Source organism: Lutjanus erythropterus, chromosome 15, assembly GCF_056507025.1.
Source record: "Lutjanus erythropterus isolate fLutEry1 chromosome 15, fLutEry1.hap2, whole genome shotgun sequence".
In the NCBI taxonomy this organism is placed as follows: Eukaryota; Metazoa; Chordata; class Actinopteri; order Lutjaniformes; family Lutjanidae; genus Lutjanus; species Lutjanus erythropterus.
The window spans coordinates 426,443-498,531 of record NC_139331.1 but is presented as its reverse complement, the minus strand read 5'-3'; the positions used below and the strand labels follow the sequence as shown (position 1 = coordinate 498,531).

Sequence of the window (72,089 nt, the reverse complement as noted above, 5' to 3'; positions counted from 1 at the left end):
TTGCTTTCAACAAATTTTAGTTGAAGTTGCAGCTTCACACTGAGCTGCATGAGGTTTCCCTGTCCCCAGAGCACAAAATTACCCATTGAATCTGTTTGGTTGTGTGAGAGGCTTAATTAACATTCCCTGAGTGTTTACAGTCAATTATTCAACACAGTGGCTTTCTGTGGGAGCTACTCATTACTCTGACGCTGTCACAGAGGGAACAAATCCTCTCTTTAAGGGAAAGGAATCCTCAGGGAGAGGACCTTTGCTCAAAAGAGAACAGGTTATTTTAAAAGCCTTTAAGTTAAGTACTCTTTTGTGTGATATCATAATCCTGAAAAATCATCTGAGCAAAAGTAGATGGAGAAAGTGACTCTGTCTAGTGTTGTGGTTCAGTGAATCACAGCCCAGCTGTGAGGTGTGGGATTGAGTGTTGAGCTGTTTAGCATTTAAACTCCACATAAATATACAGAACCCATCCAAGAACTTTCCCACACTGCTGAGGATATACAGCCGCCCCTCGCCAAGGTTTACAGTTTGATAAGTGCATGCATGTTACAGGGTCATTGTGCATATCCGCTGGTTTGATATAAAACAAACCAACTGCTTCCCTGCCCACACACATGCATACACAACATACAGACACGTCACAGGGCACATGCTGTATAGACACACAAGGATACACACTCATTCACCCCATTCCACCACTAAACAAGCATGTAGCTCTGCCACTGCCAAACAAACATGTAATTACACCTCGTTCTCAGATGCTCCTACTTCCTTTTTTACACATTCACTCTTTTTTTTCTCTTCCTGCCGGTCCTTCTGTACGACCGCAGGTTGTGTCACATGTGGCTGAGGAGACGCCATGAGGGAGGATATACATCGTGACATTAACATTCCTGACGCGTTTGCTCTGGTTACTGGAGGAGCTGCTTACAACTTAGTTAAAGTCTGGGGTGAAGAGGAACAAGCAGAAGATAAATAACTCAGACAGGAATAATACAACGTGTTGAAGGCAGATCCAGGATTGCATCCACTGACACACAATGGGCCACATGCAAGAATCACTTATACAAACAGATTTGTTGTTAGGTGGTTTGTATGAGTGATTTAGGGGGACTTGTCGCATTCATCATTTTTCTTGAATTTTTTATTTTCTCTGGAATACAAACAATTAATGAGCGGTTCAGTCCTGTCATAGGAATCATGTGCAGCCAGTCTGCTGTTATCCAAATCAAAGATTTTCACAAATGATTGTGTATGCCATTAGTTTGAAGGCATTTTGAATTGAGAAAAATAAAATACACCTCATAATTATATTGACATTATCCTGTTTGACTGTTAGGCTTGGGTGGTATCGAGGTACATGATTTTTAGTACTGTCATTGTGATTAAAGTTATTTAAAACATACTGTCAAAGTTGTAAATGTTTTGTTATTGATGGAAAATAAAAATATAAAATGAATTATTTGAAGGCAGAAAAGAAATAATTGGCTTGTCATTTCTATAGATATTTTAGCTAATCAATTAATGATTAGTTGTGGAGTCATGAAAATATTACCACATATAACTTTATCATGAGATGACTTCTTCCAATTGCAAAAGCTTTTTCATAGCAACTTGATTTTATTTCAATTGCCAGTCGGTGACCATCATTTGTACATAATCTCAGTTTACCCCACTTGATGCTGTCACTATATGCCACTGCAAAGTGTAATTATTTCCTATTCATTCATTATTCTATGGGCCATAAGTATTTAAACCCAGCAATGCCTCTCTAAGTTGGCTAATTTCTTATTAAGACACACAGAATTGTAGGCTACCAATGACTTCTGTCACCACCAGCTCAGTTTTTACTACGTTGTTGTTTGTTTTTTACTCAAATACTGAGGGTATTTGTGTATGTGTATGTCATGTACTCAGGTCAATGTCCAGAAGGTATGAAGGTATGACAAAACAGATAATGCCAAAGCCTATTGACTGCATCATGGCACAGATTCTGGCACACATGTTGTCCATTTCCAAGATGATGATTCTCTTTGACCCCTTCCTCCTGTTGTAGTCATCAATCACCTTGCTGTGGTCAGCCTTTTTTTTGCTAAGCCATTTTAATATTGAGACATCTCTTCTTCATTTCAGTGACAGTATAACCCTCAGGCAACATGACATTAAAAGCAATTGTTTTTCCCTTTCTCTGGGTTTATCAGGACCCCTAATTCTACTGCTTAGGCCATTAAAATGAAAGACTTTCCATTATGAGTCTTTGAAAGCAGGAGTTCAATCTTTTTTTAAATTTTTGATGCAATTTTCATGAATGAACACTTCCTGACATATGGAGCAGGAAGTGAAACCTAATATGGTATAATTATGCAAGTCATGAGCATGAGCATTCAAATACATACAGGGAGATCATTTACAAGTAAGTTATGAAAGTTTGCTGAATCTGACGTGTCACATTCAAACAAGCCCATGGTACAAATAAAGTAGAGTAAAGTTAAGATAACAACATGAAAATGTTTTTGAATGAGGCTCGAAGTCTACAAAGGCTGTGTAATGAAAGAGGGCTGGGTGGTATATTGAATATATTTCATATATTCAAGTACGAATTAATGTGCGACCTAGCAGGTGGCCATGTCATCATGTTTAAATTTGTTTTCGCTGGTCAAGCTACAATGTTTGTAGAATAGATAAACTTATAGATCCTTTTACAGCTTGTAAACAATGAGCAAGCTGCACACACATTTTGCAACTGAAGTACAGCAGGCCACAACGGCTTGTCAATGGGTGCTGCAAACATGAACAGTTTTGATCGTGTCCTCATTCCAGTCAACATGATTCATAGCTTGCAGCCATAGACACCACCGATTGCTCTGAAACCGTAGTCATCCTGTCAGAATCCTGTACAACTTGAGTCAACCAGTGGAATATTGATTCTGAAACCTGTACATGCAACAGCCAGACATTTTGGTGATTTTGATGTTTGTAAACTGTCTAAATCAATGTCTGTAGCTTGATAACTCATCTGGATGACTGGGGGAGACCGCTACTTCCATTACCGAAATGTGTGCGCAGCTTTTTGATGATGTTGGCTGTAAAAGGGCCAGTGTTGCAGTATAATAGTTACTGAGGGGTTGTGCGTTGTATTGTCTGCCACAGAAAATAAATAACAAGTCCCTGTTTATGTAATATTACTGCAGTGACTGTACTGTTCACGCCAGAGTTGGTCCATGAAATGCTAACTTAGCCAGTTATCAGCTACAAGTCATTGTGATTTATTTTGCCATGGCGGAAAAAAAAAAAATCACAAGAGCAAATGCAATCAGATGTTTGATCACGTTTGTTATTCTACCAGCTCTGAAATGTACATCCAGTTTTAGCTTATTTTAAATGTATTACATCTGACTTCTGGTTGCTAACTAGCTAGCTCACCTTCACAACAAACCGTTCTTGATCTCTGTCATACATACAGGTTTAGTACAAGCCCACCATCCTTAAAAGGGAAGGCAGTGAGGAAAGTAATCTTCTTACTTGAGGAAAAAGTACCCCAATCTGAAAATACTCCACTAAAAGAAAAAGTTCTGCCTTTAAAATCTTAATAAGGTAATAGGATAGAACTATTATAGTAAAGTGTGTGGAGACATGAGCAGGAACGAGTCTGTGAAGATTCTCAGTCATCCAGGTCATGGTATTCATAGCAAGGGCTGTCATAGGCAACTGGACTTGATAGAGTTCTTGAAGATGTTTCGCCTTTCATCCAAGAAGATTCTTCAGTTCTGACCGACTGGTTGGGAGTTCAAGCATGTGACTCATGAGCCCACCCTTCCATTGTGTTAGCATTTGAACTTTTTCAGTTTTGGGTGAACTATCCCTTTAATTTAGTCATTATCTACTCACCCTCATGCCAGTGCTGCAGAATCTCCCAAACAATGGAACTGAATGGTGACCAGTTATCAAACATCAAATAAACAGAATAAAAACATAAAATGCCTCCTAAGTCTCCTAAAGCCCCAACATGCCAAGCTGCCTAAAAAAATGTAATTTACACCATGTTTTTAGCGTGAACCTTGGCTTTCGAACTTTAGCTTGGAGCCACCTTGATGTGCACATGCACACTTTTACATTTTAAAACTGGTCATCATTCATCTAAATTGTTTGGGAGATTCTGCCACACTGTGTTCCTGTGAAAAATAAACACAACCCTCAACTGGTAAGAGGGTGAGCAGATAATCCCTGGATTTTCATTCTTGGGTGAACTATCCATTCAAGGGACCAGAGAGAGGTAGCAGCAGAATGAGGAGCTCTGCCTCACCTTGTAAGTACCTGGTGGATAGGATGCAAGATGTGAGCTTGGTAGTTGCTGAAGTGTACCCCATTACACAGATGTGTGGACGTGTCTCCCTGTCATCTGGAGAGAGCAGAGCCCAATTACACTGTGGCAAGACCAGTGCAGTCCACAGCAGGTAGTAGAAATCTTATTTGAGCTTTGTGAAACACTGTAAATCTCTTTTAAAAAAGCTCACACACTTAGACAGTGTTGCTCACCTCTCCAGTCCAAAAGAACTTTTAGAACAAAATTAGTATCTCCCCTTGAACCCCTTACACATACAACAGTATAAGAGCAACACTGAAAGCTAACATCAAGAGGCAAAGCAGAGACTGGAGAGCAGGGCTGGAAGTAACTAATCACAAATCGTCAAATTACTGTATTTAAGTAGTTTTTTGGGGTACTTTTTTACTTACTTTTAGGAGCATATTTTAAGGTCCCTACTTTTACTTGTACTTAAGTATGTATTACACGATGTAATCTACTTATTTACTTTTAAAATCAGAGTGCTGAGTACAATTTGAATTAATATCCAAACCTTATGTCTTCATTTTTATAGCCAATAAGGCTGTCTGATTGCAAAAACGCCAATGAAAACCAGAACATATGGATGAAAAGCTCTACAAAATATTTCAGCAGGGACGCCCCTCAGTGTCTGATTCTCTTGGTTTAGGATAAGACCATATTTGGTTGTAGTAGCTGCATTACGTCACTGAAGCGACTTGTGAACGTCACATGACAAAAGTCATGTGACTCATATAACATTATATACCTTACAACTTTTAATAACGCTTTGGTTTCACAAGGGACATGAACCTCGGTCTCCTGATGAAAGTATTTGTTTGACCCATCCATCAATGCGGTTAAATGGTCAATGGTTAAAAAGTAACAAATACTCAAGGTAGTTTTTGAAACACCATTACCTTTACTTGTAATTGAGTAATATTTTAGAAATGTAACAGTACTTGTATTTAAGTACAGATTTTCAGTACTCTACCCTTAACACCAACACCACCAAAGACATGTAGCACGCAATCAAGACAGTCACAGGCTACAAAATCAGGAGTCCCATCATGTGTGAGACCATGTTGCTAGATGAGCTAAACACATTTTGTGTTCACTTTTATCACCTCAACAAAAAGTCAGCTGTCAAGTTCCCAGTGCCTCCAGTAACACACAGGACTCCCATGAGAGACCAATACTTAGTGTTGATTGTTTCAAGGAATTTATTTTGACTCAAACCACAAACTTTTCCTGAACCAAGTAGTTTGGTGCCTAAACCTACCCAAGACCTTGATTTTTAACTGGATGTTGCATATTTATTACGCTAAGTTATCCGATGGTGTGGTCTGAGTGTCACAAAAATGGATAGATGATAATTTCACGAGGCCTCTTTTTTCAGGCCCAGTTTTCCTGACAAGATCCTGACTTCAGTTCTTACTATCTTGTTAGATCAGTACTAACAGGTAGAGGGGAGACTGAGGGGATAACATCAGATTATTGACATGGAGCTGAAACAAGCTACTTGCCAGGCCAGATCAGCACTACTATGCAATCACATTATACTATTAGTGCTGAGCCCCAAACTAGATCCCAATGTGGCATTCTCAGTGGTATTTGCTGCTCTAATTGGATTAACGCCTCAACACACATGCTGCCAATTAACAGGGAGCTAAATTGGGGGGAATTCACTTCAATTCACTTAAACATAGAAACATTAATGGTGTGAAACAAAACCACGATTCTTTTAACTAGTCCCCGTGAAGTTCTTGCTTCATTTATTGATGCAGATTTAGCCACATTACACGTGTATTCCAAGTTTGGGATGTGACTGCCAAACCTGTAAATCCCAATTTATTTGCCTCAGTCTACTAATCATTGCTGCAGAGAACGGAACATTTGCGTAACAAAAATAAATGGAATGCTGTACTAAGATGTTTAAGTGTTACCTCACAGTTTTCACCTGAATAAATGTTTATTTCACGTTGTTACTGATTATTATAATCTAATAGTGATTCACACCAGCTTCTGCAAGCTGTTCTAAAAAGCTGTTCTACAAACACGTTCTAAAAACCCAGTGACAGAAAGATCTTCTTTGTGAAACTCTCCAGAAATTATATTTCTAGTTTGAAGATGTGCACACAAAGTTGATATTTTAGTGTGGGTGTGTGTCCAGACTAAATACAATGGCCCTATATTACACAGATCTAAAGCGCAAGTTGAAAGCGTGAGGTGCAGTGAATTTCATTTATTCAAGGTGTGTCCAAATACACCTTTGCCATCTTGTGCCAGGGGCACGCAGCTGGATACACCTATCAGCTGTGCCAAGTACCCTGTTTAATTCATGGATGAGTTTAGGCAGAACCTGCAATAAATCAATCACTAAGTCGGCTCTCATCACCTTTAAGAATCAGGTGTGTGAAGAGTGCAAGCAGTGGCAGCATGACAGCAGAGTTACCTGGAGGGAACAAAGAGAAACAATTTTCAAGCAAGGACACAGATCTCCTGGTTTGAGAAGTTAAAGCGAAAGAGCACACAACATATGGAGACAACAACGTATTAACACAAATTCCTTTTAATGCCACTTTTTTTTTTTTTTGACACACAATTAATGCACGTTCAGTTATATTGGCCTGTCAACTGACAAAGTAAAGACTTGTCTGTTTAGGCAACTGGCTCAGTGCAAAGCAATAGAAGTATATGAGGAGGGAGATGAGCGAGTGTTGATGGAGCTGAAGCCAGAGAGAGAGAGAGGGAGAGGGAGAGGGAGAGGGAGAGGGAGAGGGAGAGAGAGAGAGAGAGCGTGTGAACATGGACAGTCGACTTGATATAAAAACTTTTTATGATCATGAATCCTAATGTTACCACACACTTCTGTGGTGCATGATTTTTTACTCCAAGTCCAATCTGTGTACTTTTAAATACTTAATTACTTCATGCTGATTGATCACCACAGCAAGGGAGGAGAGATTAGCTGCATAGAGGAGGGAGGGAGCAGAGCGTGTGTGTGAAGTAATATAAAACATTTATTGCTGATGAATCCTGATGTTACTGTACAGTTCTGTAGTTTGAACTCTACAGATTAAAATATGTGTCTCTGCAAAGTCCAAATGACAGATGCTTGTCCCCTCCACAAAACATTTGTTACTACGCTGCATTATTGTAAGTCATGATGACCTTTTCCTAAAATACTGCTGGTTCTGTGGTGTTTGAATTTTAAACCTGAAGCCAGCAGTTTCATAGACGTTTCAGTTAACTTTTTCTATGATGCTTTCAGTGTGTTTTGGCCTTAATGTTAAATTGAGCAGGTCAGTGTGCTCATCTGAGCCTGATGGACTTGGGTTTGTCATATTATTATTTGAGCATATTTTTTTTATTCCAAATGTAGTGCCTTTGAGGGTTTCTGGACAATTTTTGTCATTGTTTTTGGTTAATGAATTTTATTTAATAAAGTTACATTTGAATTACATTTTAAACACTTAAAAAATATCCCTTTATGGTACATTTTGAACAAATAAAAAATGTGCGATTAATTTACGATGAATCACGATTAACTACGGACAGTCGTGAGATTAATCACAATTAAATATTTTGATCAATTGACAGCACTAATAAAGAGTTTATGTCATATTAACACCTGCAAAAAATAATACAATACATGAAGCATAAATGTCATGCAGATCTGTAACTGGTTATGTTACAGATAATAATTCTTTATCATCATCAACATTATTTTGCAGTTCCGCTGGCTGAGGAATGGGGGAGCAAGACGATGTGGTTGAGAGGAGAGGTGAACCGACCTAGTCCATATACCCGTGTGCAAAATTACACACAGGTATATCCAACTAGCATCTGGCTCAGTTAGACGCACACATACCATTTTCTCCCCGGGTCGGGATGGTCTCATGCTTAGATATAATGATTTGTTCATTTTGTATGTTATAGATCATAATTGTTTAATCCTTGTTTTTCTGGATCAGTAAACAGTACGGAACAGTAAACATGCAGACACTACAGCTGCTCCAGCTATCATGTGACTGATCTGTTAAAGTTGATCTGACAGCTGTGATCCTGTCCCATGTCTACTTTAAGGTCTGTTGAGATTTATTAGGCTATATAATTATAATAATAATAATTCTTTATTCCTGCGCACGCTGTCATGTGTGTACATGCCTCAGCCAAGCTTGAGGCACATAAGATTTGTTCAAATGACACTTTACTAATCCACATCCCTGTATGGGCAAAAGACTTAACATAAATAAAGTTGTTTTGTGATTGTGGAGATGTGTGTGTGTGTGTGTGTGTGTGTGGGTGTGTGTGGGTGTGTGTGTGTGTGTGTGTGTGTGTGTGTGTGCATGCGTGCGTGCGTGCGTGTGTGCGTGCATGTGTGTGTGTGTGTGTGTGTGTGAAGATAGGAACCCCCTGTGTGGAAGGCTGGACTGGTGTATGACATCATTATGACATCACATGTGACAGTTGTGTGGAACACCATACCGAAACCACTCAGCATCCACTAGGATGAGGTTAAAGGTCATCAAACAGGAGTCAGTCAGTCAGTTATCAGTAGGACATTCAGTCCCAACATCAGACGCCATCTCCTCACATACAATCACCTATCATTATGTGAATAAAGTCACATGACAGCTGAGCCATTTACATGATCTATGAGCAAATTCCATTCACAAGATGTGTTGAAAGACCAGGAAAACTATTGTAGACCTGTATTAGACCATAGAACAGTGGTGTAGCCACTGGTGTGCCAGGGTGTGCCTGCAGCATCCAAAGGTTCTGGCACACCCGAAAATCAGCTGCAACATAAACTTTTAGTTATGACATTACTAATAGTGTTTTTTTGTTGTTTTTTGTTTGAAATTTCAATGTTTCTCATATATGCCTCTCATATATTAACATCTGCTGCCACATTTTTTTGTATTTGGAGCTGCGCACACTGCTTTTGGTCATGTCGAGAAGGGAACACTTGATTTGCAAAACTCTCCACGATCTTTCGCAGGGGTTCTGGACTTCTAGCCACAACCCTCTCTCACACTCACAAACTCATGATTACAGACCTGTCTGTGAACACAGCCGCAAACATGTGCACACCAGCACAGATCCAATTCAACAATTTATATCCTCCAGACTTGATTACTGTGATTCTTTTGTCTTTGGCATTAATCAAAAATCACTCACACACCTCCAACTGGTTCAGAGCGCAGCAGTGAAGTTTCTTACTAGTTTTAACAGACAACATCGCATCACTACAGTCCTGGCTTCTCTCCACTGGCTCCCTGTGTGTTTTAGAATTGATTTTAAGATTTTACTGATCACTTTTAAAGCCTGTCTGGGTCTAGCCCCGAGCTACATAGTTGAGGCTTGAATCTAAAGGTGACTGTGCTTTTACCATCAGGGCCCCTCGATTTAAGAATGACCTGCCTGAGGAGATCAGGCTGCAGAATCAGTAACATCTTTTAAATCACTTCTTAAAACCCATTTTAATAGACTTGCTTTTGTGTTATGTACTGTATACTCTTTATTATTATTTTTTTTTATTATTTTATCCCTTTTATCTGTGTTAATTTATGTTATATATTACATGATGTTGTCTTTTTATCTATTCCATCTTTATTTATATTGACTAGATGACATTATGTGATGTCATCTCTGCATTCTTAGCCCTTTATTTTATTTATTCTTATTGTCATGTTTTTATTTCTGTTTGCTTGTCTTTCTGTGTGTTATGTATGTGTGTTGTGTATGCTATGTATATATTCCTATGTTTTAGTGGCTACTTTAGTTTTAGATTCTGTCTTGCTTCTGTTTGGCCTCATTGTTTTGGCTTTGTGTTTTTACATTGCCTCCTGAGTAACTTGCTCTTTTGCTTTGTCTGTCAAAGTAGTCTGTAAATGCTGTTTTAAAAGGCGCTATATAACTTTGTGTATGGTTATAAGATCATTACCTGCTTTGCAATTAAATAACAGTGTCATTAGTCACAGTTTTATCATCATTTATTGTGTAAATCTGACTCTCCTATCTGGTTTTCTTATACGAGCAGTATGTGCTAACTGGCACTGTTGTATCTGTGTGTAGCTTTTATTAGCCTATATCAGACATGATTATTATTCCTTTCATTAACAAATATTGTATGTTCATCGAAGCGTACAACTTATTTTAAAGGGATAGTTCACCCAGAAATGAAAATTCAGTCATTAACAATTCACCCTCATACTGATTGAAGGCTGAGTTTCACAAAGCACTCCTGAAGTTTCACAGGAGTTGAAACAGAGTTGCCAAAACTTCCAAACAATGGAAGTGAATGGTGACCAGTTTTCAAACAGAAAAAACAACCAAAACTCCTATAAAATGTCTCCGTACTGCTTGTCAGGTGTAATCCAAGTCTCCTAAAGTCTCAACATGCCATTTACACACCGTCATATGACACACACCCAGTTCAATCAGGAGAGACTAAGAGTAAAAGAGAAATGGTTTATTGGCACGTGCATGAAATATGAAACATTAACAGTCTTTGGTGGTTAGACCCCATTGAGGTGAAACAATATGTATATAAATGGGGGTGATGAAGCTGTAGAGAAGAGAACCCCCCGGGGTCTAGACACTGGTGGTGGTGAAGAGGTGCAAAGCAGAGACTAGTGAGGTGAAGTGGCTCTGGACTCCTGCTGCCTGGACCTGAAGATTGGAGGAGAGGGCGTCGGGGAGGATCGAGGTGAACATCTTGTGGTTCTAGACTCCTGCTGCCTGGACCTGAAGACTGGAGGAGAGGACTTCAGGGAGGATCAAGGTGAACATCTTGTGGCTACCTGGGTCCAATGACTGGAGGAGAGAGGGGTGGAGGAGGGTCGCGCGACTGACTGAATGACAACTGATGGAGCAAAGACAGAGGCGATTGAAAGTTTGGCAGCAGCAAATTGACTGGCTATCGTGACCGTGGCAAAATCTGATTTGATAGTAAAGACGAAGGTGAACACCCACAAACAGCTGATTAGAGGGAATAGGAGGAGAGAGCTGGAGTAAAGGAAAGTTATGAATGAAGGCAGTGTAATAGAAGGTCTTCCTGATTGAACTTACGCTGAGCTTCATTTCAGGCAGTGTGCAGGACCACATGAACGTGTTTTTTTTTTTTTGCTGTTTTTCTTTACATTTAATATTTTATTTTTATTTGAAACATGACACTCAGTGGTCTGCATCTGGACCCCAAGACACATTTTGCCCAGGTCTGGTTTAAACACTCAAGATTGTCAAAATAAATGGTTGCAGTATTTGAAAGATGGGGATGCAGAAAAACAACATTGTGCAAGATTCAACAGATCCAACAGACTAGGACACAACTGCAAAAGAAGGAGAAACCACTTGAGGATTGAAATAACTTCATTTGCACAAACAGCGTGATTATTTTAACTTAATTTCTTCGTAATCCTTTATGCACACTAACATTGACAGTACTAATTTCAATTTCATTTAGCAGACACTTTTATCCAAAGCGATGTACATGTGAGAGCTAATACAACACAAAGCAAGGATCAAGTCAGGAGAGAACGACATGAGTAAATGCCAGAATGCAAAGTTCGAGTCTGATAGGGCACACACACACACACACACACACACACACACACACACACACACACACACACACATACACACACACACACACACACACACACACACACACACACACACACAATGTGTGAATGCAGGGAACAGAGCCTCGCTTAACAACTTCTGTTAGTTCAAAGACAATCTGAGTATTTACAGCCTCAATAACTCAATCTGCTTCATTACACAAACATACTCACACACAACTGCTGGAGAGGCCTTTTACTAAGCCACAGAAGAACCGTCCATTGTTGAATTCTTCCTCATTGGAGGCCCTGCAGCAGCTTCCACTCTTCCATCACTTCTGAGTGTTTTTATTCTGGTAGTAAAAGTCGATCACACTGAAACACAGTGATTAACTCACAAAGGTTATCGTCTCCTGGGTTTACGGTGTGTTTGTGTGTGTGTGTCCATTTGGGGAGGTTGTGTGGTTCGGAGGATGTATCCAGAATGTGTAAGTAACTTCACAATAGGGGGCTGCCCTGTGAAAAGGCCAGAGCAGAGCCAAGACTGCACCCACTCGGGTGGTGTGGGGGTGGTAGTGGAAGGAACCTGCTGATTGCAGTGTTTAATAGTACTACTGAATGTAAAACTATTCTATTTATGTGCATGACAGCAAAAATGTATAACTTTCTCTTTCCCGGTGGCCTGGTAACTCAGTTCGAAGAGCCTGCTCTCCATACACCAAGGCTGAGTCCTCTGCAGCAGTCATGGGTTTGATTCCAGCCTGTGGCTCTTTCCTAAAAAAAAGTCCTTTCCCTTTCCTGACTTTGATGTTACTTTGAATCAATAAAAATGATGGGGTGAGTTATTTGCGTCACAGTCACTGCACTGACTATTCTGTGCACTAAAACAACACTCTCTGAGGATCTCTGCTTACAGACACTGGTGCAGATGCTATATCCTCTGGATTATGAGCTCAGAATGTGTAAAAAAAAAACATAAAAATTGTTTGTGAGATCATCTGTGTCTGAAATGTATGGGTTATGGAATCCAAAAGAGACAATCCAATAATCACAGCCATCTTCAGTAATAGATAGGGGTTGGGGGAAATACTCCACTCATGGATGCATTGCAATGTGGACGTGGAAGATTCTGCATTGATTCATAAATGTCAAAAATTGATTTTCTAAATGTTATTTAACGTAACATTGACAGAGTGAAGAAAGCAAAACTCAGCTGCAAGGGCAGCGCAGCACAGCCAGTTTACAGTGTGCACACACGAAAGTTATCAGCACTTAAGAAGGACAGATGTACTTCACCTTTTCAAAAAGCAGTGGTTGCAGGCATGTTTTGATTTAGTGTCTAAATAATTGTGCTCACGAGATGAATGTTAAGTGTATTGTGAATACTTTTAACATCAGCCACAGATGTCAAGTTGTTAACAGAGTGTAGTAGCAATCAGCTGTAATAAACGAGTGACACACACTGTGCCATTAAAGAACTTCAACCATGATGTGGTGCAGAAAATAACTCTCTACTCAGTCTATACACCTCAAAAACTTTGTGCCTGCTCTGCGTGTCAGACAGCACAACCTTTCCTCAGAGCTCACAGTGCAGCAGACACAACATTAATAACACCACACAAAGCGGAGCACTCCCCCCTCACTTGTCATACAGGCAGGAGACTGTATGATGCTTTCAAATTGATTAATTCATTAATTATATAAATATATAATTATACATATTGTATTTCAGGGAAACTGGAGTGACAAACTTAAAATTGTGCCCCCTTTTCACTCAGCCAACAACAGATTCTGAAGCAAATCATCAAATCAGACAAAAAGATTTTCACTCTTAAATGTAACATGTGCATCATGTTTACTTCTAAACTAGGATACATTTTGAGTTTTGGTTAGGATGACTGAAAATGAGCAAAGGGATAGTTCACCCAAAATGAAAATTCAGTTATTATCTACCCACCCTCATGCCGATTGAAGGGTTTAGGGTGGTTTTTGTCCACAAAACACTGTTGGAGTTTCACATGAAAACAGCGTTACAGATTATCCCAAACAAGTGAATGGTGACCAGTTTTCAAACTAAAGAACAAAAACAAAAACCCCATAAAATGCTGCCATTTGCTTAACTGGTGCCATCAAACTCTCCTAAAGCCCTGACATGACATTCACTTTTGCACGTGCGCAATATATTTTTTTTGTTTGTTTGTTTGTTTGGTTGGTTGGTTGGTTTTTTTACATTTGAAACTGGTCGCCATTTACTTCCATTGTTTGGGAGATTCTGCAATGCTATTTTCCTGTGAAACTCAAGCAGTGTTTTGTGGACTAAAAACCTAAACCTGACCTTCAGTTTGCATGATGATGAGTAGATAATGACCTGCCCATTTAAGTTTCATGTCAACATACTGATTCAGTTCAGTGAAACAGTCAGCAGTGATTAGTGATTAAATTGATATGCATCATAGCTCATTTTGATTTTGAGTTTATTAAATAGGGTGGAAATCAGACCTTTAAACGTTTAAACCTTTAAAACTATATCAACATATTATTATTAGGGGTGGGACACGATTAAAAAAATGTATCTAATAAATTAGAGGCTTTGTGATTAATTAATCTCAATTAATCACATTTTAATGGCATAACAGTATTTGCCACAAGAAGCAACATTTTTCAATTTAAATGGATTTTGGTATATGACTGAATCAAATGATAGACACATGCATACATTTAAACAACAAAATATTGTTTATTTTGCATCAGTCTGACAATGGCACTATAAATCATAATGGTGGCTATATTCAAGCTTTCATAGAACTTTATTTAAACTCAGAAGCATTTCAGCAGTGCAGCATTTTGCCCATCTGATTATGTTTACTTGCTCTGAAGTCCTCTTTCCTTGCTCTTTGTGCTTCTACCATAGATAAGCAGGCTACGTATTTAAATTGTTTATTTTTTGTCTGTCTTCATGATCGCGAGTCTGCACATGGTCTTGTATTTTGAAAATCAACCGGATTTTCCTGTATTTTCTGTGCCTGACTTCCTACCCGTTTGACCTGCTCTGTGGCAATTGACGTCCATCCGTCAAAAATAAACTTGCTGTGTATTCTCTGCGAAGCAGAGCGCTGAGCCGCTTCTGGGACGCTGCTAAACCGTGCTGCGGCACTTCTGGTATAAATTAAAGCATTGACTAGAGTGGCAACATATATCATTTCGAGTGCAGCTGTGCCTGGTGGGGTCAGTGTGATTGGCGGACCAGGAACTCATGCACTGACAAACATTCCGTGTTGTCTGGAGTGCAAACTGCAATTAAATGCGTCAATTTTTTTGACACTTTTTTTTTGTAATTAATTAATCGTAATAAACACGTTAAAGTCCCACCCCTAATTATAATTATTCTAATGTGCTTTATGTGTCTGTGTGTGAATAAAGTTTTCAGTATTTGTTTTACATAAGTCAATTGTTATATTAGTCAAGTAATTTAAAAAATAATCACCCAAAATATTGCCATTAGACAGCTGTGGATAATTGCACTGAATATAGACCAACACTCCATGTGCAAGACTGGTGCAACTGTAGTGGTCAATTTTCTGAAGATTATGAAAAATCACGTCTCCATCTGCAATGGTTCTTCTGTGTATGTTTGTTCATGAAGGTGTAGTATTCTGAGCACGTCTGTGTAACCACTGGGTGTTGTGATGACGTAAGCGCGGTGCGCCAGAGCAACCGGTATAGTAAAAGAAACAGTCAATAAAGTTAGAGGCATATGTTCACCCCAAGGAAACTGATGCAAGTTGTTCTGTTTATTTAGACAACTAACTGTCAATAACATAGGAACAATACATGGTGTCAGGTAATTTTAGTACGCATCGACCTGCCGACAGAAGATAGACAGTACAGGTGTCCCCACGCCACGGATGGATTGGGATTTGTCTAACCTTCCCGACACTTGGAGAAAGTTTCGCCAGCATTTTGAGCTGACGTTTTCTGGTCCCCTACATGCTAAAGAAGAGGAGGAGAAATGCAACTATTTGCTACTTTGGATCGCATTTAACACATGGACTCTTACAACAGATGAAAGGAAACTGCTGAGGACGTACTACGACAGGTTTGAAGCCTATGTGACGCCAATAGCAAACCCAATTTTTGCCTGATATAAGTTTCATGAAAAGACACAAGGGGAAAATGAGAGTTTTGATCAGTTTGTGACTGAGCTAAGGCTACTAGTGAAAGACTGCAATTATCCCAATAGTGATGAGATGATTAGGGACCGCATTGTTTTTGCCATAAACTCACCAAGAGTACATGAAAAACTACTACGCTTCTCACTTCTCACGCTTGAGAAAGCTATTGACATTGCTCGTTCACATGAGCTATCACAGCAACAATTAAAGACAATGGTTATCCCTTTTACTAATGTGGCTAGTCAGTCCATACATGCAGTTAGCAGGAGGACAACCAAGACAGAACAAGCACACCAGAGAGTGTGGTACATGTGGGCGAGAGCACAGCTGCACAGAAGACTGCCCAGCAAAAGGACATCAATGTAACAAATGCAAGAAATTTAACCATTTTCCTAAGGTCTGTAGGACACAAACACCACAGAGACAGGCAAAATATAAACCCAAAAAAGTGCATACTTTCCTAGACTGCATAGAGCAGACATCACCTGAGCTATATATTGACAATATAACAAAACTACATGCAAACACAGCCAGAGAACAGGCATTTGCAGAAGTAGAAATAGGCAAAGCGAGGCACAAATTGAAGTTCAAAGCCAACACAGGTGCTCAAGCTAATGTGATTCCAGCACACATGTTCCACAAAATGTTTGGAAGTGTAATGTTAGGCCCATCAGACAGCGTCATCTCAGGATATGGGGATATAGGACAGAGGCTCAAAGTTAAAGGAGCTTGCAAGCTAACATGCAGATACAAAAATGAAACAGTTACGTTAGATTTTGACATAGTATACGTTAAAAACGCTCCCCCCATCTTGGGTCTGAGAGCATGTCTGGACCTAGGCATAGTTAACCTGATACACACAGTTGCAGTACAGCCAGAAACACACATAAGCATCACAACAGAGTTTGCCGATGTGTTCAAGGGCATTGGACTATTTCCTGGAGAATGCATCCTCCACCTCAAGCCCTCAGCTACACCAGTGGTGTGCCCCCCTCCCCGCATCCCATACGCTCTCCGCGGCAGGCTCAAGGATGAAATGGAGAAAATGGACATTATCCAAAGAGTGACAGAGCTGACTGAGTGGGTAAATGCTTTAGTGGCAGCGGAAAAGCCCAAAACTGGAAGGCTTAGGGTGTGCCTTGATCCTCGCCCCCTAAACAAAGCCATACAGAGGCCACACTATCCGCTTCCCACTCTAGATGACATCACACCAAGACTAGCCGGAGCACAATATTTCAGAGTGCTAGATGGCTATTGGACAATCAAACTAAGCCATGAATCATACCTGCTGACCACCTTCAACACCATCTATGGCAGATACAGGTTCAAGCAACTCCCTTTCGGAATCATTTCTGCACAGGATGAGTTTCAGAGAAGAGTGGATGAGGCTTACAAAGGGCTTCAGGGCATTGCAGCCATTGTGGACGACATCCTGGTATATGGCTGCACCAAGGAGGAGCACGACACAAACCTGCGAGCCATGTTCGTGAGGACTAGAGAGAGGGGGAAAAAGCTCAACGAGGACAAGAGCATCATATGTGTGCCGGAGATGAGCTATTTTGGTCACAGACTGACACGAGAAGGCATCCGGCCTGACCCCAACAAGGTTAAGGCGATCAGAGAAATGCCTCCCCACACAGCAAGGCAGAGCTGGAGACCATACTGGGCATGGTCACCTACCTCTCCAGGTTTGCCCCCAGACTCTCGGAGGCAACAGCTCCCCTCAGACAACTGTTAAAAGAGAGCAATGAGTTTGTGTGGGACTCAAATCATGACATTGCTTTTCAACAAGTGAAAGACCTGCTGACACAGGAACCTGGCCCTGTACTCACATACTTTGACCACACAAAGGATGTTAAGCTGCAGGTCAGTCAGTCGCATACGCATCCAAAGCACTGACTGAGACCGAAGAAAACTATGCTCAGATAGAAAAGGAGCTGTATGCGGTGCTGTTTGGATGCAAACGGTTTCACCAGTACCTCTATGGCCGACAGGTGGTTGTCGAGTCAGACCACAAACCACTGGAGTCAATTATGCGAAAGCCTCTGGCAGCAGCTCCCCCACGACTGCAACGAATGACACTGCAACTACAGAGGTATGACATCATCATAACACATAAGCCTGGAAAACAAATACCAGTTGCAGAAACACTTTCCAGAAAGCCCACTGAGTGCAGTGAGAGCTCACTGAGTGAAGGTATGGACTTGCAAATACATACCGTGGTCAGTAATGTACCAGTAAGTGACAACAAAATGGCAGCGATCAGAGCCGCCACAGCAAAAGACAAGCAGCTCTCAATGTTGACCTCACCTCACGTCAGGGTGGCCCGAGTCACACAAGAAATGTCCGCCTGCAATTTCAGCATACTGGAATCACAGGGACGAGATATCAGAAACAAATGGCATCCTGCTAAAAGGAGAAAAAATCATCGTGCCCCACGCACTCAGAGCAGAAATGCTTTCACGCATTCACACAAGACACTTAGGGATTGAAAAATGTAAGCAACGAGCAAGAGATGTTCTTTTCTGTCCTGGAATGGGAAAACAGATAGAGGCGTTGGTAGAATCCTGCGACATCTGCCTGGAGCGACGCAACTCTGTCCAAAAGGAGCCGATGATATCACATTCTATTCCAGAGCAACCTTGGCAGGTGATCGCCACAGATTTGTTCATGTGGAACAACACCGACTACATTGTTGCTGTTGATTACTACAGCAGATACTTTGAGGTGGAAAAAATCACCAGCCTCACATCCAACACAGTCATCAAAAAACTTAAGGCCATGATTGCTAGGTTTGAAGTACCACAGACACTAATCAATGACAATGGACCCTGTTGTAGCTCACAGGCGTTCAAAGACTTTGCTCGTGCCTGGGACTTTGAGCACATCACAAGTAGCCCACTGTACCCACAGAGTAATGGGTTAGCTGAAAGGACTGTCCAAACAGCAAAAGCCCTCATGGACAAGGCGCACGCACAGTGGACAGACTCCTACCTGAGTCTGATGGAATACAGAAACACCCCCGTTGATGGACTGAAATCACCAGCACAGCTGTTAATGAGCAGGCGTCTGCGTTCAATCCTCTCAACCACTGACAAACAACTTGAACCAGAGGTTGTCTGCCGCAGCACAGTTCACAGCAGGAGGGAAACCTGCCAGAAACGACAGAAACTGTACTACGACAGGACTGCAAAGACACGGCCTGCCCTGCCAGCCGGAGCCACAATCCATTACCAGTTGCCAAGTGGAAACTGGGAACCTGCAACAGTTATATACTCAGCAGGCACACAGAGATCATACAATATCCTCACAAGCGAAGGTCACGTGCTCAGGCGCAACAAACGTCACCTCCTAAAGACTGAGAACAGCACAGATCGAGAAGCGCCAACTTGTGACCCTGATCCTGAGAATGCTGAGCCAATGACTAGACAGCAGGACATTGTGGGTCAAGCAGGCCCAAAAGAAACCCTGGGCTTCACCACCACTAAGTCAGGTTGTATAGTGAAACCAAGAGATAGACTAGACCTGTGAAAAAAGAAAAAGTTCAAATGTGAAAGCATGCCACATTGTTGATGTTAGAAGTGTTACTTTGACACTGCAGTTAAAGTATGCCAGAGTTAACAGTGTAAACATGTTTTGTGGTATTGCTAATGTTTACAGAAATGTTAAAAAAAAAAAAAAAAAAAAAAACTGTTACTACTGGCATGTTCTGTTTCAGTTATATCCTGCCTACACATATTGATGAAAATAATAATAATAATAATCATAATTGCCTTGAAGTAGCTGAACTAAGTTCAAAAGGTTTTAAATATTAATACTATAATATTGTTGGTAGCTGTAGCTATTTGCATTCACTGTGTTTTTTTAAAAGAAAGGAGATGTAGTATTCTGAGCACGTCTGTGTAACCACTGGGTGTTGTGATGACGTAAGCGCAGTGCGCCAGAGCGACCGGTGTAGTAAAAGAAACAGTCAATAAAGTTAGAGGCATATGTTCACCCCAAGGAGACTGACACAAGTTGTTCTGTTTATTTAGACAACTAATTGTCAATAACATAGGAGCAATACAGAAGGTTTCCTCCTCTCCACAATTAATAGTATTTCATCATTGCTATCACAATCGAGCAGTGTCACAAGTGTAATATAGTGTGCAGCTCAGGCTTATGCGTAGGAATACAGAACAGTTGAGAAAATATGGTGCCAAAGTAAAGGGCTCTCTGACCACCATCCATTGTAAATAATATACTGATTATTAATAAGTACTTCATACAACCCCACTAAAAAAAATATGAACTATTCCTTTAAAGTCACAGTTACACTGTCATGAGAACGTTGGATGTAACTGTTTCATGAATTCACCTTAACCAAAAATGTAAAAGCAAATAATTTTTGACAGCACTGAGTTATCTACCTGCCTGCTGCTATTTTAGCATTGAACTGTGTCCAAAGTAACATGACTCATTGATCTGTTTATGCTATCTCATGTCAAGAGCGTTGTCATGCTTTTAGTGAGTAATTACTTTATTTCAATACAATTTATGTTCTTTCTCTTATCTCTCCTGATATCTTAATTTATGTCTCTTGTATTTCAATATTTTATATTGGTATTTTCTAATTGTTTTATACCTTATATTTTTCTTCACTTTGTGTGTGTTTCATTGTTCAACAGCATTCATTGTGCAGGGAAAAGTGCCTTTAACAACTTTAATAAACACATTGACTTGACTTAATTAAATTCATTATCATTATCATAAATTATATTCAAACTTAGACTTGTATTTCAAGACTGAGCCCATAACAAGTAAAACTGGACCCAAACAGAACAAAACACACTGTATAATGTGTCTCTCAAATCTGGTTCTGGTCAGTCTGGAGCTCAGAGTGAGCAAACAAGAAACACAGTCTGATTCTACTGAGCAGCTCCCAGTTCCTGCTCAGGACACAAACAATGAGCTGAAGGTCACATTATTAAAAGCTTCACTCTTAGCTCTATCTCTGCGGCATATACTGATCATCAATGTGTGTGTTCTGAAGGGCGATAGCTCTACTGACACATGCACACACCCACACACAGGTGCCTCTGCCCCTGTTGATTGTGTCTGCAAGACACATTTACATCATTACTGCAAATACAAGTTTAATGCCATTACAGATATTAATAAATGCCAAACAGTCTGTACTGAGCTCAAGTTTCAGCTTAAAGGCTCAAAGAGGATCTAAAAACAACATCTTTAATAGGATGGATGCAGTGTCCAGTGGTCACAGTCATTTTACATCAGCTGGAACTAGGGCTGGGTACTGAATTTTGCTTCTTTTAAGGCCATATTGGTACTACCGAATGTCAATTTTTTAAATCAATTGCTGCTAAATCACCTAGATGACCCTTACATATTGGCCAGGTGGAGTGAGAGAGTCAGACAAGAGCAAGCTGAAAGCAGTAACAAGAGTGGTTAAACTTTTCAAAACTCAACGCAGTCAACACTCGCTCCAGTATTAGTAATATGAAATGCTAAGCTGGAGAGGACAACACGTGAGGAAACACCCTGTCAAACACTACAGATCTAACAGCTGGAGAGTGTACCATGTTTGGCCTGAAACCAAAGGCCCCCACAGTAGTAGCAGCTAATGTTTAGCATGCCTGCTGTTAAGTGCAACTTATCCCTTCTGTGAGGAAGCCTCAACTCCCTCTCTATTTGCTAAACCCTTGTTTTTTTGTTAAGTAAGGTGGACAGATTCTCTCACACAACTTCCTTATATTCTTTATTAAATTTTTAGTTCAATATTAACTGTAGTCCAAGGTCAGAGGCCCCTTGGACATGCTGAAGGAGAACATGGTGGCTGGTGAGGCAACGCCAACAACAACCAACATCATCTCCTACATTCTGCAGATGAGAGACAAACTGGAAAGTTACAGAGAAAAAGCAAAGGAACACATGCAAGATGTTCAACAAAGACAAAAGGTATGGTACGACAAACATGCCCGTGAAAGAGAACTGAAAGCCAGCCAGAAAGTGTTAGTACTGCTTCCTACTGGGCCAAGTAAATTACTAGCTAAGTCGCAAGGCCCCTATACAGTGACCAGAAAGGTGGGCCCAGTAATATATGATATTTCCTGTCCTGACAAACATAAACCTCAACAATTACTTCATGTAAACCTGTTAAAGGAATATCATGAAAGAAACAACGAGGAAACAGGAGGGGAGTATGTTCTGATGGTCCAGGATGTCCCGCCTGAAGAAGATGATGTAGTGGCCACGCGTTGACGAGCTGTTGGAGAGATTGGGGAAAGCCAAGTATATTACAACCCTAGATCTCTGTAAAGGTTACTGGCAAGTGCCCCTTGACCCAGCTTGCAAAGAATACACAGCTTTCCAGATTCCAGTAATGGGTTTATTCCATTACACTGTGTTACCTTTTGGGCTTTATGGAGCACCTGCAACCTTCCAAAGATTAATGGATATTGTTCTTAATGATTGCTCCAGGTTTGCAGCTGCCTATCTTGATGACGTTGTAATCTACAGTGAGTCCTGGGATGAACATATGCAGCATCTCAAAGTTGTCTTGGGCAAAATACAGGACACTGGACTGACCCTGAATGTAAACAAATGTTCTTGGGCTCAAGAGGAGGTTAAATACTTTGGGTACCTGGTTGGCCATGGGCAAATAAAGCCACAAATAGAAAAGATAAAGGCCATACAGATGATTACCAGACCCCTGACCAAAAAACAAGTGAGATCTTTTCTAGGACTGGTGGGCTGGTACAGAAGGTTTGTTCCCCATTTTGCTATGCTGGCAGCACCACTCACTGAACTGACAAAAAAATCATTCAATAAAGTAATTTGAAATGATTAATGTGAGCATGCTTTCCAGATGTTAAAGATGCAGATTTGTTGCAGAGCCCTGACTTCACAAAACCTTTCCTAGTCCAGATTGTTGTCTCTGGGGTTAGACTAGGACGCTTGCTAGCCCAGGGTGAGCCTGTATTTTCAATACTGTCATGAATACAAATGCTGCTCTTTGTATTACACTGATTGGGAGATGCTGTATTGTAATGAGCAGCCTATGCCACCAGGGCTCAGTCTGTGCAACAGTGCAGCTTACTAGACAAACATGGCGTCCGGGGGATAAGTTACAGAACTAATTACTTAAAAAGAAGAAAAATGTTACTGTTTGGGACTGTTTTGAATCAGTCCCAATCATAAAAGTATGCTAAACAAACACTGCAGACTATTGATTAGTCAGAGTAGCGTTTTGTCGTGAGTGTGTAACTTAAGAGTGTAAGAGTGGGTGAGTGGCAAGCTAATTACTGTCTGTGGTGGCAGAGAGTGGTGAATGCATGCTGAGCGGAAAAAAAGGTGAGCAATAAGGTGTCAGTCTGACAGTAACTGAGCAGATATTGCACATGCAGTGCAAGGCAAGGCAAGTTTATTTGTATAGCACATTTCAACAAGGTAATTCAAAGTGCTGTACATAAAACACAAAAAGTATCAAGACAAAGAGTAAAAGGAACATAAAAGCAATATAAAGAGATATGTACACGCTGAAAAGAGTTAAATAGAAAATAAAAATAAGATAAAACAGAAAACAGTGCAAAATGTAAAAACAAATGTGGATTCATATTAATTCAGTGATGCTTACTTTACATTCACTAAACTCAGATGATGATGTTAATATGATTCATTTAGGGATCTGTGTGAGAGCAGAAAATCGCTGCCTATGTACCCCAGATGATTTGGTTTCCTGTTTTTTGTTCTTGATTAATAAATTCTGTTATTTGAAACAGTTTGCTTATATTCTTGTTATTTAGCCTCTATGAAATGTTACTGACAGTATTAACTCTCTCTTGTAGTAACAGTGGGATGTTTTTTGCAGTAACAGTGCAAATAACCGTGGTACCGTCTTGTTTAGTAGCGGTGCTCACCGGAAAATAGGGCTCCCCTGACAGCTACTGCGTAAGTTGAACCCTGAGTACCAAATTCCATGTACTGGTGCCATATCAGTTCAAATATGAACAATAACCAGCCCTAGCTGAAACATTCAGCAGCATAAACATTAGGGATCAACCAATAATATCGGCTGATATTCAGCATGTTTACGATTATGGGTATCGGCTGTTTTGTTCTTCAATAGCTGACAAAATAAATTCATTTAAAAATGTGCCACATTAACTCTTTGCAGCAGCCTCTCTGTCTGAAGCCACCATCTGGAGCCATGTCCCACCTACAGCCCCCACTCATTGGTGGGGTGGTAGCAAATAAACACTGAAGCCTCTACATACAATGCCACAGATGAGGAGAGAGAGGCTGACTGTTGAGGGCCACGTTTCCCAGTTTCAGTGTATCTTAGCGCTCTACAAAGGTCTCTAAGATATACCTTAGCAAAGGAACTTCTTTTCCTACGAGTGTTTCCCAAACTGTCCCTTAGCTGGTGCTCTTACAAAGAGCTGCTAAGGTACATCGTAAGTTGGAGCTGTCCTTCACCACGGCGCCGAAAATGTATTAATTGATAATGCATGCATGATGAAGCACACAAACATGATTGCTGCTCACAGCAACCTAACACTAGGCAAGGCAAGGCAAGGCAATTTTATTTATATAGCACCATTCATACACAAGGCAATTCAAGGTGCTTTACAGAACTTGAAAATGCATTAAAATAGAAACAATAAAAGAACATTAAAATTGCATTTGAGATAGTTAAAAACAAAAGCTAAAAGCAGGACAATAAATAGTTTAAAACATTACAGAAATGCATATAAAGAAAGAAGCAAACATAAAACAAAAGCGACAGCAGACAAATATAAAAACAATAGCTACAGATTATCCTAAAAATATGTAACGTATCCACTTCACTGGTAAGCTGCAGTAAACAGTAATGTTTTAAGACCTGATTTAAATAAGCCGACAGTTTCAGCTGACCTCAGGTGTTCTGGAAGTTTGTTCCACAGGTGGGGAGCATAGAAACTAAAGGCTGCTTCACCTTGTTTGGTTCTGATCCTGGGAACACTGAATAAACCTGTTCCAGATGATCTGAGGGGTCTGGGTGCTTCATAACGTATAAGCAAATCAGAGATGTATTTAGGCCAGAGACCATTTAGTGCTTTGTAGACAAGTAACAAGATTTTAAAGTCTGTCCTTTGACACACAGGAAGCCAGTGCAGTGATTTAAGCACTGGTGTAATGTGCTCCACTCTCTTGGTGTTGGTGAGGATTCTGGCAGCAGCGTTCTGGACAAGCTGCAGTTGTCTGATTGATTTTTTACTCAGACCTGTGAAGACACCGTTACAATAGTCCAGCCTGCTGAAAATGAAAGCATGAACAAGTTTTTCTGTATCTTCCCCAGACAAAAATCCTTTAATTCTTGGTATGTTTTTAAGGTGGTAGTAGGCTGATTTAGTAATTGTCTTTATGTGATGAAATTTAGGTCTGAGTCCAGAATGACACCAAGATTTCTGGCTTGATTTTTAGCTTTTAGTGTCATGGATTCAAGGTGAGCACTCACTTTTGATCTTTGTTCTTTAGGGCCAAAAACAACTATCTCAGTTTTGTCTGTGTTTAGTTGTAGGAAATTCTGGCACATCCACGTATTGATTTCATCAATGCACTTATTTAACAGATGTAGGGACTGTAGTCATCTGGTGACACTGTAATATAGAGTTGTGTGTCATCTGCATAAGTATGGTAGGAGATGTTGTGATATTCCATAATCTGAGCAAGAGGGAGCATATAGATGTTGAACAGAAGAGGCCCAAGAATGGACCCTTGAGGAACTCCACATGTCATTTTTGTTTGCACAGATTCAATTTAGCACAGTGCCAGAAAGTCCCACCCACTTTTCAAGTCTGTCAAGCAGTATCTTATGGTCGACTGTGTCGAATGCAGCACTGAGGTCCAGTAATATCAGAACTGAAATCTTTGATGCATCACTGCTCAGATGAATGTCATTCAAAACTTTTACAAGTGCAGTCTCAGTGCTGTGATGTGCTCGAAATCCAGACTGAAATGCATTAAAGAAATTGTTTTGCACCAAGAAGGCATTAAGTTGCTGAAAAACAACCTTTTCAATGATCTTTCATAAAAAAGGTAGGTTTGATATGGGCTTGTAGTTGTTTCTTACTGAGGCATCCAGGTTAGGCTTTTTTAAAAGAGGTTTAATGACTGCGGTCTTCAGGGCCGTTGGAAAAAGGCCTGACTGAAGAGAACTGTTTACTATCTGAAGTATATCTGATGCTATGCAGTTAAAAACATCCTTAAAAAAGCTTGTAGGCAGAGTGTCGAGGCAGCAGGTAGTGGACCTAAGATTTCTGACTATGTCCGTCAAAGTTGCATAATCTAAGGGGTGAAAAAGTGCTAAATTAAGTGGAGCAGTGTTATGAGGCACAGGTGAAATAGCCACTGTGTTGACTGTCTGTCTTATCTTTAAAATCTTGTCTGTAAGAAAAGAGGCAAAATCATTGCATGCCTTGGTGGACAGCAGTTCAGGAGGGACTGACGCTGAGGGGTCTGTCAGTCTGTCAACAACAGTGAATAAGGTATGTGCATTGTTGTTATTTTTGTTGATAATATCAGAGAAAAAGGACTGCCTTGCCCTTTTTAGCTCCAAGTTATAGATGCGCAGACTTTCCTTATAGATGTCATAATGAACCTGGAGTTTGTTTTTTCGCCACCTGCGTTCTGCTTTTCTACATTATCTTTTTTGAGCTTTTATCAGTGTGGCATTCCTCCATGGTGCTTTTTCTTACCAGAGACAACTTTGACCTTCATAGGAGCAACAGTGTCCATAATATTCATAGCTTTAGAGCTGAAACTATGAACCAGATCATCAACAGAGACTGAGGGCAGAGCTGGTGTGGGTGTAAAATCCTGGGTGAATAGTGTACAGGTGTTTTCGTTGATATAGCGTTTTCTGATCACCTCTGTTGTAGTTTTACTGGTGTTAGCGGAGATGGCCATTTTAAAGAAAACACAGTAATGATCAGAAAAGGCAACATCAGTCACCACAACCTCAGAAATGTTGAGCCCTTTGGAAATAATTAGATCTAAAATATGTCCCTTATTGTGTGTTGGATCTGTTACATGCTGGGAAAGTCCAAAGTTGTCCAGGATGTAGAAAAATTGTTTTGCACTGCCATCTTTGGGATTATCAATATGAATATTAAAATCACCCACTATAACAACACAGTTGAAATCAATACACACAACAGACAATAGTCTAGAAAAGTCATCAACAAAGTGTGCACTATATTTTGGTGGCCTGTAAATGGTTACTAATACTGCTCGACAGGAGGATCTCAACTGCAGTGCTACATATTCAAAAGACTCAAACTTCCCATATGATAACTGTTTGCACTGGTAAACATCCTTGAATAAAGTGGCTACTCCACCTCCTTTCCTAAGTTGTGTAACTGAGCTGATAAAATGGAAGTTTGGGGGGGCTGATTCAATAAGAACTGCTGCACTATTGTTTTCATTTAACCAAGTTTCAGTTAAAAACATAAAATCAAGGTTTTTGTTGATAATAAAATCATTAAGTAATAGTAACTTGCCAGCCAGAGACCTGATATTTAATAAAGCAAAGTTTAGTGTACTAATGCTGTTGTCTGACACAGTCTGTGGCTGACGCATAACTGGAGTCAGATTAGGTAACGTAGCTGTGCGTTTTGAATACACATTGTTTTTCCTGATGCTAGTCAAAACAGGAATGACAGACCTTGGAGACGCCTCTGGCTGATACTTTTCAATCTCAAGATGTGTTTGACCATGCCACCGGCTATTTAAGATTGTCGGTATGTTTAAGGAAGCGGCATGGGGTCTGTCTCATCTCTGACAAGCAGCTGGGTGATGGGGTCTGGGGCTGCTATTTAAGAGTTTGTCAGTTTGACTAAGCTTCAGCGTGAGCTTGATTGGTGAGCGTGGTGGAGGAGGGGAAGGTTGATGCTGGTTCCATGGTGGTTGCGGTGGTGGTGGGGAGGATTGACGCTGGCTCTGTGGTGGTTGTGGTGGAGGGCAGGAGGGGGGTTGTTGGGTCCTTGACTGGGACAGGGACATCCTCTGAATGCCTTGGGTGATGTGGAGCAGAGGGTCAGGTGAAGGGGGAGAGATGCAGGTTGTTTGTCTCTGTGCCCCGTGTTTGTCCTTGGCTCTTATCTGTCCATTCTTGTTTTGGTTTGGCTTTCCAAGAGCATGACGTAGGTTGGCCCCGAGTAGTCTGGATCCAGTGATGTTTGGATGAATCCCATCTCGCTGAAAGCGGTCCTTACAGTTCCAAAAGATGTTAAATTTGTCAATAAACTTTATCCCATGAGTGAAGCACGCCGATGTCAACCATGTATTCAGGACAAGGAGTCTGGTGAAAGACTCAATTCCTTTCCCCAGAGTTGGAATGGGGCCAGAAATGAACACAATTTGTGACTGACAATCGGTCAGTTTCTCCAGGAGCAGGGAAAAGTCCTTTTTTAGGATCTCAGAGCCAGTTTTCCTTCGAAGAATATCAAAAGACCCAGCATGGATAATGAAAAAGAGACAATTTCAACACTGAGTCAGTGAACATGTGGTCCTTATCTACAGATAACACTGAAGGTAGTGTTGAAATTTCAGTGTCAATTTAACTCTAGTTAGAGTTAATATTTTGCACTTCATTACATTTGAAAGTATTAACGGAGTTTTACTCTATAAAGAAAATGACACCGTGGGTATTGTCTGCATTTAACACTAAGTGGTTTTAAGTGTTAATCAGAAATTACTCTTATTTATTAACTCTTTCAAAGTATTAAACTTACTTCAAGTGTTGATTGAGAAATTACTCTATATAGTGTTCTTATATATCCTTTTCGTACTAGTGTTAAATAATTTCTCTCAATATATTTACTCCCTGTAAGTATTTTTCTTACCCAACACCTTAAATATCACTAAAATTATTTTCAGTATAATTACAGTAGTAAATTGTGATTTTCTCCTTAACCATCCACATTTAAATACTTTTAACGGTGGAAAACATAACAAACACCACAACATACATTCTTTATAATAATTTATTAAACATAAAACTTAAACCTCAGGGTTTTAAGTTTTTAACCAGCAGGAGCAGACATGCGCACAATCTGCAAATCTTCACTATCACTATTCTTAGAAACACTGTGACTGTCTACATCATTTCTTACTTCACTCTCAATCTGCACAGCATGCTTTTTGTTTAGGTGTTTCCAGAAGCCCAAAAAAGTGCCTAAAGCACAACAACATCCTGTCTGAGAACATTTCAGGTGTAGTAATTTACCAGGGTAGAAACCATGAATCAATCGCATGTGTGAAATTAGCATTGCAGGCAAAACAAATCAACCCCATAGCTGCAAATAAAACTGATGAAATAAAACAAATCGCTCACAATATAATGGCATTAAGTAGCACATAATACATGTTGACCACTTCAAACATAAACATATGCGTCTTCAGTGTAACATCCTAGCCCTGATCTCAGCAACATGTGGACTCCTGCACTTTGCCGATATCTATGTTGTACACAGTTGTTTGTATGATGGTGTACATGGGATGAAGCATGTGAATGTAACTGGTACCAAATACAAAGTGTGTCTTAAATAGTTCATCAAACACTCCAAGGGAACTGTTTGACTTGCATGGTAAGACCTGCTTGTCCAGAATGAAGAACTCATGGATTGTGCTTCTTTTCATCCCAGCAGTAAGTAGGCAGGGCTGAGAGCGGCTCTTGATGGCATCAACATGTTCCTGGAGGTTTGTCCCAGTCTGTCAGAAAAAAAATTAATTATTAAATATACAGACAGTTCAAAGGACAAAAACACAAACAAAAAATCTTTGACAAAAAAAGAAAAAAAAAAATACAAACCTTCTTAAACACAACAAGATGTTTCTCGGCTTGAGATGCTGACACTTTGCCTGGTCTTCTATGGCTTTGGGCAGAAGGAGGAATCAAGTGGAGGAAAAGAAGGATGGAGGAAAGATCACTGTTGAATCCTGTCAACACAAACAAACAAACAACCAAAAAACTAATTAATACAATAGTACTATAGCTCACAACTTAAAATATTATGCATGAGCCACAACTGAAACAATAAAAAGTTCAGAAACTGTAATAGAAGGAAAACAAGAGTACAAAATTACTCTTCACCTGATGTAGCTTCAGCACAGTAGATTAGTTCTTCAAGCTTGTTTGAGGTGGGAAGAGCCTTGCTCTGCTGGATGACTTTTTGCTTGAATGTAGTGGGCCACCTGGACAGAGATACTCCAACATGAGAAATTCTGAGAACAACTTAAGTTATAAAAATTTGTTAACAAAATAACTGCATCAGTGAGATCAGTTTTTCTATTCTATTAAGTAAAGAGACAGTAAACACACCTAAACATATACAGCAAATAACACAATCCTAAAAGGAGATTCATTCTAGGGCTGAACAATTTATCGTTTTCTGATCGAAATTGCGATTTCAGACAACGCGATCACGTGATTGCAGTGCTCCTGAGGGCTGTACTACGAAGCAAGCTCAACACAGCCAGGCTTCCTTTGTATGATCTGGATCATCTACATCTACATCTTTGTGATGCCGGCGAATGTGTCCTGCCATGTTCGTAGTGTTTCCCGTGGCCAGGTATGGTACACGCACATAGCATATCTTACACACTGTAGTGAAATCGTGACACCCCTAGTTATGATAGTGGGCTTATCGTGGGGATAAAGCATGAAAGGGGTCAGTGTGATGCTTTGGTGACTGTGTGACATGGACCTTTTGCACAGGAAAAGTGGAGGAGAAAAAAATTAGGAACTTCAGGCAAAAATGTTTATGATGTTTTGTCTTGTTAGAAAACCAGCATTGTACAGTGCTGCATGATGTTCGGGCGGGGGGTTTGCACCATCATCGCGATGTACTCTTGCTCGGCGTGTGTTATGGGAACCACCACTGGTGTCAACAGGTAGCTTCGGAGCAGGTAGCCACTATCCTCTGCTGAATGCTCCTCTGGCAGGATCATGTCCCACAGCCGAGTTGGCCCAGATTTAACTGTTGTGCGTGCTGCCGGGCCACTTGGCAACAACATCCACAACGAGCCCTCTGTGGTCCACCACCACTTGGGTGTTGTTGGTGGAATATCCCTTCCTGCAGATGAAGGCCTGGTTGTCCATGGATGGGTTGGACACAGGGATTAGGGTCCCATCCACTAGTCCAATCACCTGGGGAATGCCAGGCATAGTGTGGAAGCCTTGATGTGCCTCTCCTCTCCTCGCAGGCATCTTGATATACTCTTGTGCATGACGCACAAGGACATTGGTCACCACCTCCACACTCCGTGAAACTGATGCCTTGCTCAGCCCGAATCCGTCTCCCACCACCTTCAAAAAGTGCAAAGCTGCCAGAAGCTGCACCTCTGGGCTGAGATCGAAGTTGCACTTGGTAGCACTGGAAATGTGCAGGGACACAAGTGCAAGCAGATTCAGGATCTCCTCACGTGGCAGCTGCTACTTGGACAGAATGGCACTGTCGGAGAGGACATCAAGCGGACTCAAGTTTGTCCTTATAAAATGGTTGACATGAACCACATGGCTGTGTGGACAGCAACGCCTTTGGTTCATTTGATTCAGCGCAACTATATGCTGTATTGCAGCCATAATCTAGTCTACACTCTGGGCACTTATATAGCTGGTGCTGCCCGCTTGATTAGTTTCGAGCCGGCCTCATTAGATGAATCAATTTGTCAAGTATCAGTCAGATATCCAGTATAAAGTGATGGGGAACAGGCTGTAGTCAGTTAGTTAGCTCCATTAAATGAATAAAAGAATAAATAAATAAATACATAAATAAATAAACCCATTTATTCACAATATTCAATATGCGTTATTATTTTTCATGAGGTTATTTTTGAACTAATGATGTAATTTGCGTTAGGATGAACGGAGTGCATCACTAAGAGACTTAGCAGTGGTTCAGACCGCCCTTATCAAGATACACCTTTCAGAGGATATATCTTAGCTAAGGAGACTCTGGGAAACAGCCCGTAAGCTTAAGGGAGACCTTAAGATACAACTTATGAAGCACATAGCGCTATGAAGGCTCTGGGAAACGGGCCCAGGTGAATAAGATGTTGTTGTAACACTGGTTCAGGCATAGTCAGGGTTGGACCCAAATGCAGACAGAGGGGAGAAGTTCAAAAAGACATTTAATAAACAAAGAGAACAACAAAAGCTTACAATAATAATGCAGGGGAGTCCTACATCCAGGGAGGGGGGAAAAAACAAAAATCCATTCAAGGGAGAACCAAAAACACAAGGAAACAGAAAACCAGGCAGAGGCAGAGCCCCTCTGGAGATGGGCGATGGAGGCAATGGCTGCGGCAGCCCAGCCAGAACTGGAACTGGCGGTGATGGCTGCAGCGGCGACAGCCCAGCCGGAACTGGAACTGGCAGCGATGGCTGCGGCAGCCCAGCCAGAAATGGAACTGGCAGCGATGGTTGCAGCGGCTGAGACCCAGCTGGAGCGGGAACTGGAGGCAATGTCTGTGGTGGCCCCACCATGACAGTAAGTGGTGGCAGCAGCGGCCCAACCAGGACAGGAAATGGGTGCGGCCCATCCGGAACAGGACATGGCTGCAGCCCAACCGGAACAGGAGATATCTGTGGTGGCCCCACCAGGACAGGAAGTGGTGGCGGCAGCAGCCCCACCAAGGCAGGAAGTGGCTGTGTCATGGTTTTGGTTTTTGTTGATTTCCTGTTTTAGTTTGGTAGTCTTGGTTCTCCCTCATGTGTCTAGTCTTTACTTCCTGTCTTTGTTCTTTTTCCCGCTCGTTTTGATTGTCATGTCTTTCATCTGTTTGCCCACCTGTGTCTTGTTAGTTCCCTCTATTTAGTCCCTGTGTTACTCTGTGTCTTGGTCAGTTCGTGCTTGTTCTTCATTCATATCAGCCTGCATCCTGTGTGTCTCCCTCCTGTGATTCTTCTGTGATTTTTCCCCTGGCTTGTTTTTGAGTTTTGAATCTTTTTGGATTCTGTTTCATTGGACTCTGGACTTTGGCCTACTAGCCCCCTGTCAGCTCCATCTCCTGAAACGGCTAGCTGTCTGCCTGCTAGTCTCCTGCCAGCTCCAGATAAGGCTAGCCTTTGGTCTGCTACCCCCCGTCAGCTCCATCTCCAGAATCGGCTAGCTGTTCCGGCTGGGCTGCAGCCACTTCCTGTCCCAGTGAGGCCTCTGCAGCCATCTCCTGTTCCAGCTGGGTTGTCGCCACTTCCTGTCCCGGCTTGGTCGCAGCCATCACCTGTTCTGGCTGGGCCGCAGCCATCACCTGTTCTGGCTGGGCCGCAGCCACTTCCTGTCCTGGTAGGGCCACCATTGCTGCCACCACCACTTCCTGTTCCAGTAGGGCCACCGCAGCTATCTCCTGTTCCAGCTGGGTTGCCATCACCATCTCCTGTTCCAGCTATCGCCGCAGCCATCGCCAGTTCCTGCTCCAGCTGGGCCGCCGCAGCCATCGCCAGTTCCTGCTCCAGCTGTACCACCGCCACTGCCGCAGCCTTAGCTAATTCCTGCTCCGGCTGGGCTGCTGCTGCAGCCTTCGCCAGCTCCTGTTCCTGCTCTGGCTGGGCCGCCGCCGCAGCCATCGCTGGTTCCTGCTTCGGCTGGGCCACCGCCACAGTCTTCTCCAGTTCTTGCTCCGGCTGGGCCACAGCCATCGCCACAGCCATCGCCACATGCTCCTGCTCCGGCTGGGCTGCTGCCGCCGCTGCAGCCATCATCAGCTCCTGCTCCTGCTCCGGCTGGGCCACCACCACCATCACCAGTTCCTGTTCTGGTGGGGCCGCCACAGCCTTTGCCCCAGCCATCGCCCCAGCCATCACCTCTGGCTCCTGCTCCGGCTGGGCCACCACAGCCATTACCTCCAGTTCCTGCTGTGGCTGGGCCGCCATTGGGGTCCCGCCTTTGCTGCCAGCCTCCTGCTCATCCACCAGAGGGGTCCCGCCTTCGCTGCCGGCCTCCTGCTCGTCGACCATCTTCAGAGGGGTCTCGCCTTCGCTGCCGGCCTCCTGCTCGTCCACCAGAGGGGTCCCGCCTTTGCTGCCAGCCTCCTGCTCATCCACCAGAGGGGTCCCGCCTTCGCTGCCGGCCTCCTGCTCGTCGACCATCTTCAGAGGGGTCTCGCCTTCGCTGCCGGCCTCCTGCTCGTCCACCAGAGGGGTCCCGCCTTTGCTGCCAGCCTCCTGCTCATCCACCAGAGGGGTCCCGCCTTCGCTGCCGGCCTCCTGCTCGTCGACCATCTTCAGAGGGGTCTCGCCTTCGCTGCCGGCCTCCTGCTTGTTGCCCGTCTCCAGAGGGGCTCTGCCTTCGCCTTCGTCAGCCTCCAGAGGGGCTCTGCCTTCGCCTTCACCGGCCTCCAGAGGGGCACTGCCTTTGCCTTTGCAGCCATCGCTGGCCTCCAGAGGTGCTCTGCCTTCGCTGGCCTCCAGAGGGACTCTGCCTTCGCCTTTGCCGCCGGCCTCCAGAGGGGCTCTGCCCTCGCCGCCAGCCTCCAGGCCGCCCGCCCGAGGTCTCCTGCTCCACCTCTGCTCTGCCCCCGGGCCGTCTGCCCGAGGTCTCGTGCTCTGCCTCTGCTCTGCCTCCAGGCCATCCACCCGAGGTCCCCCGCTCCGGCTCTGCCCTGCCCCCGGGCCGTCCGCCTGAGCTCCCTGCCTCTGCCTGTCCAGTCCCTGGACCTATGAACTAGCTGACTCTGATCCTTGTTGCCAGGCCGTGCACCTGAGTATTGTGACTGTTTTTCTTCTGTGATTTTTCCCCTGGCTTGTTTTTGAGTTTGCCTTTTTAGATTGTCTTTCGTTGGACTCCCTGCATTTCATGTAAGCCTTTGTTTTGTTCTTTTATTTTATTAAACCCTTTTTGAACTGGAACTCTTCCTGTTGTCTGTATTTGGGTCCTCCACCTTGTGAAACCACAACAGGCTGTAGCCCAGCCGGAACAGGAGATGGTAACAGCGACCCAGCTCGAACAGGAGATAGCTTCGGTGGCCTCACTGGGACAGGAAGTGGTGATGGCAGCCCAGCCAGAACAGGAGATAGCTGTGGTGCCCCCACCGGGATAGGAAGTGGTGGCGGCAACGGCCCCACCAGGACAGGAAGTGGCTGTGGCCCAGCCGGAACAGGACATGGCTGCAGCCCAACCAGGACAGGAGATGGTGGTGACAACCCAGCCGGAACAGGAGATGGCTGTAGTGGCCCCACCAGGACAGGAAGTGATGGTGGCGGTGACCCAGCCGGAACAGGAGATGGCTGCAGTGGCCCCACCGGGGCAGGAGATGGTGGCGGCGGCCCCACTGGAACAGGAGATGTCTGCAGTGGCCCCAGTGGGACAGGAGATGGTGGCGGCAGCCCCACTGGGACAGGAGATTGTGGTGGCAGCCCGACCAGAACAGGGGAGATGAAGACTGGGTTGCTGGGCAGCAGAACCTCCATGGCACTGAGCAGCTGAGGCTCTGGAATGCTGGGCAGCTGAGAGACATGACGTCAGCGACAGCCACACTTGTGTCTGTAGGGCCTCACAGATAATGACTCTGGGGCTGGATCAGGCAGGGAACTGGCTGGCAGAGAAGCGGGCTTTACACTAACAGGCTGGAGGCCTGTAGGTTGGTGGCTGACCAACTCAGTTGCTGGAGTGGGGAGAAGGCTAGCATGCCTAGCAGGTGGCTGGTGGGTCAAAGAGTCCATGTAAAGCCCTAAACCAGGATTGCTTGTTGAACCAAGTTCAGCCTAACCCTAGGTCCCTCTTCAGGTTTGCAATCGCTGCCAGGTTTCGAGTTATGAGGGAAAAAAAAATAAATTTTGGGCCTTGACAGAAAAGTATTTTCCATTAAGGTGTAATCAAAAATCCTGTGTTTTAGATCAGTGCAACCAAAAATACGAGGAAACAGAATAACCAGGAAGAAACACTGACAAGAGACGAGTACGAACCAACAACTAAGGAAGACAAGATACAGGATTAAATATCCTAGGGAGGGGGAGGATAACAAGACACAGGTGAGGGCAGTCAATAACCGGTGAAAATAATCAGTGAACAAAAGAGCAGGAAAGCAGACAAAGACAGGAAGTAAAAACAACAAAGACACACAAGGGAAGACACACCACAATAAAATAGGAGGTGACTATGAGAACCTAAACCATAACAGTTGTGTTTGACAATAAGGCAACAGAAACTGTCGAAGTTACAATAAAAATCCTCTATGCTGAAGTTTACAAACTCCACAATCTAGGGCTGCATGATATAACAAAATTTATATTGAAATTATTTGACTGAAACTGCGATTGTGATATGATTGGTGATTGATCATTTTAGCATTTTTATTCTGACTGAAAAAAAATTAAGATCATGATGATGTGATATTTGTTAGGGTCTATAAGAAACAAACATGTTCTCTTTCATCTGGAGAACAGGATTTGTAGGCCAGGGCATCTCTGCAGCACTATTGTACTTCATTGTAATGCTGTTTAATCACACATTTTTCCTTTTAAAAAAAAAAAGAGCTCACAGCAGCAGCACCCAACATTTGCACGTCTGCTGTTAAATGTAAGTTAATTCTCTATGGACAACAATACTTAAAGTGAGGCAACGACAACTTGATTGACATCTTCAGATGATTAATTGGCTTGTTGGATAAGAGACAACAGTGTTGGCCAGCTGCTGGGACTCCCTAAAGCTTTTTATTTCACCTGTATGGACGTGGTTTTGCAGGACATAGCAGTGCATGCTTCGGCAAGCTCACAGACTAGTTCTGTGACTGCCTCAGCCCACACTCTGAGTACACAAAGAGAAAGTTAGACTGAGTGGCAAAGTAAAGGCTAATTTTATTTCTAAAAAAATATGTTATCTTCTTAAATGAGAAAAAAAATGTTTCTGTTTGGGATTATTTTGAAACAGTCCCAATGATAAAGGTAAGCTAACAAACACTACAGACTACTGATTGGTCAGAGTAGTGTTTCGTCACTTAAGCCAGTGTATGAGAGGGTGAGTGACAGGCTAATTACTATCTGTGGTGACAAAGACTGACAATGAATGCATGCTGAGCAGAGGGCAACATGAACAGTAAAGTTGTCAGTCTGGCAGTAAATGGTGCTGTAAATGCACAATGTGGGTTTGAGTTTGAATGTGAATGAAAGTTGCAGCTTCTCGAGACCAAAACAGAGCTCCTGAGTGTGTGTGTGTTGTTCGCAGCTTTAGGAATAGCATCGTTAGGATGATCTGCTCTGCCTACACCAAGGGGGTACTACAGTATAGTGGAGTGTAGTCAGTGGAGCTGTTTTTCACAAAATGGAAGGCAGGGCAACTTGGAGGCGGGGCGCAATACTGTCAGTGATCCATGGCTTGCAACAGTACCTGGTGTTCATTTTAATGTAGCTTCAACTGTCTCTCCATGAAAATGTGTTTTTTTTATATGTATATGAATTGAAAGACAGCACAGAAGCACTAATCATGGCAGCACAAGAGCAGGCACTTAGCACAAGATCAATAGAGGCAGCGGTCTACCACACCAGACAGGACCAGCACATAATAGCAGGGTGTGAGATGCAGGCAGGAACAGCGTACATGGGACGCCATAACCAAGTGGCTGGCATAGTGTACAGGAACATCTGCACTGAGTATGGGCTAGAGGTCCCTTGGTCAGAATGGAAGACACCTCCTAAGTGACTGACAAACTGGTGATGGCTAACCAATCAGACACCGTGTTGATTGACAAACAACAGAAGAAGGCAGTGGTAATAGATGTCACAATCCCAAGCGACAGCAACATCCTGAAGAAGGAACATGAGAAGCTCGAAAAATACCAAGGGCTAAAAAGGGAGCTGTAGAAGATGTGGGGAGTGAAGGCAATAGTGGTTCCAGTAGTGATCAGAGCACTGGGGGCTGTGACCCACAAACTAGGAAAGTGGCTCCAGCAGATTCCAGGTACATCATCGGAGGTCATTGTCCAGAAGAGCGCAATCCTAGGAACAGCTTGAGGACCCCCTAAAGGGGGAGGAGGGGTTGCCTTAGTTTTATATATATACACACACATATATATTTTTTTTCATACACACACACACACACACACACACACATATATATTTACATATATACACACACACATACATATATATATACATATATACAGAGGTCCATTAAACAGAGGATTGGCATAAGAGGCGCCTTGTCACCCCAGCTGCCACCCTGTTCCTTACCTGCCTGATCTTTCGTTGCTGACTCTGCCTGTCTGTTTCTTTATCAGCCCAAGTTACTGTTTTAAAGGTCACTGCTAAACATTCCCCTGTGCCTTGTGTGCTGCTACTGGGTCTACCTATACCTGTTACAGCACAATCTGTCCAGAAATGGACCCAGCGCACACCTCATTATACTGAGTGGATTGAGGGGGTCCTCTTGCACCATGAGGAGCTGCTAGTCTTCACCGTGGCTGAGGCTTAGAGCAGGTGCTAACAGTGCTAGCTACACTGGGGCAGATGCTAGCAGAAACCAGCTCTCCACAGTCTACATCCATCTCCCCTGTCTCACCTCCATCTGGGACACCACCAGAGCCCTTGGTGGGGCTACAATGAGTGCTACAATGGGGATCTAGAAGGCTGCAATCCCTTTCTTACAAACTGCTCCATTTTGTTCTCTTTGCAACCCCTCATGTTCTCCACCAATGTGTGTTCACCATGTCTGGAGATATTCACCATTAACCACCCGACAGAGAGAGCTCAACTCTGGGGAACCACGGACTGGGAAAGGTGCACTCCAGTTTGCTTCATGTTCCAGACATTTGCCTCCGAGCTCCACAAGGTGTGATGCTGGCTGTGGTCTCATGAACATGCATCAGGGGGACCAGTCAGTAGCTCACTTTTCCACAGACTTTCATATCAGACCTTGCCAGAGTGACTGGAACTCCGGGGCCCTGTGAAACACCTTCCTCCATGGTCTAGCCACCTACTTCAAGGATGAACTGGTCTCCCACAGTCTCCCGTCCACGTCAGATGGGTTGATCGAGCTCGCCACCCACATCGACCTCTGCATCCAAGTACGGAGACGGGAGAAGCACCAGGGGTCATCCAACCATCCTCCACCAGCCCAGCTACAGGGGGCAACTTCTGTCTGTCCACCAGCTCCACTGGCACAGGGGTCTAAGCTGACACAGATGGGGTGCACCAGTCTGACCTGCGAGGAATGGGAGCGTCACCATCAGGGAAACCTGTGTTTGTACTGTGGCCAGTCCGGCCATTTCATCGCATGGTGTCCAGCAAAAGGCAGGGCTCGCCAGTAGAGGGGAATTATTGGATTATTATTATTATTATTATTATTATTATTGGTGAGGTGAAGACTTCTACCCACTTCCTGGCCCATAAGTCATCCAAAGCTCCTGTTGGTAAATGGGTCTCATACCCACATTCATCGACTCCGGGGTGGACGTTAACTTCATCAGTGAGGAGCTTATCGAGCAGTTGGGCATCGACTGGATCCCTCTTCGTCACCCAGGTCCTGCCAGTGCTCTCAATGGGCATCTCCTGGGTGCTGTTACCCACATGACAACCATCCAGTTCCACATTCTGCAGTCCTGACAGTTGCCCCTCATCCTCAGGTATTCCTGAGCAAGGTACTGCAATAGATTTTTTTTCCCCAACTTTAACTCTTGAGCTTCGACATAAACTTTAAATTTTTTTTGCCAACCTATGATTTTTATTTCATATAATTTACTTTCGTATTTCAGAAAAAAAAATGAATCTTTGAGTTTTAGAAACTCATAAAAAATGTATTTCACTAAATTTGTCATTATTTCACTTAAATAAATTTACTCAAAGATTTTTTGTAATAAAACTTTTTGGGTTTTCTAAAACTCAAAGAAGTAAAGTTAATTATCTCAACCAAAGATTTGTAGTTAGGTAAAACTTTTTCAAAACTTAAGAATTTTAACTGGGCTCAAAACTCAACAATTTACTGCAGCATGATGCCTTTAAGTTTGAGTTTCCTCAACTTTTTTTGTTTTTACAGTGTAGGGGCAGTGAGCCTCCATGTAATTTTTTGGCATAGCCAGAGGGAACCACTGGAGAGTGGCTAAAGAGCCACATGTGGTTACGGAGCCACACGCTGCAGACCTCCCAGTCTGAAGAGTGGAGGAGCAGGCAGAAATATTGATAAGGTCATGGCTGCATTCATTTATGCTGAACTGCAAAAGTGGAGATACACCTGCAACAGTCTGTCTCCCAAACTTTTAAAATTTTCCTTTAACTATTCTGTAGTTGCCATGTGCAGATATTGACAGAATAATTAATAAGAAAAGTTTGCAGTGACTGTTCAAATGTCATTATGGAATGTAATCTGGGCTTTGCAGAAGGTCCTGTATCAAAGTTCACTGTTCAAGTGGGTTGGACAGATTTCAAGAAGCATTCTTTGATGGGGTTTTTTTCTGGTTCGTATTTGTATTTAATTATTAACTCATCTCCCACCATCTGCTTACAGAACTGACCTCATTTCATGCAGTGTTGATACCATAGCTGTGACTTCAGCCCTCACTAATGATATCCTGTCTTTGTAGTTCCCCACCTGACCCAGCTTACTTTCAATTGGCAGATGAAAGAATGGTACATTTGGGTGCTTCCATATGGTTTTGCTCTGCCACTTTCACCCACACATCCCTCCCCTCTGACCCCCAACCCAACACATACACCAACATGACAAAATTCTAAGCCATTATATAAGCTTCACACCTCTGTGTCCTACAAATACGGCCAATATTCTATCCAGTCGATGAGCTTAATGTCTAAAAATGTAGACTTTTCACAGATTGGCCACCTGGGGTTGTTAAATGAACGCGACTGTGCACTGTGTCTCTGTCTCCCAGGGTGCATTGCAGAAAGCATTAGTAAAAACAAAATGAATATGCATACAATAAAAAGTGTAAGACAGCTGGCACACAGATTTTAAAGCAATCACATTAACATTTTATGGCTATTACTTTTTGTATTCTGTGCAAACACTATAGCAACTTTATAAGGATAGTTGGAGCTGGTGAGGAGTCTCACAGTTTCACATGTGTCACATGTCCTCCCCTCTAAGTCTGAACAGGGTGACACTGTGAGGACGTACAATGACTGTTTTAGTGGTGTTTTGGATGACTTACAGGATATATGTGGGTTAAAAAAGTTTATTTCAGCAATTACATGTGATGACATGTTCAAAGCCCACTGTGTTATTTTGCAGGTATTTGATTGTTGATATGATATGAAATGAGCTCTCACTTAAATCTTTTTACCTGCTGCTGGCAATGTTGCCTGAATTGTTTCCTTGGAAGCCATAAAAAAAAGATGTCATTAAACGTCCTTCCATCTTGTGTGCAACAAGCTGGACAGCTTTGTGACCACAGTGAACATGTTGTTTTCAAAAGGATGAACACCAACAAATGTGGATTGAAGTTGAATATTTCGAAATATTATTAAATATTATACCTGTTGTGAATTTTGGGACTCCATCTTTTTTCAGTACATTTTGACTTTTGGACTTAACAACACTCTGGAATTATTGGAAATGTTTGGATCACACAGAAACTCTGCTCAGAATCCTCCATCAGCTGTGTTGGTGAGTCAGTAACATGGCACTACTAACGTAAATATACATGTGAAGTTTGAAGACAATTTAGGGATTTGACAATAACTGTATCACCACAATGGGGTTAAGCTCATTACTGTCATCACCGGCTAAAAAGAAAAGAAATCCAAATACAGAAAAGAAAAATTCAAGACTGACTAAGAATGAGACCTCTGTTGTCAGAAAAAACAGAACATCATTATAATAAAAGACTTAAGTGGAACCTCCTACATGTGCTCATCTGTCCTAATCAACACACTATTGAATTGGATTAAGTCCTTAAACCAGAGCATCCTAAGTCCTAAATACTCTTCACTTTGTTAGTTTAGTAATTATTACGGATAATATCTGCACAGGGGAGCTTTAATTGAATTCATAGAGTGACAAACTAAAAGAAAGACGCATGAAGTAAACACTTGGAGCTAGGTTTTAATAAAACTGCTTGTAGCGAACACAACTCTCTTATGTGATACTGCCCATAGAGCTGATGCAGCTAGATTCAACGATGGCGACCATTTGGACTATCAATGGGCCCAATATTGTGGCTGCGGTGTGAAAACTTGGCTGGCAATGGCTAAATGTCAAGCTGCTGCGCAAGTTATATTTTTGTTCATAATTATGTTGATTAATGTCCCATTCTCATCAGGTCCGATTCGAGCACAGATTTCATACTTCCTTGAATAGCTTACCTCATTATTTTTATCAATACTATTAATATTATTATTATGTAATAATTTTAAAGAAAACCATGTCCCTGCTTTGTACCAAAAATGTGAAACTTATGAACACAGCAGTTATTGCTCTGAATTTCTTCTGCCCATTTCAATTGATCAAACAGATTGCTGCTGTTGATATCTCAGCCTTGTCCTACAAGTTGGGCTGCTATACAGAAAATATTGGATGCGTTTTTGAGCAAGGTAGGGGGGCCAGAAGGTGGGAGATGGACAATTGCAGTCATTCCCAGAGGCTCAGAGGCTGGGTCGTGAATCTCTTGGACCCATAAGCTAAATCCAACAGAAAGTCGGGTATTTTGAATTTTGTGGCCAATTTTGGCATTTTCCAAGGTGTCACATTTTAACGAATTCCTACAGAAATAATCTGATTGACTTCAAAATGGCTTGTGATCAACAGTTATGAAAAGAGTTGGTCAGCATTGAACAGAGTGGCCGAGGCGTTGTGTCAACTTTCACCATGTCTCACCATGAAACACAAAATTGCTAGAGCTTTGGGATATATTATCTGATCTGCACCAAACTTCACATTTTCCCATAGTCACACCCTGAACACATCTACACAACAATCAGGAGACATAGTCATAGTGCCATCTAGTAGCAGGAGGAAGTGACATTGAATTTCTTCCTATGGTGTCTGATGCATGTGAAAATTGAGCACATCATGGACCAGTTGGCGTCCTGCAACATGGTCATGGGCGCCATAGGCCCCAAGTGCCATGGGGCAGAGAGGGACCGTTTCTTTAGCTCGGTTTCCATTTTTGCGTATTCGCTCTTCAGGTACTTAGAAAAAGTGTTTCGTCCCATTTGCCGTGTGACACCCGGTATCATGCTAACTAGCTTCCTGAAAGTGGGCGACGCCACAATAGAAATTGGCTGCATGTCTTCTACAACATACTTTGCAATGGCTTTATCAACTTTTTCCTGGTTAGCAGGAGCAGTCAGTCCCTCGGTTCAAATCCAGCCGCTGTTGCTTAGGTGGTGGAGGTGAAGTGGCATCAGAGTCTGTGTCTGTACTCTTAGCTACTAGCTTCGTCGCAGGATGTTGTTTCTGTAGGTGTTTCAACAGGTTTGAATTGCTATTTTGGGCAGTAGATAAGATCTTTGATCCAAGACACAACTTACATTTAACTAAAACGTTCTTGTCTTTGTGCTCGACAAAGGTAAAGTAGTGAGAATATCTCGATGTAAAGAAACTTGACTTGGGCTCCACCACCGATGCCATGATGATACCAGTCTTGTAAACAGACACGCCCACATGGCGTGCCTTCTCCCATCTCCCCGCTGCCACACACAACCACACACACACACACACACACACACACAGGAAGATTCAGGACTACACGGCTCTGGCTGCAGCTAAGTCTCTAGCCGAGACTACACAAAAAATAACGTAAAATAACAGAGTAACGCATCATGTAGTAACGTTAACTGAGTTACTGAATTTAAAAAATAATGCGTTAGATTACTAGTTGCTGCAAAAAATAACGGCGTTACAGTAATGCGTTACTTTGTAACGCGTTAGTCCCAACACTGATGGCCATAAGGTGGCGTCATATTTTGCTGTATTACCATGAAACACAAAATTGCTATAACTCTGGGGTAAATCGTCTGATCTGCACCAAACTCTGCATGTTTAATAATAGTCTCGCCCTGAATACATCTACATGACAACATTCCATGATAGTCATAGTCCCACGTGCTGGTGAGAGGAAATGACATGTTTTACACTTTGAGGTGCTGCTCCAAGCATGTTGACCATATCCAACTCAAATCTGGTCAGGAAGACCTTAAGACCTTGCTAATGCTATATTGTTAAGATTGTGATGTATCGTCAAAGGGCATCACCCTGAGAGTGTGGTGAAAGTTGACGGTTTCGTAAAAGCGCAGTAAATGGCATCAACTTCCATGTACACATTCGCACCAGCATGCAATTTCACGTGTGTTAAATGATCTAGCCTGAACATATGGGACACATCAACTTGTGTCAATAGCAGCCCCCGTGACACATTTCACCAACATGCATGAAAATTAGTCCTCACATGTATCACACCCAGACGCACAAAATAAGTCTCTTGGACCCAAACAGGAATTCAGCCATTTTGAATTTCATGGTCATTTTTGGTGTTTCCCAAGTGTCATATTTTAACAAACTCCTTCTACAAGATTAATCAGAATGGCTTCAAAATCGCTGGCTGCCATCAGGACTACTCTGTGATTTTGCTATCATTGAAGAGTGTGGCCGTAGCGTGGCAGCAAATTTTGATGTCTCGCCATGAAACACAACATTACTATAACTTCTGTATAAATAGCCCAATTTGCTCCAAACTTCAATGTTTGATACTTGTCCTGCCCTGAACACATATACATGACAATATTCCATGATTGTAATAGTGCCACCTGCTGGCGACAGGAAATGACATGCTTTAGACTTTGAGGTGCTGTTCCGAGCATGTTGACCATATCCGCGACTCCACTCTGCTGCTACTCGTCCGTCCGCTGGCTTTACTCCACCGACTGCTGCTGCTCCGGCCGCTGGCTTCACTCCGCCAGCTGATACTATTGCTACTCCAGCCGCTGGCTCTACTCTCCCTGCTGCAGCCTGTGCTCTGGGTGCTGCATCCGATCCTGCTCCAATGACCTTTCCAGAGGATCCCTGGCTCCGGCCTGGGGCAAAGCCCAAAGCCCCAGTCAGTTCAACTCCACTGGATTGCTGTCAGCAAGCACGAAAATAAGGGGAGACTCTCCGCTCACACTGCTGCAGCCTACGGCATCCAGCTGGAAAACCGTTATGATATCCTCAACCTGCATGATTTTCCCCCACTGTTCGGGAACCGGCAGCCTCCTCCACCTCCCATCATATCATCCGGGTCCATCGGATCTCCATCTCCCTCGGTGAACATACCTGGGCCTCTTGCCCCATGCCCCGCCGCTCAAAGCCGAATTTCATTGCTCCGCGGGGCCGTTACTCCGCCATCTCCCCCATCCATCCCCCGTACTCTGCTACCTCACCGAGGGCGAAATCTACATCTCCACCGCCTGCTTCGCTCAACACGCTGGTAATAGGTGATTCAATAATAAGGCACGTCAGGAGAAGGTCAGCAGTGACATACTGTTTCCCAGGTGCTAAGGTGGCGGACATCATGGGCAAGATTCCCAGCCTCTTAGCAAAGCACACCTGTACTAAGAATGTCATCATCCATGTCGGCTGCAATGACGTCTCCAGCCAGACCTCTGAAGTACTAAAATGGTATTTTGACAAGCTTCTCCACTTGCTGAACGGCTGTGGAAAGCATGTTTTTATCTCCAGCCCCATACCTCCACTTGGCCGAAGTGTCGGTCGTTTTAGCCGGATTCTTGGCCTTCACACATGGCTCCAGTCTGCTTGCATGGTGCACAACATGGTTTTTATTGACAATTTTAACCTCTTCTGGAACGTCCGTCTTTTTATCAAAAGGACTGCATCCATCCCAGCAAGCTGAGTGCTCGTATTTTAATGCACAACATATTCCATTCAGTTCTTAATGCTCACGCTGTTTGACTGTATCCCGCCAGATGCCCAGGTGACCAAAGAGACTCTGTCTCGACACTGGTCACTTCCAGTCAGGCTGACTTCTTCCCCACCCCGCCCTCATCATCACCTAATCAAGGTACAGGCTTGATAGCTCCCCCTTGTGCCCAGATGCATTCCATGCCAATTGTTCCAATTATAAGTCAGAGATCACAATTTAGGTGCAGGGCACGTACACAGAACAGACATCCAAATAATATTGTTGCTGTACCTCGCCAAATTCAATCACAGCCAGTTCCAGCCACAACTAACATGGCCTTACTTAATGTCGAATCACTCACCACAAAGTCCTTTACGATTAATGATTTAATCTCCGACATGTGTTTTGACTTCATATTTCTTGTTGAGACATGGCTTAGCTCTGATGGTGCTGCTGTCCTTATTGAAACTTGGCCACCAAACTACAGCTTCTTCCACTCAGTTAGAGAGAATAAAAGAGGGGGTGTGATTGCTGTTGTTTTTTCAAACAGCTTCAGCTGTGCAAGAGTTAACCTTGGTGATTTTTCCTCATTTGAGAACATTGCATTTACTGTAAAGGCTAAGCCAATGATAGTCATTCTTACAGTGGATAGGCTTTCTCTCTGAGTTTACAGAACTTATTATCACAAACTATGATAGAATCATTGTAAATGGTGATATTAATATCCATGTCAATAACTCATCTGACCCAAAGACCAAAAAATTCCTCAATATCTTGGACAGCCTTGAACTTAAACAGCATGTTACTGCCCCCACCCATAAGCATGGTAACACACTGGATCTAGTTATTTCCAGGGGAATCTCTGTTACTGATCTATCGGTGTGTGATATAAATGTGTCCGATCACTACTGTGAATATTTTAATATCTCATTGAATACCATAAGACATAATGTTGAAACCACAATTAAGAGAAGAATTTTAAGCAACACTTACAATTTGCTGAGCTTGCAAACTCCCTAGATCAAGATCTTGTTAATCATCCTATAGATGCAATGGTAGATGCATTCAATAGTCATTTGACTGACACACTGAATAAAGTAGCCCCTATGAAAACTTTAAAACATTCTTACAATAAACCAAGGCCCTGGATGAATAAAGATATTCGTGCATTAAAGCAGTCATGTAGGAAAGCTGAAAGAACCTGGAGAAAAACAAAGCTAGAGGTAACCACAAGATCCTCAGAGAAAAAAATTTATTGTATAACAAAAATGTCTGCACACAGAGACGGATCCATTTCTCAAAGATCATTGACGGGAATAGTGGAAACTCTAGAGTCCTATTCTCAACCATCAGTAGACTTCTACATCAGGTTCCCTCTGGCCCCATGAAGGCTTCTGCCAAGACATGTGAGGAGTTTGCTATCTTTTTTAAAAACAGAGTCACCTCAATCAGGTCGGGCATTAGCGGTACAAATCATAAACTTTGTGACACACCCCGTGGCTGTTCCCCTGTCTTTAGAGGTTTTGCTAGTGTTTCCTATACTGACTTTCTTAACATTGTTACTGGCACATCACCCTCCACTTACGGTCTTGACCCTGTCCCTAGCAAACTCTTCAAGAACGTATACAACAGCTTGTATCCCTCCATATTAAAGATAATGAATACTTCACTTCAAACAGGCATCTTTCCCAATACCTTTAAGACAACAGAAGTGAAGCCTCTACTGAAGAAGGTAAATCTTGATGCAGACAATATCAGTGATTATAGACCAATATCTAACCTGCCTTTCATGAGTAAAATCCTGGAGAAAGTAGTTTTTAATCAACTCAACAACTTTCTCAATGAAAACAATATGTTTGAGAAGTTTCAATCTGGTTTTAGGTCCAATCATAGCACAGAAACGGCTCTAATCAAAATAGTGAATGACCTCAGACGTGCTACTGATTTGAATCAAGTGTCAGTCCTCATCCTTTTGGACCTAAGCTCAGCATTTGACACCACTGATCATTCGATACTAATCAATCATCTTGAAAGATGGGTTGGTCTTTCTGGCAGCGCTTTAGACTGGTTTCAGTCTTATTTAACTGGTAGTTTTTATGTCAGTATGGGTCATCATGTCTCTGCAAAACACCATCTACCCCAGGGGTCTCAAACTCAATTTAGCCAGGGGCCGCTGGAGGCAGAGTCTGGGTGAGGCTGAGCCGCATCAGATTTTCCACAAGAAATGCTTTGTTAAAAAAAATTCCAATCTTCTCAAATCTCTTTATTTTTATTTTTTTAACACAAAATAAGATGAAAAAATAAATAAACAAATTAAGAATTAAGAATTAATAAGAAAATAAATTTCACTTGGTGTCATTATTGCATTGAAGTTTCAATCAAGCGTTTAGCCGACGCACGGAGAACGTTTCAACGCATGGAGAATGTTATTTCCACTTCTTTTTCTTGTAACCGCAGCACGGCGGTCGGCGGATAAAAGCCCGGTAGCAGTCTCCTTTGTTTTTACACTTGATGTTCATGTCTTTCATGATGACATGAACACCATGGCATTTGTAGATGGTAGAAAGTACCGGGATAGCGAGCGCAAAAAAGGCGACTGCTCACGGACTGTTATCCGCCGTGCTGTTGTTACAGGAAATAGAAGCGGAAATGACACCGTGCTGTTGTTGGTGTCATTTGTTTTTACATCATATAGAAATATATGTAATGTTCATTGTGTGAGGCAATGCAAACAGCTCGATGCAAATAAAAAACAATGACCCACAAATAACGGTGCGACCCTATAATTCAGGGGTCCCTAACTAGCGGACCGTGGTCCGAGTCTGGATCTAGACGCCGTCCTATATGGACCCGGACCTATAACCAATAAATCAAGATTTTAAAATTTGATGGGACGCTTCTATTTTAACTGGTGCAACTTTTCTAGTCTTACTGGCGCTGGTTTATCTGATCAGGAAACGTACAGACCAACTGCAGAGAAGCTGCATGTGGAGGAGACTGTTGTTAATGACAAAGTTTATTACAACAGAAACTAACGTGATGGTTAATGACATCGACACCAACCAGATGCACTTATAAAATTAAACAACTGTATAAGGAGGCCTATACGTAAAACAGGAGAGTCTGTTTCTCTGAGAAACTTTCAGATCTTCTCACAGCAGAGTGAACAGGTGAGGGAGGAGAGGAGGGCAGACTGATCACTAATCAATCACTGATACCATCGTCCTCTCGGACTGATTAAAAAAATAAAAATGCCAAAATTGGTGACAAACCAAACCTGTGTGTCCACACAAATAAAGTGTTTGTGTGAAACACTGCAGAGTGAAACATTGTGCTGTTTACAGACAGTCTGCTGTCTGTAGTTTGACAGACAGAGAGGGTCGTGTCTAGAAGGGAACCCTAGACCCGCGAAAGATCGCACGAGTTTGATTATTTTAGTAGAAATAATGAACACAAATCTCGCGAGAGTTGTGCAGGTACGGAAGAAAACACTCCATGGCAATGCTGCTGTAACTTTCACTCATTGAGAAATGTTTCTCTGCTTGCATCAAGCCCGGCTGATGTCCCGCCCCCGAGAGCCATATACCCCACCGTGATTGGTAGGTTCATTCAGCTCCGCACACAACACTGTAAAGTGCCATACATATCAAACTCGCGGGCTGCACTAACATTAAACTTTCATATTAAGGCGGGGGCCACAAACTATCGTCCTGCGGGCCGCAATTGGCCCACGGGCCGCGAGTTTGAGACCCCTGATCTACCCTTTGGCATCGCACAAGGAAGCTGTCTTGGTCCCCTGCTTTTTTCCTTATATATGCTCCCATTAGGTCACATTATTAACAAATTCAGCATAAATTTCCATAGCTACGCTGATGATACCCAAAGGTATATTTCTGTTGAGCCAATCAACCCAAATGCCCTATCCCTCTTTGATTGTCTGCCTAGAAGCAATAAAACATTGGATGAATTACAATCTTTTGAAATTGAATAGATAGATTAGATAAAACAGAAATACTGCTGCTAGGGCCAAAATGCAAGAGAGAGGCAGTTTTTAACACACTTGGAAACTTGGCTCAACAAACCAAATCACAAGTTGCTAGTCTTGGTGTCATCTTGGACTCTGACTTAAGCTTTGAAACCCACATTAGCAAAGTGACCAAGGCAGCATTCTTTCACCTGAGGAATGTTGCCAAAGTCATGCCTTTTTCAGGAAATCTTTAATCTTTTAAGCTTTTATCACTAGCAGTTTGGACTAATGCAACGCACTGCTTACCGGCCTACCAAAGAGACTGATTGGAGAACTTCAGTTGGTCCAAAACTCTGCTGCTAGACTTTTAACAAGGACAAGGAAAAGAGAGCACATTACTCCTATTTTAGCTTCCCTACAGTGGCTCCCCATTTCTTTTAGAATTGATTTTAAGGTTCTTTTACTCACATACAAAGCTCTTAACAATATAGCACCTTCATACATTTCTGAACTTTTAATTCCATATCAACCAACAAGAGCACTCTGGTCTACCGACACTGGTATTTTAAATGTTCCTAAGGTAGCCCACAAAACAAGTGGGGAAACACACAGTCTGGAACACTCTACCCAGTTACCTCAGACATGCAAGCTCTGTTGGCACTTTTGAAACTCAGCTGAAAACCTACTTGTTCAGGCAAGCCTTTAGTTAGTGTAATATATTTCTACCCTGGTCTGTCATTTTTTTGCTATCTGCATTTGCCCGCTTATTTAATGGACCTTATATTACTAAGAATCAATTTTATTTTTATTTTTTATTTTCTATTTATTCATTTACTTATTCTTATTTTTTTTGTCCTCATTCTTTGTGATCCTCCACTATGTCTTTTAATGCCTGTTTTTAATTTCTTACTCTGATTTTATGTTATTATTGTGATTTTATGTATTTCTGTCGTGTCTGTTTTTGTCTATGTTGTCATTTTTAATGCCACATTGTAAAGCACTTTGAGTTGCATGTTATGTATGAAGGGTGCTATATAAATAAAGTTATTATTATTATTATTATTATTATTATTATTATTATTATTATATCCAACTCAAATCTGGTCTGAAAGGCTTTAAGACCTTGGTGATGCTATATTGTGAAGATTGTGATGTATCATTGAATGGCAATGCCCTGACGGCATGGTGAAGGTCAATGTTGTGCCAAAACACAGGAAGTTTTGGCACAACATTGCAGGCTAAAGTGCAGGCCCCCATGGCACATTTCACTGACTTGGGTGTAGATGCTCTGATATGCACCAAAAACATGTTTGATAACAGTTGCTCCCTGAACACATCTACCTAACAACCAGGAGACATAGTCATAACGCCACCTAGTGGCAAGAGGAAGTGACATCGAACTTCTTCCTATGGTGTCTAATGCATGTGAAAATTGAGCACCTCATGAACCAGTTGACCTCCTGCAACATGGTCGCAGCTGCCATAGGCCCCGAGTAGCATGGGGGTGCAAGGGCCCGTTCAATGCTGCTTGCAGCTTTAATTTTTTTTTTCCTTCTTTTCTTTTCCTTGAATATACACCTAAAAATTTGAAAATAAAATATTTAAAAAAGCAAAAGAATTCCCAGTTATAAGCATTATTTATTTTTATTTATGTAGTGCTCACACAGAGACAGCTCACTGCAGTGCTGTGTCTGCCACACCTACTGCATGTCTTTATTTATGTATTGAGTTTACAGAAAAAATGTGAAGACAAGGAAAGAATAATCAAAAATCACCAGGATTTTTCTTTATTCTTGTTCAGAGTCAAAAAAGGGAGAGACCCAACTTTTTCATGTGTGTGACATGCTGTTGTGTTACTGTGGGATCACTTTTCAATCAGACACAGCAAACAAAGTATAATACAAACACAGCAGATTTAACGTGTTATTAAAGTCATTTTATAAATATAGGCAATGAATGCCTTAAAAAGATCAATTATACTATCACCTGCTGAACAGATTTCACAATCAGATGATGGATTTATTAATAATTTAGCTTTTGAAATCATGCTCACATCACATATTCTAATCATAAAATCCTGTGGTTGGTTCATTTGCTTTCACACCACAAACGCCACACCAGAGTCGATGTGGAAACAGACTGAAACACACCTTTTTATAGGGCCTCTATTGTTTGGTGTGCATCAGGGATCAGCTGACAGCTTTCACACTAGCCTTAACGAAGTGCACTAAATGGGCAAACGTACCATGGTCTTCTTTTTTTAAAGATTTTTTTTATTATTATTTGGCATTTTTGCCTTTATTTGATGGGCCACAGGTGGTAATTGAACTGGAGACCACTGCAGAGAACTGATAGCTTCAGCATGTGAGGCGCATGCTCTACCAACTGAGCCACAGGGGCACCCCACCAGAGTCAGCTTTAACCAGACCAAACAAAGTAGGTGTTAAAACACCCTTAGTAGCAATGAACATCTGCACCAAATCTCATGGTAATTAGCCTGGTATCTGGTGGGCTGTCTTGCTCTAGCCCACCGTATAGGACAGTCCAACTGGCATCACCCTCCTGAGGCACCAGAACCACAGGAGCCAAAATCAGCTGATGATTGTGTAGTATAGTTTGCCTTACAGTGCCTTATAGCTAGTAGATAAACATGGTCAAAGAAAAATATTGTAGAAGAGCACACACACACAAACACACACACAAACATCAGTGATGTCTTCTTGCTAGTGTTGCATTGCTCTCTGTGGTAACTTATTGTTTCAATTTTAAGCAGTACTCTCTTTGATCACCAGTATGTCATGTTTGAATATTTATTCCATCTTACATGTAGCGTCATATCATTTCCAAAGCTCCAATGAAGTCCTTTTTATTTTATTTTGTAAAAAGAACTTCCTGTGAGTAGAGAGAAACAAATACAAAAAGAAAGAGTTTGATAGTGTTTTGAGAAAGAATGCTCTGAGAGGGAGAGGAAAAAATTAGAGACAAAGTGCAAAAACTGGAGAGGTGTGTTTTATTGTTGCACTACAATACAAAGGTCTTAAAAATAACCACGTTTTGGTGAGATCATTTATTTAGAATTTTGTGTTTGGAGGGAGGGGGATTGAAATACAGCACCAGTTAATATAAAGAGGCATACCTATTGAGTTACACTTAATCAAACATTGTTTGAAAGTGCAGTAAAATTCATGCTTTGGCAGTCTGGGAAGTTTAATACCTGCTTGGCCCTCCCCGAAACATATTTATTCATTAGGCTAAAAAATAAATCTGCTGAGGTCAGCAGTTTTTTTTCTTCAGGCTCTTTTTTGTCCTGCTAGACTTCAGTATTAATCAAGTAATGAGAGAGAACAACAACTATAAAACCAGTGTCCAAGTACTCCATCCAATGGAAAATGTCTGTTCTTTCCAACCACTCTGTGTTCCAGCTCCACAGCTCAGTTCAGTAAGCAGCCTCTTACCTGCTCTCAAACCACACATCCACACAAACATTTGTTCCACTGTCCCCGTGGGGACAGTCATTGACATAATACATTCTTTAGCCACTTATCCTGACCCTACCCAACTAACTACCTAACCTCATCTGTTACCCTTACTTTAAGTTAATTGTAACAAGGCCTAAAACAATGTCTTATCTCTTATCTATCTATCTATCTAGTTTTCAACTTTTAATTTTTTTGTCTCTCCTGATCTTTTGCCCTTTTCTGAGCTTACAGCTGATGTAGATCATAAATCTTTGAATATAACTGCACTCATTCAAATCTGTCGAGAAACAAACATTATATTGTTCTTTATTCAGTTTACATGTGTAAGTTTGCAGGTCATTCTTGTGCTAGGAAAAACGTTAATGTCGACATATGATCCAGTCCTCCTCTCAGGCTCATCCTGTCTTTAGGGTGTAGCAGCAGAGATCTTAAAGTGTTGAATGGTTTGTGGTGACTTTTTGTGACCTGAAGCAGAGCTGGCTGGCCCATTAGGCAATATAGGCAAATGCTAAAGGTGCCATGGCCTCCAGGGGGCACCACAAAATCGGGAAAAAAATCCACCTTTAATATAATTAAATTAAAACTAGTTATTACTATTAACTCTTAAAATGGAAAAGCTAACATAGATTCAAATGTTAAGCAATGCCCAATTAATTTTACTACAAATGATAATATCAAATAATCCCCCCAAATAATCGATACCTGCTTGCTCTCTGTGGGGGGAGGGGCAAATTTATTCATGTGACCCCAGAGAACTTTGTAAACATGTCAAAACGACCTAATTGTCCGGAGCACAGGGAAGAAAAAGAAGAAGAGGAGGAAAAACAGGAAAAAGAAAGACGTAAAGATACAGTAATGAAAGGAAGCATCAGTTGTACTGCGTCAGTTATTTAGCACAGTGTACTGTTCAGTTGATAACTTGCTTCTGAGCATTAGCCTCAACATGGTATGCTTATCAGAAAATAACCAGTTTTATATCTCTGTAGCAGGTATGTAAATCGCCGATGGAGGGGGGCGCTACATAAAATCTCGCCTAGGGGGCCATATTAGGTAAGGCCAGCTCTGACCTGAAGACTCCAGTTAGATATTCTGACATGTCAGCTGTATTAGGGAGCCCCACTGGGATGCCTCTGGTAGTCACATGATAACAGCTGAGCCATCTCCATGACAATTTGGCAAACTCTCACTGCTGGGGAAAATATTCCAGGGTCAAGAATAAATTTTCATCAAGTCAAGTTCTGATGCTGCTCTCAGTCTTGCCTCAAGTGAGCTGTGATTGTAATGAGTAGTGGCCACAGGGCCTTAAGCAGCTGTTTAGCTTGCTCCCACTCCAGCTGTGCCATAACTACATCCAGCAGGTTTCTGAATGGCTTTCATAAGACCATGGAGTCATACAATTCTGTCAGTGCATAAAGAGTCATACAACAGTACATACACAATACAATATAGCCCAGTGTGTTTACAGCTATCATGTTTCCTCCATCAACACTCAAATACATAACAAAGCTGCATGTGTTTAATGTGAGTTCTTTGAACTAGTGATGTGTCGCGCACGAACGATCCAGCTCTTAGAACCGGCTCTTTGAAGTGAATGACGGCAACCAGCTCTTGATTGTGAGCCGATTTGTTTTTTCTCCTCTTTTTTTCTGTTAAAGCCGCACGTGCTTGGTCAAGATGTGTGGTGGTGTGTGTGTATACACTGAGTAGAAGGGGGAGGGGAGGGGTTACAGACACAGCACAGTGAGCACAGGAACAGGAGGGAGACAAGAGCGAAAGAACATGCACTAACGGGGAGAGACATGTAACCCACATGATAAATTGGACATAGGCAAATAAGGCTGAAAAACAAAGGGACAATTAAATAATAAATTACATCTCAGTAAATTTTCTCAGAAAAAGACTAACGCAGTTGTTTATGTTTTCTGCTTTTATTTTGTAAATCCTTCTACCAAATATTCTATATGGATAGGTCATCCAGTAGAAATTATAGTGAACAAGGTGACATGGTGTCATTTCCACCAGTCAGAAAGCAGCTCACAGCGGGTAGTTCCGCCCACCTGTTCAGCGTTACGAGTCACATGTTTGTGTGTCAGCGGTGTGCAGTCAGAGCCAGAGAGCATGGTGTCAGAGCTGCGCTGATAAAAAGTGAAGTACATGAAAAAGGGACAAATGAAAACCAGGTGATAAAACTAAGACAGTGTCTACTGAAGATAACTTAACTGTTGCCTAAGTGGTCGCTGGTTAAAGTGACTCCACGTGAGTTTATTCAACTCTGTAGCTGCGGCTAAGTTGTTAGCTCCCTGTAGTTAGCGCTAGCTTGCGTACTAAGCAATTAGCTCTCGTCCGCCCACGTCGGCTGAGTACGGAGACTTCTGTTGGTTTTCATCCCTTACTGCCTCGAGAAGCAAGGTAAATAATATACGGTTCATGAACAGTGTATTTTATTGTAATTCAGTGGAACATGAAGCAAACTTATCTGGTGTGATTGAACAGTAAAAAAGGCTTTGCTATATGTTTGTTTAGAAATCCCCCGCGACCTACTGGGCGCTGCCATATTTTGTGCTGTGCCCGACCCCGCTCAGAGATCGGTGAGCATGATTTTTTCTTTTCACTGAGGAATTTCATTCTAATTTGCACTTTACTGGGTTATTGATTGTGCTGTTCTGTAATACTTTATGCATAGTTCTCGAATGTATGGTTTATTTACCAAGTTTATTGAGTGGATTGAAGTCATTTTATTTTGCACTTGTAAAGAGTTGTTCATGGCAGCTAAAATTGTTACATCCACAGTTTTCACTGTTAAAGGATGTGTCTGCAAGAATTCTAAAAAATGTGTAGTATTGCAAATTTCATGATTTAAGAGTCGGTATCAATTCTAAAAGTTGATGTCAGTACAAGAAAAAAAATATAATATTTCATGATGCAATTACAGTTGAAAGGGACATTACATTTTAGGTAACTCATGATTTTCTTCTGATCCTGTCTGTTGACAGGTCAGGTTTTTTTTTTCTCTGTGAATGTTGGACTGTTTCTTCGTGTGGACCCAGCCAGTGAGATAGATGGCGAGCCTTCCCACCTGGATCTAGAGAGAGAGAGAGACCAAAGATACCCTGTGGTCACTGGACAGGTTCCACTGCACTCTCCCGTGCGGTAGGCCCAGTATCGGTAGACATCATCACACTCAGCCCTCTATGCAGTTTCCCCCACATACTTACCCACTCTCTTCCTGAACTCTGAATTCCCATACTTACCTTTTGGACATCCCAGGAACTGTGGACTTAGACTTACCCCTTTGTTTTGACTTTTTTCTGCACTTTGCACTGAATCCAGCATACTTACCTCCTCAGTTTCAGGAACTGTATAGTGGTGGTTGATGTTAAGGACATCCTCCTTAGATGAATGGGGTTTGTTATTAAACCTGGTATCTTTTGGATATTGTGAACTGTGAATTTGATAAGAGTGACTTGAATATAAGGTTGATGCATAAAATTCAGCTTACAAGGGTGCACCCAAAATAGGAACATTGGCCAATTTGAAACTTTAAAAATTTTCTTTGTTGGTATTATTGAGTAATAACAACTTGTGTTGTAAATTGTTTGTTATTTTTTTTACTAAAAGCCGGCATAAATTCAAACCTGCTCTCTTGTCTGAGTCTCATTGAACACTCCACTGAGCTCCTGTAGTCGAACCTACTGGTCCATCTATCCCTAGGCAAGTGAGTACTACTCATCAACTCTTGTTAGGTATTGCTTAGATGCTACAGACAACACACCGGAAAGGTGAGAAAATAGGCTCATTCAAGATGAACTGCGACACGCCTGGAAAATAGACAAGATCAGGCAGCGGCAGCAAGAGATGGTGACGAAAATCTTCAGTCAAGTTGGACAGTGTTCACCAGACTTGAGAGAGAGTAGAAGAAGAGACACTAACATCCTTTTAGATCACCTCTAGGTTACCTGTAGTCTGCAGACCATGTTCATAGCTGAAGTAATAAAGTGTGTTCTTTATCGCTGATTGAAGTTAAAATAGAAGAGGTCCCCCTTCTGTCACATGTAACATCTGTTCTTTTATCTGCCTTGTAAAGCACTTTGTAACTGTTTTTCTGATAAGTCACATATATAACCTTTATTATTATCAGATATTAAATATCTGCTTGTTGACAGATTAAAAGACTGATATGTCCAATGTTACATATTACAGTTACACAGAAAGCACTCTCCTCCATGTTGAGTATTTTGAGTATATAAATAAAGCCATATAAATAATAAACATTTCATATAATGTATGTTTATTACATTACTAAGTCATTTTACACACAATTTTACATTATTTTTGGTAATAAATTAATTTAAGCAACAAAAAATCTGATGAGCCACTTGGAAGCCAAAAGAGCCGGCTCTTTTGAGTGAGCCAAGCCAAAAGAACCGGCTCTCTAAAAAGAGCCAGAATTCCCATCACTACTGTGAACTCTGGTTGCAAATTGTAAGCATTTTCCTTAGTCAATCATTGGTAAAATTAACAATCAATGAATCAATTAATCTTGTAAAACCATTGCTTATTCCTAACAATACCAAATACATTTCTACTTTGAACATAGGTGTAATGTGTCGGAATTACTCACAAGGGCCCATGCTCCCCCCAACACATTACTCCCACTGCACCCAAAAAACATGGGCCCCAGCACAACTGCACTGGCTTCACTGTATATCCACTCACCTGGCCCAACCATATGTAATTATGTTTCATTATGAAACCAGTAGATCTGCCCCAGTTGTTGGTGCCATGAGCCTTACTCAACCATGTTTTCATTTATTTGTTGGTTGCAGAAAAACAAAAACAAAAAAACAAACAAACAAAAAAACACCTAAAATCCCATTCAGGAGTTGTGCTTTGCAATTGGGCTCGGGGGATTGTAGAGTGTAGACATAAATAGCACAGACCAGAGGAAAAATACATGTTTTGTGTGTGGTTATACTGTGTTGATACACTGATCAGTCATAACATTATGACCACTGACAGGTGAAGTGAGTAACACTGATTATCTCTTCATCATGGCACTTGTTACTGGGTGGGATATATTAGGCAGCAAGTGAACATTTTGTCCTCAAAGTTGATGTGTTAGAAGCAGGAGTGAGTGAGTGAGTGAGTTTGACAGGGGCCAAATTGTAAAGGTTAGATGACTGAGTCAGAGCATCTCCAAAACTGCAGCTCTTGCGGGGTGTTCCTGGTCTGCAGTGGTCAGTATCTGTCAAAAGTGTTCCGAGGAAGGAACAGTGATGAACCAGTGACAGGGTCATGGGCGGCCAAGACTCACTGATGCATGTGGTGAGCGAAGGCTGGCCCGTGTGGTCTGATCCAACAGACAAGCTATTGTTGCTCAGATTGCTGAAGAAGTTAATGCTGGTTCTGATAGAAAGATGTCAGAATACACAGTGCATCACAGTTTGTTGTGTATGGGGCTGCATAGACACAGACCAGTAAGGGTGTCCATGCTGACCCCTGTGCACTGCCCAAAGCACCAACAATGGTCACATGAGCATCAGAACTGGACTACGGAGCAATGGAAGAAGGTGGCCTGGTCTGATGAATCACATTTTCTTTTATATCACATGGATGGCCGGGTGCGTGTGAGTCGCTTACCTGGAGAACACATGGCACTATGGGAAGAAGGCAAGCCAGTGGAGGTAGTGTGATGCTTTGGGCTATGTTCTGCTGGGAAACCTTCCATCTGGATGTTACTTTGACAAGTACTACCTACCTAAGCACTGTTGCAGACCATGAACACCCTTTCATGGAAACGGTAATCTCTGATGGCTGTGGGATGTGCTGGACAAACAAGTCCGATCCATGGAGGCCCCACCTCACAGTTTACAGGACTTAAAGGATCTGTTGCTAATATCTTGGTGCCAGATACCACAGCACACCTTCAGGGGTCTAGTGGAGTCCATGCCTCGATGGGTCAGGGCTGTTTTGGCAGAAAAAGGGGGACCAACACAATATTAGGCAGGTGGTCATAATTTTATGCCTGATTGGTGTATAAATTAACAAAATCTTCAGTGTCTGTGTTGGTTAATATTAATATAATTAATATAATATATATGTACATAAACATATATACATATATGTGTATATATTTATAACAAGATCAAAAATATTTGATTATTTACATTTCATAAAACTGCACATTTTAAACATTGTATGAATATGAATTTATTTGTGTATTTAAAAAAAAGCTATTTGTTCACAATTCCAATGTTTTATTTAATGTGTGTAATGTGAATGAGATTTAATACATGTAAAAAAAAAAAAAAAAAGTATGTGGGTTAGGGTTGTATACTATGTACCCTTAGTTCCTAACAGGCAGACAGCCTGAGATTTAAAAATTTGACGGGACGCTTCTATTTTAACTGGCACAACTTTTCTAGTCTTTCCGCCGCTGGTTTATCTGATCAGGAAACGCACAGACCAACTGCAGAGAAGCTGCGTGTGGAGGAGACTGTTGTTAATGATGGAGTTTATTACAACAGAAACTAACGTGATGGTTAATGACATCGACACCAACCAGATGCACTTATAAAATTAAACAACTGTATGAGGCCTATACGTAAAACAGGAAAGTCTGTGTTTCTCTGAGAAACTTTCAGATCTTCTCACAGCAGAGTGAACAGGTGAGGGAGGAGAGGAGGGCAGACTGATCACTAAAAAAATAAAAATGCCAAAATTGGTGACAAATCAAACCTGGGTGTCCACACAAATAAAGTCTTTGTGTGAAACACTGCAGAGTGTAACGTGCTGTTTACAGACAGTCTGCTGTCATTAGTTTGACAGAGAGACAGAGAGGGTCATGTCTAGAAGGGAACCCTAGACCCGTGAAAGATTGCGCGAGTTTGATTATTTTAGTGGAAATAACGAACACAAATCTCGCGTCTCGTGAGTTGTGCAAATAAAGAGTTACCTTCTAGACATGACCGAAAAGGTGCGCAGCTCCAAAAATAGAAAATCATGTCGTGGTGTTGTTTTTAATGTGGCGGGCCGCCATAAATAAAACACTATTCACTGATCCACAGAGAGTCACTGAAACACTGACACTGACTGATCACTGACCTGCTGTGATGGAAAAAATACTCTGATACTTTACTTAGGTATTTTTACATTGTGGAATTAGTGTTTTTACTTAATTACAATTTTAAAATTTTGCATGTTATTGTTTCCTTTTTTTGAAAAATCAACATTTTATTGCTGTTGTTGTACTTTAATAGTATTCTTATTGGTATTTTTGATGACTAAATACAGACGTGCAAACTCATAAGAGGAGAAAAAGGTGGCATGTTGGCAGGGGCGCAACTACCTACTTTCTGAGGGGTATGCAGACACATTACAGCCCCACCCCCCACCCCCCCCTTTTCTTCAGTGTTTACGTGTATAAATCTTATTTATTCATGGACTTATAAAATATAAGACTTTTATTGCAGACTTTTAGTTTAAGTAACATATTAATTAGTTTTTTGTGGCCTCACTAGTTTAATTATTCCTACCTGATGTCATCACTGGTCTCCTCTATAGCAGATGCCGTCACTGACCTCATATCTGTCTCCTTCGGCCCACTTGAGATCAAATTGGTCTGTATGTGGCCCCTGAACCAAAATGAGTTTGACACCCCTGATGTAGACGTTGATACAACTACTACACTACTTCAGTATATATCACTCTAAATCATAAAGTTAGACATTATAATGTTCCAGACTTTACTTTAGTAAATTTTCTCTAACTGGACCTCTCTGAATTTTAGTTGAATACCCCTGCTATATACAATATTAACAGTAATTATTATCATTATCACCATCATCACAACCATATAATTTCAATGTTATTGTTAATACCCTTGTCAGTACCATTACCACCAGTACCATCATTATAATAGTAATAATAGCAAAGCAACAACAACTATAGCAAAGCAATAACCATAATAGCAATAATCGAGCAGCACGCACAGCACACATATCTGGTGGGAGAGTAATCATTAATAATAATAAAATGTGATAATAATAATAATTATAACAATCAAGAATGGTACAATTAAATTAATTTACTTTAAATTTACATATGTATATATACACACAGGCATTATTCATACATTGACATTACATAATCTCTATTCAAAAGATTCTGTTTTAGTAATAATTTAATCCGAGTTTTACTGTCTTCTTGTGTGATGTGTCTGAGGAGTGTATTCCATTCATACATAGCTCAGAAATGACAAAAATTCAGAAAGCTTTAATTGTGCACATAGTGGCTTTCAATACTGACAATTTCAAATGCTGTCTTATAGGGAAAAACATGAATCCAGACTGCCAGTATTAAACATAAAAAGCCATCCAGAACCCCAACCGCATGCTTTACTTTCTATTGCAATCACTCGTCTTATTATTGTTACAGTCTCATTGTTAATTGCCATTAGAATTATGCACTTAACAGTGGCACATGAATGTAATTCATAGCAGATTGGGTTGGGCTGAATTATCTTTTGAATTTGAAGAATTGTTAACTGTAGTTTCTGATCATATCTATGAGCATGAATTCTATTTTCAAACAAACATTTCATGAACACTTTTTTAGTTGAAACTTCCCCTAAAACCTGCATCACCATTTGTCACCAGGGTGGTTGTAATGCACTCTGATTCCTGCTCCTCCATAATCTCCCCTGTGTCCGAGTCAAAGAATGTCCTAATTACAGCCATTTTAAAAGACCGGATGACGTCTTTTGATGTAATATTACCCTCCAATCCAATTAGTCCAACACTTGTCAACCTCACTCAGCAGTCATGGCTACAAGCCTGAAAGTTAGGCACAGCTACATACTGCTGTTTCATATTCACCATGGCATTTCTCTTTTGAGGAACTCCAAACTCTAACCCTCTCTATCTCCTTCAGTTTGATTCAGGCGTGAGTGAGGTTTTCTGAAAAGAAGCTTGATGCTAATCCGACACATGTGTGTTCATGTGCACCTCCCTGAATGTTTAATATTTAGATGAGTGATCATCATCAAGTTGGTGTAAGCTCACAGGTTTAGGATTACTCAGAGCAGCAGCATTAAAGTCAGACAAGTATAGTTACAGCAGTTCAGCTCTATAAAAAACAAGAAAAGTTGACAGATTGGACTGAGCAGACAGAAGCCAGGTTTTGTGCTGAGTCAAGGACTCCATCTGGTGGCCAGTGATGACAGAGAATTTCAAAGATATTTTCACAGGTTTCCCTCACTTTGCATTTTCAAGCTTTTCCAGAACCTTAAATCTGTGGTAAATGACTGATCTGAATTGGCTGATTTACACATATATACTGTACTGTGCAAAAGTTTTAGGTAGGTGTGAAGAAATGCTGTAAAGTAAGAATACTTTCAAAAATATAAAATTTAATTGTTCATTTTTATCGATTGCATTGCAAAGTGAGCGAACAGAAGAAAAATCTAAATCAAATCAATATTTGGTGTGACCACCCTTTGCATTCAAAACAACATCAATTCTTCTAGGTACACTTACACAAAGTCTGGGATTTTGTAGGATCATAGTCAAGTGTATGATTAACCACTTCTACCAAACAGCTGCTAATGATCATCAGTTTCATATGTAGGTTGAAACAGTCATTAAGTGAAACAGAAACAGCTGTGTAGGAGGCTTAAAACTGGGTGAGGAGGCAAACTCTGCTACCAAGGTGAGGTTGTGGAAGACAGTTTCATGCCACAGGTCATACACATTGGTGGACAGTAACAAAGTACGTTTACTTGAGTACTTTACCTAAGTACATTTTTTGAGTATCTGTACTTGTTTTTTTGTTTGTTTGTTTGTTTGTTTGTTTTTTGGAAACATGACTTTTGTGGCACGGTGGTGCAATGGTTAGCACTGCCATCTCACAGTAAGAAGGTCCTGAGTTCAATCCCCGGCTTGCTCGGGCAGGGCTTTTCTGTGTGGAGTTTGCATGTTCTCCCCATGTCTGCGTGGGTTCTCTCCGGGTTCTCCAGCTTCCTTCCAAAGACATGCATGCTAGGTTAATTGGTGACTCTAAATTGCCCGTAGGTGTGAATGTGAGTGTGAGTTTTTGTCTGTCTATGTGTCAGCCCTGCGATGAACTGGCGACTTGTCCAGGGTGAACCCTGCCTCTCACCCAATGTCAGCTGGGATAGGCTCCAGCAACCTGCGACCCCGCGACGGAATAAGCGGTTACAGAAAATGAATGAATGAACTTATGACTTTCACTCCACTACATTTAAAAGACAAATATTGTACATTTGACACCACTACATTTCTAGGAAGGTTGTCGTTACTTGTTACTTTTAAACTAAGCATAGCATAGCTTTGTTGCTGTTTTTTCTTTTCTCAACTGCAACTGGTCACACACTCCCAGAAGGAAACCAATTACAGAATCCACTCTCAATTGGGATCCATGTAAGGAAGAAATACATAATCCAGCAAGGCTCATTCATTCATTAGGTGGTTTGAGAGAGTTGCAAAGTTCTGTAAATGCATTATGAAAACAATACAGCAATGTATTGATATTAGTAAATGTACTTTGTAATTTGTACTTTTGATTACTTGAGTATTTTTAAAAGCAAATACTCTGGTACTTTGACTCAAGTACTGGGGTTGAATACTTTGTCCACCACTGATCATACACTATGACAAGACTGAGCACAGCAAAAAGACACATCAGCAAGGTCTCTCCCAGGCAAAGATTTCAGACTGGGATTTCAAAATGTGCTGTTCAAGCTCTTTTGGAGAAGCACAATGAAATGGGCAGCACTGAGGACCATAGACACAGAGGTCAGCCAAGGAAACTTAGTGAAGCAGATGAAAGACACTTTCTACTCACTTATCTTCAAAATCAGAAGATGTCCAGCAGTGCCATCAGCTCAGAACTCGCAGAAACCAGTGGGACCCAGGTACACCCATCTACGGAGAAGTGGTCTTCTTGGAAGAATTGCAGTCAAAAAGCCATACCTCTAATGTGGAAACAAGCCCAAGTGACTCAACTATGCATGAAAACAGAGGAAGTGAGGTGCAGAAAAATGGCACCACAGAGCCCTGATCTCAACATCATGGCGTTTGTCTGGGATTACATGAAGAGACAGAAGGATGTGAGGCAGCCAACATCCACAGAAGATCTGTGGTTAGTTTTCAAAGATGTTTGGAACAACCTACCTGCCAACTTACGTGTACCTAGAAGAACTGATGCTGTTTTGAAGGTGAAGGGTGGTCACAGCTAGTACTGATTTGATTATTTATATATATATACATACATGCATACATACATATACACACACACACACACGTGTGTACATATAAACATATATATATATATATATATATATATATATATATATATATGTATATATATATATATATATATGTATATGTATGACAAGATTCAGGAACAAAGACCACGCCTCAGACAGATTAATTTCCGTACTACAAGTACTTAAGCACACCTCATCCATTTCCTCACCCTTTGACTCTGTTTCCACATCCATGAGAGACTAGTCAGCTAAAGAAACCTACCTAACAATGGACGAAGAGCTCTTTCTGAATCCATCCGACAGCGATTAGTTCGAGGGGGACCTGTTCATTCCGGTTGTACCTGAGTCCTCCCCTTCTCCTCCCTGCCCACCACCTCAGCAGCCCCGGTTGCGGTCATCCATCCACGTTCCTCCACGCTCTCAGCATCCATCCTCCGATACTTCCAACATCGTCAGGCCTTTGCCGTCCAGCAGCTCCTACTGTCTCTTCTTTTCCACCTCCAGTCCTCCACCAAGGTGGGAGGATAATCTGCAATAACTTTAACGACCTCGGATGCAACGCCTCCAGCTGCAGATTCCTCCACACCTGCTCCTTCTGTGGTGGGGCCCGCGCCAGGCCAACTTGTCCACATAATCCAACTAAGTTCAGCTTGTGTAAGTACCTTGACACCCCAATTAAAATCAACGCCCTTGCTTCCGTCTTAGAGAACCACCCAGACCGCGAGTTTGTTGACTTTCTTGTTCAGGGTTTCACCCATGGCTTCCATCCCGGCTTGCAGGCAATGCCAGACTCCTCTCACACATGCCACACAAATTTGCAGTCCGCCACTTCTGAGCCCACAGTGGTTGATGAACTTTTACTTAAGGAAGTTGAACAAGGATTCATGATCAGCCCATTTCCCACCCCACCCTTTCCCAAATTCAGGATCAGTCCATTAGGCATAGCCACCAGAAAATACTCGGGGGCAAAACTCATTATTGATCTCTCTTCCCCCCACGGTTCCACCATTCCTAGTATTAACAGTCTCATTCCAAGCCCTGACTTCTCAATGCAGTATGCGACAATCGACCATGCCATCTCACTTATTCGCATTGCAGGCCAAGGAGCCTGGCTGTCCAAGTCGGATATCACCAGCGCCTTCAAAGTCCTTCCAATCCACCCCGACTACTGGCATCTCTTCGGTGTCCTCTGGAAGGGTGTTTACTATTTTGCAGTGTGCCTGACCTTCAGGTGTAAGAGCAGCCCAAAAATCCTGGATCCTGACAAACAACTACAAACTCCCATTCATTATACATATTCTGGATGACTTTCTCACAGTCCTGCCACCTTCTTCTCCCCCATCATTTGGTCTTTCCACCCTGATCTCCGCCTTCCATGAACTCGAAGTACCTCTCTTCTGAGAAAACAGAGGGTCCCAGCACATCTCTGGAGTTTCTAGGCATCACCCTCGACTCAGTCTTGCTCCAAGCATCCCTGCCTACTGAAAAAATCCACCGGCTTTCCTTATTCATTTCCGATTTTCCTCCTGACTCACAGATGCACCAAACGCCAACTTCTCTCACACTTGGGCCATCTCAACTACACCATCTGCATCATCCCCCAAGGTTGATCCTTCTTGTCACACCTCCTTTCCATCACCACCTCCATTCCATCCCTCCACAGCCATGTCTCACTGGATGACGCATGCAAGAGGGAACTGAAAATGTGGCATCAGTTCTTCTCGCAGTGGAATGGCATCTCCTTCTTTTACGACAACCGCATCACTCAGCCAGAAGACTTCCAGCTCTTCACAGACGCAGCCCCCTCCATCGGTTTCGGTGGCTACTTTGACGGCAGGTGGTTCTCGGCCAAATGGCCACCTGAATTCGCATCTCTCACCCCCTCCTCTGCCATCTATGAAATGTACCCTCTCATCGTAGCCGCTATCCTTTGGGGGCACAAATGGTCCAGAAAGATCATTGCCATCCACTGCGACAATAGCGCCGTTGTTGATATTATCAATAAAGGACGGTCCTAGTGTTTAGACATCATGCAGTTCATGCAGAGACTTACTCTGACTTCCACCCAGAACCAGTTCATCATCCGAGCTTTGCACATCCCAGGTCATAAGAACTCAATTGCTGACTCACTTTCTTGCTTCTCATTACAGAAATTCAGACAACTGGCACCAGCCTCCAACCCTCTCCCAACCCCTGTCCCACCGTTTTCAGCCACCATCCTCAACTGACCCCCCAGCTGGAAAATCTAGTAACCACATCACAAAATGCAATCCTCAACAGCGTCGCCCCGCAAACACTCTCCTCTTACCTGACAGGATGGAACTGCTTCAAGGCCTTCCACATCTCCCATAACCTTCCATTCCCCACTCTCAACGTCCTGACACTCTCCAGTTTCATTTCTGATGCCCATTCCATCCTCAGTATCAAGTCTTCAACTATCCAGGTCTACATCAGTGGTATTAACTTCTTAGTTAAACTGTCCTCTGGCGCACCATGCCCAGCCCTGTCTCACTCCCACATCAGTATGCTACTCAAAGGCCTTCACAAGGCCAAACCTTACCAGACACCAAAATGCTTGCCCCTCACATCAGACCTCCTCGCCCGCTGCATTGCAACACTCCGTTCAGGTTACCTTACTCCTCCCATAGACAAGGTCCTGGAATCAATGTTCCTGCTGGCTTTCTTCAGCTTCCTACGCTGCTCGGAGTTCACCACTTCCTCCCTTAACTTCCAACCATCGCGACATGCAACCTTGTCAGATATTACAATTCAGTCCATTGACACCCTGGTTTTTCACCTTAAATGCAGCAAAACAAACCAGTCTGGTCCAGCGCAACTCATCTATCTCTTCCAACTCAACTCGTACCTGAGTCCATATGAACCCATATGTGACTACATCAACTCAAGACTAGCCAGTCGAGCATCCCCGCAAGATCATCTATTCCTCACTGAGACAGGCAAAGCCGTCTCCCACTTCTGGTTCCACCACCATTTCTGCCACATCCTGTACAGATCAGGAATATCTCCTGAGCTTTACTTTGGACATTCCTTCCGCATCGGAGCCGCCTCAACCGCATCCAAGCAGGGGATCCCTGATCACATCATCAAAGTTTTTGGTCGCTGGTCCTCTCCAGCTTACCTCTCCTACATCCGACATGACCTGAACGACATCAGAAACGCCCATATGCACCTTTCAGTCTGAAAGGCTCTCTTGGGGGCTCCGTACATCAGCAGTCCGAGAGAGACGGTACCCCCACCCAGAGTCTCAACCCTGCCTGGTTCCATTCCGTCTTCCAGCTACCAGCTGACTCCACCAAACCCATCCATCCATCCAACTCAAACCCCTCATCCTCTCCACCGCTTCCTCCCATCCCATACATACCCCATCCAACAACCCCCATCCCTCACCCCTCATCCCACATCCCTTTACCCTCATCCTCTCCCTCCATCCCACATCCCTTTACCCTCATCCCTCACCCTACATCCCACATCCCTTGCCCCCATCCCCCTCCCTTCATCCCGCATCCCTTTACCCTCATCCGTCCATCCCTCAAACCTTAACCCCTTCCCCCTTCCCTCCTCACCTCCAACCTGCACCCCCTACCAGAAGCTCTACTCCATCCATCATAACCAATAAACCATTTATGTGCAAATCTATTCTGGCGTGGTCTTTGTTAGTGAATATACTCAAGTAAAATTGTAGTTTTGCACTTGGGTTTTGAAGGAACACTGGAAAGCATACAGTTGGAACGTGCTGAGAGAACGTCAATTTATATAAAGACATCATACTAAACGGTGCACAATATTCATATTTTTTGGATGGTGAGGATAACTTATAGCATTAGCTATTAACAATTTGTCTAAAAAGCAGTATCTCAAAATAAGTTATCTCAAAACGATGATTTATTATCTCAAAATAATTTAGCATCTCAAAATAACGATTTAGTAATTACTTGGTACACTAGTTTGAAAAAAATATTGTTCTGAGACAATCTCCTGAGTGATTATTTTAAGATACTCATTATTTTGAAATACTTATTCATTATTTTGAGAATGCTTCTCATTATGATGAATTACAGGATTTTCCTTTTTCCATCATACTTCTATGGGATGTATAAACATAGACTACATCACATCAGTCAGTCTTCATGACTTTCAATTAAGCTGCATTATTGCTAAGCGGTAAATACAATACTTTCTAAAAGTGCCTCTCAAATGTCTCCACCTTGTATTTAAAGCCACTTTTGACCCTTTGAGGCTGCTGTAGCTGATCAGTGTGGAGTGTTGAAGCCAGAAGAACAGACTGAGTTTAAGTCAGCAGCTGTTAGTTTGTTTCCACAGAGGGAATATATGACTGACAGTATGAGCACACGTGTTCTTTTTTGATTATCATGTGAAGTCAAATATGAGTGAAGTTTGTTTAGAAAATCTTACCATGATCACAATGCTAATTTCAGTTAGCATGTTAATGGTAATTCCCATTATGTGTTAGCATGTTAATGGTAATTCCCATTATGTGTTAGCATCAAGCTAAGCGATAATACACATTGAAAACACAAGGTGGTGCCAGTAGGATGACATCAGATTTCATTCCATATATTCAAGTTTCATTCCATATATTCAGAGTTTCATTCCATATATTCAAGGTTCATTCCATATATTCAAGGTTCATTCCATATATTCAAGGTTCATTCCATATATTCAGAGTTTCATTCCATATTTTCACTCACACTACTGGTCAGTTTTAGAACACCCCAATTTTTCCAGTTTTATTTTATTTATTGAAATTCAAGCAGTTCAAGTCCAATGAATAGCTTGAAATGGTACAAAGGTAAGTGGTGAACTGCCAGAGGTTAAAAAAAAAAAGGTAAGGCTACCCAAAACTGAAAAATAATGTACATTTCAGAATTATACAAAAAGGCCTTTTTCAGGGAACAAGAAATGTGTTAACAACTTAAAGATGTTCTGCAGCAATGGAGGTTGATCAAGCCTTGAAAGTTGGTGCTACCAATTCCTAGAGGTGTCCCAACTTTTCTTGATTCCTTACAACCCCCTCTGTCTGCATAAAAATAGTGTTGGAACACACAGTGGTACCATGTCCTCATGAGCATTATTTGAACAGTATTGTACTGCAGAAAGTAGTGTGTTGCTATAAAAATGGCGAGAAAAAGGCAATTAACAATGGAAGAGAGACAGACCATCATAACACTTAAAAATGTAGGTCTTTCCTACAGAGAAATAGCAAAGAAAGTCAAAGTGTCAGTTAGTACAGTTTCCTTCACCATCAAAAGGCACTCAGACACTGGGGGAAACTCTGACAGGAAGAGGTCTGGCAGACCCAAAGCCACAACAGAATCGCAAAAGTTTCTGAGAGTCAACAGCTTGTGTGATAGGCAGCTCACAGGACAACAGCTTCAAGCACAGCTTAATAGTGGTCGTAAGCAAGTCTCAGTTTCAACTGTGAAGAGAAGACTTCGAGTTGCAGGTTTGACAGGTCGAGTTGCAGCAAGAAAGGTATTGCTAAGACGTCAGAATAAGAAAAAGAGGCTTGCCTGGGCCATGAAACACTGCCAATGGACTACTGAAGACTGGAAGAAGGATTCTGCAGCACCATGCAGTAACCTCTGGTATACATGTAGTTGGTCAGCAATTCATCCTACAGACATTAAACTGCATAATTCTCAATAAAAAAAAATTGAAAAATTGGGGTGTTCTAAAACTTTTGTAGAGAGAGAGAGAGAGAGCTATAGAGATACTGATACTGATTCATGAGATGTTGAATCCTTCCAAGTATGATGGTCTGTCTCAAGGTGATTAGAGTCCTCATGGTAATCCATATCCTCCAGTGGAACGCCAGAAGTTTAATTACTAATGGGCTAGAGTTTAAAAAGGTTGTAGATGATGTGGAAGTTATACCTGATGTAATATGTATAAAAGAAACATGGTTAAGACCACACTTGGATTTTGTCATGTCAGGCTACAGCTCAGTCAAATGCAGTGGTGGACAAAGTACTCAACCCCAGTACTTGAGTCAAAGTATAGATACTCCTGGTCACATATTACTCAACTACAAGGGAAAGTTGCTCAGTCAAAATTTTACTTGAGTTAAAGTACTAGAGTTCTTGCTTTTAAAAATACTTAAGTATTCAAAAGTACAAATTACAAAGTACATTTTCTAATATCAATACATGCTGTATTGTTTTCATGATGCATTTACAGAACCTTGTGACTTTCCGAAACCACCTAATGATGCACTGACCTGCTTGTAGAACCACTCTGCTACACAAAGTCTATAGAAACACCTATAAAAACTTCAGCATAGAATTACAATCAAAAACAAAAAGGACAACTATTGTCATTTTCTGATGTAACTGTATTAAAATCACATCATAAAATTAGATTGAAGCTAACTGTAAGGAGTTCTCCGAGTCTGTTAAATAACTGAGATTTCTTTCTGTCTTCAGAGGCAGTATATACATGAATTATGTGGTATTTTTCACCCCGATAAAAACAATCCAACTTTAAAAGCTACCTGGAATAATGAATAATTATAATAACATCTTGAGATTTCATTTTGTCTTTCTCCTGCCGTCACCATTACCGCTTTTTGTTTGAATGAAAGAGGGAGAGCTTGCTTGTTCTTGTTACAGAGCGCCTGAATGACACATTTCCACTTTTACATCAATCCCATTTGAGAGGAGCTACTGTGATTGGTTTCCTTTTGTGAGGAACACAGCATGTGACCAGTTGCATTTTAGAAAAGAAAAAACAGCAACAGCTGACTTCAAAGTTTAGTCGAAAAGTAACAACAACCTTCCTAGAAATGTAGTGGAGTCAAAAGTACAATATTTGTCTTTGAAATGTAGTGGAGTTAAAGTAATAAGTTTCCATAAAAACAAATACTCAAGTAAAGTACAGATACTCAAAAAATGTACTTAAGTACAGTACTCAAGTAAATGTACTTCACTACTGTCCACCACTGGTCAGATGTGACAGAATTGGTAAACAAGGTGGAGGGTGTTCATTTAGCATACTTTACCATACAGGAAATGTGATGTATCAAATGAGTATGAATGCACACTGATAGAATGTACAGTCCCAGAGGAAGTATTAAATTAGTCAGTTTTTATAATCCTTGCCAGAGCTTATCAATACAAATGTTTCATGACATCTCAGAAAGTGTTTGTTGTTCATAGCTTAATGAGGCCAATGGCTTGCAACTTCCAGTTCCAGTGAATGACAACTGATTGGTCCAAAATGGTTTTACGTAACAGTCCTCACGTGGAGTTTCATGCAAACAAAAAGAGAGTTGATATGTTTTGACCAAAAACTATGTTAACAAAATGCAAGAGAGAGAACTGTTTATGTTGTGAATGTCCAGAATCTGATATTTGTTTTGCCAGTGTCCAGTAGGGAAGAATTTAGAGCAAATTCTGTGGGGTTTTCCCTATTGAAACTGTAAAAATTATTCT

The 72,089-nt window shown here is 41.8% G+C and overlaps 1 long non-coding RNA gene and 2 pseudogenes across 1 annotated transcript; 2 read left to right on the top strand and 1 right to left on the bottom strand.

Moving 5' to 3' along the window:
- Positions 1-29,500: 29,500 nt before the first annotated feature.
- On the bottom strand, positions 29,501-31,052 carry LOC146313719 (uncharacterized; annotated as a pseudogene).
- Positions 31,053-55,428: 24,376 nt separating this feature from the next.
- LOC146313718 (uncharacterized) lies at positions 55,429-56,964 on the top strand. Its single transcript, XR_014771940.1, has 3 exons — positions 55,429-55,739; positions 55,854-55,918; positions 56,324-56,964. It is a non-coding gene; the product is annotated as an uncharacterized LOC146313718 (long non-coding RNA).
- Positions 56,965-64,389: 7,425 nt separating this feature from the next.
- Positions 64,390-66,845, top strand: LOC146313717 (uncharacterized; annotated as a pseudogene).
- Positions 66,846-72,089: the final 5,244 nt, after the last annotated feature.